General features: G+C 47.2%; 2 protein-coding genes across 2 annotated transcripts; one reads left to right on the top strand and one right to left on the bottom strand.

Moving 5' to 3' along the window:
* Window positions 1-15,970: 15,970 nt before the first annotated feature.
* Window positions 15,971-49,755, top strand: LOC140205493 (protein FAM180A-like). The gene is made up of 3 exons (XM_072273108.1): window positions 15,971-16,359; window positions 39,711-39,787; window positions 46,979-49,755. The coding sequence occupies exons 1-3, from the start codon at window positions 16,266-16,268 to the stop codon at window positions 47,312-47,314; spliced, it is 507 nt and encodes a 168-aa protein (XP_072129209.1). The 5' UTR covers window positions 15,971-16,265; the 3' UTR covers window positions 47,315-49,755.
* Window positions 49,756-54,566: 4,811 nt separating this feature from the next.
* Window positions 54,567-55,544, bottom strand: c1qtnf4 (C1q and TNF related 4). The gene has a single exon (XM_072273107.1). It carries the CDS (start codon window positions 55,542-55,544, stop codon window positions 54,567-54,569), a length of 978 nt encoding a protein of 325 aa, XP_072129208.1.
* Between the last annotated feature and the right edge of the window lie 16,545 nt (window positions 55,545-72,089).

Genomic DNA, 72,089 nt, shown 5'->3' with positions numbered 1-72,089 from the left:
CTGGCCTTATAATTGTCTCGATCTCCATCACTACCGAGTTTGTTGAACCTTCCGTAGGCTTTTCTTATCTTCTTGACTAGATTTTCAAGCCAAGGGACTTCCTTGGTGCAGTGAGTTCATTTAACTGAAGTAAAGATGTTTGCATGTTCATTAAATACTCTCAACAAGGAACTAGATAAACAGAAAGATGAGGGAAAGTGTAGTGAGAGTATTTGGGTACTCCAGCCTCAGTAGACTGAATGTCCTCTAATCTGGGCAGTTTTATGACACCAGCTTCCGTCGCTGACCAGCATGAGGTCTCCAAGGTACCAGCCAAGATTGGGAGCCATCTCACAAATCTTCCTTCATTCATGCTTCCAGACGCTAACCACTGTCACACCCTCCCTCTGTGGATGGCCCTGGCTGGAGGAATCTGCCCAGCACTTTCCCCAAATGGGGTGATCCCACCAAAGGGCTGGATCCCGTAGCTCGGTACCAGGGTTTCTACTATGCCTCTCCTGCATTTACACAACCCTTCTTTTCTCTTCGAAAACAATCTCACCCAGACTCCTAGCCTGGACACGATAATTCTGCAGCCTCACTCACTGAGTCTGGTCGACACTTCAGTGCTTTGCCAGGAGTCATGCTCTACTCACCCTCCCGATGCAATGGAGGACACCTGCCTCTCTCGCCTTCCCAACCTGTGGCGCTGTAAGCACCCCTGTCATTGGCTGTTCATCTACTCCAATAGCAGTGCGGTTTCAGCTGAGGCCTGTGCTCCCTCCATTCTACACCATTCCTTCTATTGAGTGTTGGTTGGCTTCCTCCTCATACAATAGTCCCTGGGGCCTGGAGTCTCTGTCTGTGAGTTGGAGGATGACTCATTTTGAAGCCAAAGAAGTCCCCAAATGAACATGCCCTTGCCCTGTCAGTGGTGTCTATCCTCAGGGGGTGGGGCTGATTACCCTTCACTGGGCTCTGAGAAATGTAGAACCCCAGACCCACCAAGAGTCTTCTGTCACTTCATGTCACACACATCCTGTCCTCTGCAGCTGAACGGGTGAACGGAAATCAAGTGGTAACACTTTCTGCAATGCATTTACTTGCTGATCAATTACCCTAGCTGTATAGGGGGAGGGAGAGGGGCTGAGGTCTGTGGGGAGGGGCCATGTGGGTGGGGATGAGCTGGGGTGGGTTGAGGGGAATAGGGTAGTGCAGGGGTGTTAGCAGGAATGGAGGGATTGACGGAAAGGAGTGAGAGAGGACAGGGACACGGGGCTGATAGAAGAGTGACAGGCAATAGTTTGAAGTGAGCAGGGCCGGGTTATTTTGCGGGACAGCAGCTGGAGGGGTGGGGTGCGTTTTGCTGGTGAGGACCTGTCCCGACCTCAGGGTCCAGCACACCCTGCACACTGATCTGCTGCTTACACTGTGGGCCGTCACTGAGACGGGCCCTGTTCCACAGATAGACGCACAAACAGAGCACGGCTGACACACAGACTGATGCTCCACAGGGCAAGAGAAAGGCATTACATAGTGAGGCAGGGTCACCCGGTGAGAGAGGGACACCCAGTGAGGGAGGGTCACCCGGTGAGAGAGAGTCATCCAGTGAGAGAGGGACACCCAGTGAGGGAGGGACACCCGGTGAGAGAGGGACACCCAGTGAGGGAGAGTCATCCAGTGAGAGAGAGTCATCCAGTGAGAGAGGGTCACCCAGTGAGAGAGAGTCATCCAGTGAGAGAGAGTCATCCAGTGAGAGAGGGTCACCCGGTGAGAGAGGGACACCCAGTGAGAGAGAGTCATCCAGTGAGAGAGGGACACCCGGTGAGAGAGGGACACCCGGTGAGAGAGAGTCATCCAGTGAGAGAGAGTCATCCAGTGAGAGAGGGTCACTCGGTGAGAGAGGGACACCCAGTGAGGGAGGGTCACCCGGTAAGGGAGGGACACTCAGTGAGGGAGAGTCATCCAGTGAGAGAGAGTCATCCAGTGAGAGAGGGTCACCCAGTGAGAGAGGGACACCCAGTGAGGGAGGGTCACCCGGTGAGAGAGAGTCATCCAGTGAGAGAGGGACACCCAGTGAGGGAGGGACACCCGGTGAGAGAGGGACACCCAGTGAGGGAGAGTCATCCAGTGAGAGAGAGTCATCCAGTGAGAGAGGGTCACCCGGTGAGAGAGAGTCATCCAGTGAGAGAGAGTCATCCAGTGAGAGAGGGTCACCCGGTGAGAGAGGGACACCCAGTGAGAGAGAGTCATCCAGTGAGAGAGGGACACCCGGTGAGAGAGGGACACCCGGTGAGAGAGAGTCATCCAGTGAGAGAGAGTCATCCAGTGAGAGAGGGTCACTCGGTGAGAGAGGGACACCCAGTGAGGGAGGGTCACCCGGTAAGGGAGGGACACTCAGTGAGGGAGAGTCATCCAGTGAGAGAGAGTCATCCAGTGAGAGAGGGTCACCCAGTGAGAGAGGGACACCCAGTGAGGGAGGGACACCCGGTGAGAGAGAGTCATCCAGTGAGAGAGGGTCACCCGGTGAGAGAGGGACACCCAGTGAGAGAGAGTCATCCAGTGAGAGAGAGTCATCCAGTGAGAGAGGGTCACCCGGTGAGAGAGGGACACCCAGTGAGGGAGAGTCATCCAGTGATAGAGAGTCATCCAGTGAGAGAGGGTCACCCGGTGAGAGAGGGACACCCAGTGAGGGAGAGTCATCCAGTGATAGAGAGTCATCCAGTGAGAGAGGGTCACCCGGTGAGAGAGGGACACCCAGTGAGGGAGAGTCATCCAGTGAGAGAGAGCCATCCAGTGAGAGAGGGTCACCCGGTGAGAGAGGGACACCCAGTGAGGGAGAGTCATCCAGTGAGAGAGAGCCATCCAGTGAGAGAGGGTCACCCAGTGAGAGAGGGACACCCAGTGAGGGAGGGACACCCGGTGAGAGAGAGTCATCCAGTGAGAGAGGGTCACCCGGTGAGAGAGGGACACCCGGTGAGAGAGAGTCATCCAGTGAGAGAGAGTCATCCAGTGAGAGAGGGTCACCCGGTGAGGGAGGGACACTCAGTGAGGGAGGGTCACCCGGTGAGAGAGGGACACCCGGTGAGAGAGAGTCATCCAGTGAGAGAGGGTCACAGAATAAGAGAGATGTCACCCATTGAGTGAGGGTATCCCAATGAGAGAGGGTCAGCCAGTGAGGGAGGGTCACCCAGTGAGGGAGGATCACTCATTGAGGGTGTCAACCAGTGAAGGAGAGTCACCCAGTGAGAGAGGGTCACCCAGTGAGGGAGAGTCACCCGGAGAGGGAGGGTCACCCAGTGAGGGAACGTCACCCGGTGAAGAAGGGTCACCCACTGAGGGAGGGACACCCGGTGAGGGAGGATCACCCGGTGAGGGAGGGACACCCAGCTAGGGGAGGGTCAACCGCTGAGGGAGAGTCACCCGGTGAGGGAGGGTCACAGAATAAGAGAGATGTCACCCATTGAGTGAGGGTATCCCAGTGCAGAAGGGTCACCCAGTGAGGGAGGGTCACCCGGTGAGGGAGGGTCACCCAGTAAAGGATGGTCGCCCAGTGAGGGGGATCTCAGAGAGAGTGAGTCACCCGGTGAGGAAGGAGGCTGACTGGTGACACTCAGATTCCTTGGGCCTCTTTCCCTTTGCCCTGGGTGGGCCCTGTGATACATTTCCTCTTCCTAGTTCTGGTTTCAATTCCGCACCCCATCCTACCCCAGGAGCCAAGTGCCTACGATGTGGTTTGGAATCTCTTGGTGCAGGCTCCATGGTGGGAGTCACTGCATCAATACAAGTTCCTCTTCTCCCTCTTCATCCAGCCACTCCCAATATCTGCCCTTACTGCAGCTAGACCTGCTGCTGGCTCTCTGACGACATGAGCAGATCCCTGCAATTATTCTTTTGGAGCTGTGTGTGATTTGAACCCCTCTGGTCGTACCTTGTGGCTTGTGATGTGTGGGCTGAGGACCAGTCCAAGTAACTCATAGCTGAGGAGAGTTTAAAGTCCAAGTGCAGAGGTTCCCTGAAATGGCCTCATAAATAGGTAGGGTGATAAAGAGCCGTTCGACATGTTTCACTGGTCAGGATACAGGGTGAAGAGTAAGGAAAGCATGTTGCAGCTGTACAAAACTCTGGTTAGGTCCCACTTGGAGTACTGTGTGCATTTCTGGTCGTCCCACTACGTGGAGACATTGTAAAGGTGCAGAAGCGGTTTACCAGGATGGTGTGTGGATTGAAGGGTAAGGAGAGGTTAGACAAACTGGGGTTGCTTTCTCTGGAATGCCGCTGGCTGAGAGGAGAATGATAAAATGATGAGAAGCAGGGATGCTGTAGACAGAATCTTGTACACAGGGTAGAAATGTCTAATACTAGAGCATACGATGAGAGAGGGAAAGTTTACAGATGAGGTGTGGGGCAAGCTTTTCACCCAGAGTGGTGAGCGCCTGGAGTTGGCTCCCTGGTGTGAAGGTGTAGGAAAATGTTACAAACGTTTGTACAATGGTGTTTAAGAGGGTTGTAGATAGACAGGGAATGGAGGGATGTGGGTCGCGTACGGACAGGGACTGGAGGGATGTGGGTCGCGTACGGACAGGGACTGGAGGGATGTGGGTCGCGTACGGGCAGGGAATGGAGGGATGTGGGTCGCGTAAAGACAGGGACTGGAGGGATGTGGGTCGCGTACGGGCAGGGACTGGAGGGATGTGGGTCGCGTACGGGCAGGGACTGGAGGGATGTGGGTCGCGTACGGGCAGGGACTGGAGGGATGTGGGTCGCGTACGGGCAGGGAATGGAGGGATGTGGGTCGCGTACGGGCAGGGAATGGAGGGATGTGGGTCGCGTACGGGCAGGGAATGGAGGGATGTGGGTCGCGTACGGGCAGGGAATGGAGGGATGTGGGTCGCGTACGGGCAGGGACTGGAGGGATGTGGGTCGCGTACGGGCAGGGACTGGAGGGATGTGGGTCACGTACGGGCAGGGAATGGAGGGATGTGGGTCGCGTACGGGCAGGGAATGGAGGGATGTGGGTCGCGTACGGGCAGGGAATGGAGGGATGTGGGTCGCGTACAGACAGGGACTGGAGGGATGTGGGTCGCGTACAGACAGGGAATGGAGGGATGTGGGTCGCGTACGGACAGGGACTGGAGGGATGTGGGTCGCGTACGGACAGGGAATGGAGGGATGTGGGGCGCGTACGGACAGGGAATGGAGGGATGTGGGTCGCGTACGGACAGGGATTGCAGGGATGTGGGTCGCGTACGGACAGGGAATGGGGGGATGTGGGTCGCGTACAGGCAGGGAATGGAGGGATGTGGGTCGCGTACGGGCAGGGAATGGAGGGGTGTGGGTCGCGTACGGGCAGGGACTGGAGGGATGTGGGTCGCGTACGGGCAGGGAATGGAGGGGTGTGGGTCGCGTACGGACAGGGACTGGAGGGGTGTGGGTCGCGTACGGACAGGGAATGGAGGGGTGTGGGTCGCGTACGGACAGGGACTGGAGGGGTGTGGGTCGCGTACGGACAGGGACTGGAGGGGTGTGGGTCGCGTACGGACAGGGACTGGAGGGACGTGGGTCGCGTACGGACAGGGACTGGAGGGATGTGGGTCGCGTACGGATAGGGACTGGAGGGATGTGGGTCGCGTACAGACAGGGAATGGAGGGATGTGGGTCGCGTACAGACAGGGACTGGAGGGATGTGGGTCGCGTACAGACAGGGAATGGAGGGATGTGGGTCGCGTACAGACAGGGACTGGAGGGATGTGGGTCGCGTACAGGCAGGGAATGGAGGGATGTGGATCGCGTACAGACAGGGAATGGAGGGATGTGGGTCACGTACAGGCAGGGAATGGAGGGATGTGGATCGTGTACAGACAGGGAATGGAGGGATGTGGGTCGCGTACAGACAGGGAATGGAGGGATGTGGATCGCGTACAGACAGGGAATGGAGGGATGTGGGTCGCGTACAGACAGGGAATGGAGGGATGTGGGTCGCGTACAGACAGGGACTGGAGGGATGTGGGTCGTGTACAGACAGGGAATGGAGGGATGTGGGTCACGTACGGGCAGGGAATGGAGGGATGTGGGTCGCGTACGGGCAGGGAATGGGGGGATGTGGGTCGCGTACGGGCAGGGAATGGAGGGATGTGGGTCGCGTACGGGCAGGGAATGGGGGGATGTGGATCGTGTACAGACAGGGAATGGAGGGATGTGGGTCGTGTACAGGCACGTTTAGTTTATTTTGTCATTGTGTTCAGCTCAGACATGGTGTGCTGAAGGACCTGAATGGTTCTATGCTCACTTCCCCTACACACTTCTTGTCTTCGAACCTTTAAAATCTCTGGACTAATCTGATGTAACAATGGTTCATTGTTGTACCAGGCCCTACCTACGTCAATACTGACTCCCTGGCTTCAGTAAATGATATTTGATTGACAGCTCTTTCTTTGCCACTTGTGCTGGCGAATTCCAACACTACAGATCTGGGCTACATTTGCTCTACCAACATCCGAGTCTTCACCTTACACCCACTCCCCTCCCCCACTGCACCCCTTTCCTACCGTGCTTGACCCATGCATGGGAACAGCCAGTTGCTTGCTCGCCCTTGCCCCTACACAAGGGCCAATGACTACTAACAGCCCACTCATCACTTCCCTGTCCATCACAACAGTTCTGCAGGACTTCCATTCCACCCAGGGATTCCTAAAGCCAGAAGTGCTCACAAATCAGGGGTGTGGGACTTGTTGGGGGTGCCTTCAATGGTGGATAGCTCCACTGTGTTCTAATTTTGTTTAATAGTCCCAGCTGTGTCATCTTATTGAAGACCTCCTGCAAGCCCAAAAGTGCAAACTTATCAATCTTGCTGTGTGCAACCCCAAAAAGATTTGTCAGATGCATTTTCCCTTTCATGAGTCAAGACTGACTTGCCCAATAACATTATTACTTCCTAAGTGTTCTGATACCTCTTCCATAACAATAGACTTCAGTGTTGTTCCGACCATTGATATTGGGCTCACTGGTCTATAGATTCCTATCTCACCTCACAAGAGAATAGGAGCAGAGGTAGGGCCACTCAACCTTTGCAAAACTGTCCTGTCATTCAATATGATCATGGCAGATGTAGTCTGCTCTCATTTGCCCTTCTGTGCCAGATCCCCTTGGCCCTCAATCCCCCAATCTTCTCAAAATGTATCTATCTTCTCTTTAAAGCCTTCATATGACCCAACCTCTGTAATGCTCAGGAAGAGAATATCAGACATCCATCACCTTCTTCGATGATGAGCCGCCATACAGGAGTGACATGGGTCAGCTGCTTCAGTGGCGTTTTAACCAGAAATCTTGCACTCAATGTTAACAAGGCTGTGGAGCTAATTGTGGACTTTAGGAAGGGGAGGTCAGGCAAATATGTACTATTCTTATTGAGATGTCTGTGATGGCAAGCTCCTCGGTGTTAACATCTCTGAGGACCTATCCTGGCCCAGCACGTACTTGCAACCACGAAGAAAGGAGCCAGTATCTCTACTTTCTTAGAAGTTTAAGAAGGTTTGACATGTCATTGTGCACCCTGACAAACTTGTAGATGTACAGTGGAAAGCTTTCCAACCGCCTACATCTTGGTCTGGTATGGAAGCTCCAATGCGCAGAAACACAAGAAGTTGCAAAGAGTTTTGCATTCAGCCAGTTCCATCATGGATACAGTTCTCCCTCCAACAAGGACATCTCCAAGAGGCAACATCTCAGGAACGTGGCATCCATCGTCAGGAACGCTCACCATCCAGGCTACACCCTTTTCTTCATGCTGCTATCAGTCGGGAGGTACAGGAGCCTCAGCATCCACACCTCAAGGGTGAAAAACAGCTTCCTCCCCAGTGCCATGAGGTTCTTAAAATAGCCTAAGAACCCTTAACACTATCTCGGACTATATTTTTTCTCTCTCAAACTTGCACTAGTGCCGTTGCTTATTTTGTCATTTACTTTTGCACATGCGTAAGTTATGTGTAATTTATGTTGGTTCTTGTCTTATAATGAACTGTGTTTCTGTCACAGAAAGTTAATTTTCATGCCATTTATACCCTGTCCATCCCAGGAAAACCTTTGACAGCAACAAACTTAAACTTGAAAAATAATTATAAATACTTCAGTTATAAGTGACTGTTTTTCCCTTTGTAACTATGTCCTCTCTTTCCCACCCTTGCTACAGAAGGGAGGTTGTTCTCAGAAGGTTGGGGGAACACAGTTAATTTACCTGTTGAACTTGCAGAAAACTTTTGCTGGTGTAGTGTTTTTCCTCCCTGAGTATTCTATTGCTTTCTAACAGAGTAATTATCTGTTGATGCTCATATTCAAAACTGGAGGGTGTGAATGGCCTAGCAGAGGAAAGTCACAGCGGTCAGGTCTCTCGTACTGAGTCTGACTCTGCGACTCAGGAGGGAAGGATGGAGAAAGGTGAGCTGTGGTGATAGGGAAACAAAAAGGAGGTTCTGTGGACGAGAATGAGATTCCTTGATGGTATGTTGCCTCCTAGGTGGCAGGGTCCAGGACACCTCAGATCAGGTCTTCAGCATTCTTAAGTGGGATGGTGAACAGCCAGAAGCTGTAGTCCACGTAGGTACCAATGACATGGGTAGGAAGAGTGATGAGGTTCTGCAAAGTGAGTTCAGGGAGTTAGACGCTAAGTTAAAGGGCAGGTGCTCCAGGGTTGTGATCTCAGGATTGTTACATGCTAGTGAGGCCAGAACTAGGAATATTATACAGATTAACATGTGGCTAAGCAGATGGTGTAGCAGAGGGGGCATAAGATTTTGGATCATTAGGCTCCTGTCCTGGGAAGTTGGGACCCATATAGAGCTGTATAACTCATCTCTTTCTACCTAAGGCCACAAACTTATCAATCACTCCTGCTGTGGACCACCTGGATGTCCAAGACGCTCTCGTTACATGCACGTGCAGTTCAACTCTTTGAGTGATAATCCAGAAAGTTTGAAGTTAATAACTCATTTCCTTCTACCTTAGGCCACGAACTTATCAATCACCCCTGCTATGGGCCACTTCTACAAAGAAGGGATTCGTATGCTCCTGGACCACTGGACTAAGTGTGTAAATGTAGGAGGGAACTATGTTGAAAAATAAATGTGCTAGGTTTTCTAAAATTGACTTCTTCTACCTTAGGCCACAAACTTATCAATCACCCCTGGTAGAAGGTTGAGAGAAGATTTGATAGAGGTACAGTATACAAAATTTTGAGAATGATAGATCGGGTAAAAGCTGGGGTTGGGTGGGACTACAATCAGAGGTCATGCGTTAAGAATGAATGGTGAGAAGTTTAAGGGGAACATGAGGGGAAACTTCTTCACTCAGAGGATTGTGAGAGTGTGGAATGAGCTGCCAACACAAATGGTGCATTTAAGCTTGATTTCAACGTTAAAGAGAAATTTGGATAGGTACATGGATGGTAGGGATATGGAAGGATATGGTCCCAGTGCAGGTCGATGGGAGTAGACAGCTTAAGTGGTTCTGCATGGACTAGATGGGCCAAAGGGCCTGTTTTGGTGCTGTACTTTTCTGTGATTGTACAGGTGCTTTACATTTCAGTGCTCTGAAGGAATTGGTGATGGAGGCAGTTCTTGCATTGGATGTTATCTTCCACAATCTCATAGGTCACAAAATGGTTTAACATAACTCGACTGTTTAAAGTGAACAGAGAGAGAGAAATCCAGGAGCTACGCATCAGCCAGCTTGTCAGCAGCAAGAGGAAAATTACTGGAATCTATTATTATAGAAGTGGTAACAGACCCTTGGAAGATAATAACAGGAAAGGGCAAAGTCAACAGGGATTTATGAAATAGGAAATCATGTTCAACAAATCTGTTGAGAATTTTTATAATTAACATTATGGATGAGAGTGAGCCAGTTATTTTCTCTTGGACTTACAAGAGATTAAACATATTTAGAGTGCATGGTCTTGGGGGTGGGGGGAGATGGGAATTTTTTGGCAAGACCTGAGGATTGGTTGACTGCAGTGTGGCAAGGGATCAGTACTGGTGTCCTCAGCAGGGTATCAGGTAGATTAGATGCTGATACCAAGCTGGTGCTTTAGTGGCATCTGCCCCGGACTTTGAGGTGAGTAATCCCTGGCTCAGATCTGGCCAGCTCCTTGCACGCATTCCATCCATGCTGGGGTGAGTGTCGAGCTAGCAACTCCGTCACGACAAAAGAGATGGCAAGCTTGCCGCCCGATGTGCCACAAAGCACAGAAAGGAAGAACAGCCAAGCTGGATGTAGAGTGGCTGTGTGGAAGAAGCAGAGAGTATAGCCGGGCTAAATGAATGAAAAATGTGAGGTCATCTACATTGTTGGAAAGAGGGGTTTTAATGGCGAGACATTGAAAGGTGTTCAAATTCAGAGGGACTCGGATGTACACTAATCACTGAAGGTTAGTAAGGAGGAACAGCAAGCATTGAGAAAAGCAAATGGTACATTAGTCATGGAAGCAAGTATATCTCAGGTCAAGTGGAAGTTATAACCATATAACAATTACAGCACGGAAACAGGCCATCTCGGCCATTCTAGTCCATGCTGAACTTTTACTCTCACCTAGTCCCGCCAAACTGCACTCAGCCCATAACCCTCCATTCCTTCCCTGTCCATAATATAACCATATAACAAATATAACAATTATTGTCATGTGCTCAAGTACAATGAGGTACACGTACAATGAAAGCCCATTTTCAGCAGTATTGCAGGTAGTAGATTCAGACAACACACAGAATATAAATTATACATAATTTATAGAGACAGGAAAGATAAAACAGACTGGTAAACAAGACATTAGAGCAATAAACAGTTACAGACAAGTCCATGGAAAACCAAGAGGTAGTCCGTAGTGCTCTGGTGATGAGTTAAGGTTAAGCAGTGCATCGAAATTCTGAAAGTAACTTCTGAACCTGGTATTATGGGACTTCGGGGTTCTGCAGCTCCTACTTAATGGTAGAAGCGAGAAGAGGTAATGACATGGATGATGGGGTTTTTTGGTGATAGATGTCATCTTCTTGAGGCAGAAGCTGTCAATAGTGGGGAGGGTTGTGCCCATGATAGACCAGATTGCAGCCTCTTGCATTGGAATTGTCATACCAGACTATGAAGCAACCAGTCAGGATACTTTTAACAGTGCATCTGTAGAAGCTTGGTAGAGTATTTCAGTGGTCCCCAACCTCCAGGCCGCAGACCGATACCAGGCCGTGAAGCACGCAGGGGTGGTGTGGTAGCCAGGACACACCCAGGACATCTTTAAGAAAAAAGCAATCGGCAATCGCCTCTGATCTGGGCCGACATTTACGTGCCGGGCGGCACCTAATTAATTAACTTGTTTATTTCGGCTTTTTTCTTAAAGATGTGCTAGGTGCGTCCCGGCTACCGCTGCGTGGTCCGGTATCAGTCTGTGGTCCGGAGGCTGGGAACCACTGGTGTATTTGGTGAGAAGCCGAATCTTCCTAAGCTTCTAAGAAAGCAGAAGAGTGGAGAATTGGAATGCAGGGGTACAGTCTGAGGCCAATTATATGGAGTCCCAGTGAAATACCACTTGGAACTCTGGTCGTCCTACCCAAGGAGGGATGGGAATTGGCCATTTTGACAGGAAAACTGAAAAGAAAGTGAGAGACTGCAGAGCTGTGAGGTGAAGATGGTGTGGGTGCAGTGGAGGGAGTGGAGCAAAGAGTCACCAAACCGACTCCTGGAATTGGATGATGTCATATGATGAGGTCAAGTAGAATAGGCCTGTGCTCTCCTGAGTTCAGGTAAACATGCAGTGATACTGAAATTAGGCAAATTTTTTCCAGATGCTCCTCTGGATGGGTGAGAGTGCTGTGTAACTGCAGAGAGAAGGATGGTGTGTGTCCATGCACAAAAAGTGCTGGAGGAACTCAGCAGATCAGGCAGCATTTGTGGAGGGATGTGGACAGTCAGCATTTTGGGTCAGAATCCTTCATCAGAACTCAGGAGCGTCGTGTATGTGTGATTGCGGGAAAGGAACACCAAAATGCCTGGGATTGGCATGATGATGTAATGTCATTCTCAGGAATGCAGTGGCTGAATAGATCAGTAATTAAGTGATAGTGTTACTTCTGGAAGGGTGGGTGTGTGCATTGGAAAGGTTGGCAGATGTAATCAAAAAGACTGAACAGAACAGGTTTGACTGCCTGAGTGCTGATGCTCCAAGCCCACTCCAGTTTCTGCAAGATATTATGTGATAATAAACCTGATTCTGAGGGAGATCCCACTCAAACCTATCAGGTTCTGACAGGCCTGGATAGATTGGATGTGGGGAGGATTCGTATTTTATTTAGAGATACAGTGGGGATCGTGCCCTTCTGGCCCAGAGTCCAGCCTAATCACAGGACAATTTACAATGACCAACCAGCTGGTGTGTCTTTGGATTGTTAGAGGGAACCAGAGATCCTGGAGGAAACCCATGCATACACTGGAAGAACATACAAACTTTCTTACAGAGCATGCCACATGAATCTGTGGAATTCATTGACAGAGAGGAGGCCAAATCATTGTGTAAACTTGAGGAAAGATTAGTGGTTTTTTATTTAAGGGTTATGGAGTGTTAAGGCTTATGGAGAGAAGGCAGGAAAATTGGGTTGCAAAAGATCAGGCATGGTTGAATGGTGGACAGACTCGATGGGCTGAATAGTGTAATCCTGCTCCTATAGCCGATGGTCTTACAGAACCAGCATAAGGACTCAGGCATTGAGGACAAAGGTGAGCAGATCTTTCTACCCATTGGAGGGCAGTGGAGGTTTGGTTACTGAGTGTATCCATTGCAGAGACTGACTCATTTTTAGATGCTGAGAATAGGTGGGATATTAAGTTGCAGAGAAATCACATGGAGGGCTATAAATATTTACAGATGCTTCAGGTGAGTGGGTAAAGATCTGGCAGATGGAATGCAATGGGGAAGATGGAAAATTCATCATGTTGGGAAAAAAATTAAAAAGAGCAGATTCTTCAGTTGGTGAGTGATTGTTGAGCTCTGAGATGTAGAAGGATCTACAGCAATCTGTTGCAGTGTGAAGGTGCAGGAAAAAATAAGGACAGCCCACAAAATGTTAATGTTTTATTGCAATGGAAACTGAAAACAAATGCAAGAAGGTTATGCTTAAGTTAAAGAGGACATTAGTGAGACCACATCTGGAATTCTGTAGGCAGTATTGGTCTTCTTATTTAAAGAAAGATGTGTTGGAAGCAGTTCAGATGAGATTTACTAAACAGATACCTTGCGCTGGGTGAGTAGTCTGTAGGAGAAGGGGTAATCAGATTAACCTTGTATCTGCTGGGGTTCAGAAGAGTGAGAAGGGTCTTATCTGAAAAATTATCATTTAAAAATAAGGAGTCACTCATTTAAGACCAAGATAGGATGAAATTTCTACTCTCAGAGGCCAGAGAGCCTTAGAGCTCTCATTTTCCAGGGTGGCAAGAGCAGAATCATTGATATTTTTAAGGTAAGAGTGGATGGAATCCTGATTAGTGAAAGGGTGTCGTTACTGAGGGGATGGTGGGTATGTGTTCAGATTACACTTAGATCTGCTATGTGCTGATAAAATGTGGGAGGGGGTTTTGGGGTGGGAGTTATTAGAAGGAGTGCTGCTAATTTATGTTATCATCCTGTCATGCAGCATGATTGCAGACCCTAAGACCCAGCATGCACATGCAACAAGAAGTCATCAATCTCCAAAAATCCCAACTGCATCATGTACCCATCCACCTACACCAATCCCATCCTACAACAAGTGTCCATCCATTCCCACCAATCCCATCCTATAGCAAGTGTCCATCCATCTCCACCAATCCCATCCTACGGGAAGTGTCCATCCATCTACACCAATCCCATCCTACAGCAAGTGTCCATCCATCTCCACCAATCCCATCCTATAGCAAGTGTCCATCCATCTCCACCAATCCCATCCTACAGCAGGATCTGAAGCCACTGATGCCTTTGCAGTTCAAATGCTTATCAAATTTCTTCTTAGTGACTGTTGGAGTCACTATCTCCACCAACCCCTCAGTTAAAGGGCCCCGCTCCCTAATCTCACTCTGGTGGAAAGAAAAACATACCCTCAGGGCTAAGGCCCTGAATCCCAACCTCACTCTGAGTGAAAAAAATTCTTCTTCACATCTCCTCTAACCTTGTACTCCTCACCCCTTTAACCTCTTCCTGCTGGAATTAGTGCTCGATCGTGGGGATAGGCTGAAACCATCTACCGAAAGTTATGCATCTCATAATTTTGTGTACTTCGGTTATGACCGACCCTCTCCCACTGCCAAAACCACTCCTGTTCCAAGGATATTAATCCCACTCTAACCAATGTCTCATTGTAACTGAAATATTCTATCTCAGGCCACATCTTGATACACCTCCTATGTACCCTCTTGCTTATAGTGCAGTGACCAGAACTGCAGATAGTATTCCAGCTGTGGTCTAACCAGTGTTTTATAATATCATAGCAATGCCACCCTTCTCTTATATTTTATGCCTGTACTCCTTCTTCACAGCTCTGTCAGGGACCCTTGGAAATACTCCAGGTTCACTGATCCTCAGTACTCCCTAGAGCCAATCATTCATTCCCCACCCTGTGTACTATAAAACAGTCAGTGTTCAGTCCCATTGCACGGTCTATACATTCCCCAGTACTGTAACACAGTGTATGGTCCCACTATATTCCCTTGTACTGTAATACAGTCAGTGTATGCTCCCACTACATTCCCCTGTACTGTAATACAGTCAGTCTATGGTCCCACTAAAAGGTCTGTACTGTATTACACTCAGTTTATGGTCCCACTACATTGACCTGTACTGTAATACAATCATTGTATGGTCCCACTAAATTCCCCTGTATTGTAATACAGTCTGTACATGGTCCCACTACATTCCCCTGTATTGTAATACAGTCATTGTATGGTCCCACTACATTCCCCTGTATTGTAATACAGTCTGTATATGGTCCCACTACATTCCCCTGTACTGTAATAATGTCAGTTTATGGTCCCACTACATTCCCCTGTATTGTAATAATGTCAGTTTATGGTCCCACTACATTCCCCTGTATTGTAATAATGTCAGTTTATGGTCCCACTACATTCTCCTGTGCTGTATTTAGTCATGGCTGGAGCCGACTACTTCCTCTACTTTTGTTTGCCACTGCTGTGTTAATGTGGAGCAGACAGCACTGGAATGAAACTCGATTTCAGCTGGCCTGGTCCCCGGGAGCCCTGGCTGGAGATGAGGGATGCTGGAAGCAGGCCAGTCTTTGCATACCCCAGCACTGCCAGATGGTCGCCTTTCCTGCGCGACACATGAAAACATTCACATTCTTCCTTTTGTTTTTAGTTGTTTTACTTCCCATCTCTTTCTCCAAATTCTTCTCCCTCGGGCAGCTCGACTGTTGCCAAGAGTGTCCCAGGTGTACTAATGGTTCAGCCTTCCCTAACCCCTGTGTTAACATCCCACCCTGCACACGGCAGAGACCCATGCTCAGGTCCACAGGTCTCTGGCTCTTCATCCCCCAGCAGCTGCAGCCCCAGCTTTAACAGCCGGGGCTAGCACTGAATGTGCCACATACTCATGCTGAGGGTTCTGAAGAGACTCCACTTCGGAGAGAGCCCTGCAATCCAGCTGCTAGAGGCTCTACTTCACATCTGTTCCATCTTGACCAATTCAGTAGTGGGGAGGGCGGAGGGAGAGTGGATCAACAATAAAGTGGGACGTTTGGTGGCCGGCAAAAATCCAGTAAGCTGAAGAGCATGTCTGCAGATCGTACTTTCCATATCTCAATACCATATTTATGTGCCTTAGAATTTCCACTGGGATATCAGTAAGCATTTTCCACTCTCACTCTACCTTCCACACAGCACATCTCACGTATTCTGTTGCTGAGGTTGTACCCCTGCCAGAAACTATGGGGAAATTTGTTACTGGAAGCAGAGCTGAGAGAGAGAGAGAGAGAGAGAGAGAGAGAGAGAGAGAGAGAGCGAGAGAGAGAGAGAGAGAGAGAGAGAGAGAGAGAGAGAGAGAGAAAGAGAGAGGGGGGAGAGAGAGAGAGGGAGAGAGAGACAGAGAGACAGAGAGACAGACAGAGAGAAAGAAGTCCCTAATGCTTGCCAGGACCTTGTCTTGAATTTCAGTTGAAGTTAGCTGAAGCAGACCTCGCCTTCCGAACGTGCTGATAAGCCAGTGTGTGGCAACAGAAGAAGGGCAGGGAGACTCTGGTGTGCTGTAAACTTCCAGGACTGTGCAGAGGATGAGGACGGGAGTTTTACTGTGTGGGTCACTGACCATTTGCCTCTCGGTCATCTTGAAGCTGTGCATGATCATCAGTCTGTTCCACGTTGCAGGTAAGCTCCACCACTTCCCTTTTTGCTGAAGTGTCTGTGTGGGTAATGCCAGCCCTCGTTAATTGCTAAGTGCCATCGAGGTGTTGGGGGTGCTGCCACCTGGTACCACAGAAGCTCGTCAGGTGAAGGTGCCCCCACAGTGCCTGCAGGAAGGGAATCTCAGTCTTTTGACGGTTGAGGTCACGCCGAAACCGTCCTGCTCATTTTTCTCAAGGACATGGAAGAAGCAGATGTTTTTATTTATTTGTTGATCTAATAGTTGCCTGGTCACCACACAGACACAAATGTTTAAGTGCAGAATTATTCAATTTGGGGAATTTAAGTTCACAGCTGCCACGGGTGGGAATTACATCTCTCTGGGTTACCAGCCAAGCTGTGGGAATGTCCCCCAAAAGATAAGAGGAGGTTCAACATCGACCTGTTTAGTTTGACTAAATTTATTCTAATTTTCAAAACAAGTGACTCTCAGGTGTAAATTACTGACTCGATGCTACCTACTAATTATTGGACTAGTTAGCCATATGACTGACCACACTCAGCCAGTAGCATAAACTATGATGATGTCCAGGTTTTGCTTTTTAACAGTATTCAAATGCATTAGTACTTTCTTAGAAAGAGGTGACATAGGATCAGAAGATATAGAATCCTTGTGGGAAAAGTTAAGAAACTGCAAGTCTAAAAAGGCTGTGATGGGAGTTACGTACAGGCCTCTAAACAGCAGTCAGGATGTAGGGTACAAATCACATTGAGAGATAAAAAGGGCAATGTTACTCTAGTCATAGGGGATTTCAATATGCAGCTAGATTGGTGTGAATCCCAAGAGAGGGAATTTGTAGAATGCCTATATGAGATGACTTTTAGAGCAGCTTTTGGTTGAGCCCACTAGGGAAAAGGCAATTCTAGATTGAGAATTGTGTATTGAACCAGATTTGATTAGGGGATCAAGGTAAAAGGACTGAGGAAATAGTGATCATAATATGATAGGATCCACCCTGCAGTTTGAGAGGGAGAAGCTAAAATCAGATGTACCAGTATGACAGTGGAGTTAAGGCAATTACAGAGGCATGAAAGAAGAGCTGGACAAAGTTGATTGGAAGGGAACACTAGCAGGAATGATGGCGGAACATCAATGGCTGGAGTTTCTGGGAGCAACTTGGAAGATGCGGGACAGATACATCCCAAAGAAGAAATAGTCCAAAGGGAGAATGAGGCAACAGTCTGACAAACGAAGTCAAAGACAGAGCAAAAGCAAAAGAGAGAAAATGTAACAAAAATTAGTGGGAAGCTAAAGGATTGGGATTGGTCCCCTAATCTGAGGAAAGACATCCTTGCCATAGAGGGAGTACAAAGAAGGTTCACCAGATAGATTCCTGAGATGGCAGGACTTTCATATGATGAAAGACTGGATGAAGTAGGCTTATACTCGTTGGAATTTAGAAGATTGAGGGGGGATCTGATTGAAACATATAAAATCCTAAAGGGATTGGACAGGCTAGATGTAGGAAGATTGTTCCCGATGTTGGGGAAGTCCAGAATGAGGGGTCACAGTTTGAGGATAAAGGGGAAGCCTTTTAGGACCGAGATTAGGAAAAACTTCTTCACACAGAGAGTGGTGAATCTGTGGAATTCTCTGCCACAGGAAACAGTTGAGGCCAGTTCATTGGCTATATTTAAGAGGGAGTTAGATATGGCCCTTGTGGCTAAAGGGATCAAGGGGTATGGAGGGAAGGCTGGTACGGGGTTCTGAGTTGGATGATCAGCCATGATCATACTGAATGGCGGTGCAGGCTCGAAGGGCCGAATGGCCTACTCCTGCAGCTATTTTCTATGTTTCTATGTTTCTAAACTAAGTGCAACTAAAAGGGAAAAAAACATGAAATATGAAGGTGGTTGGCCAATAATATAAAAGAGGATACCAGACATTTTTTCAGATATCTTAAAGAGGTGAGATTGGATATCGGTCCTGTTGTGTATTTAATATTTCAGTAATATTTGAGTAATATTGTAAATATATTGTTTGCTTAAGCATTCTTTATTGATTATATAATGCACTGTTGGTTATATGTAAAAATACGTAAATGACATATGTCATTACGCTGCCATGTCCTACATGCATAGAACTTAAGAATACAAGAAATAGGAGCAGGAGTAGTACGATTCAATAAGATCATGGCTGATCTGACCATGGACCCATCTCCACCTACCTGCCTTTTCCCCATAATCTTTAATTCCCCAACTATGCAAAAATCTATCCAATTTTGTCTTAAATATATTTACTGAGGTAGCCCTCACTGCTTCATTGGGCAGAGAATTCCACAGATGCACCACTCTGTGGGAGAAGCAGTTCCTCCTCATCTCCATCCTAAATCTACTCCCCCAAATCTTGAGGTTATGTCCCCTAATTCTCGTCTCACCTACCAGTGGGAACAAATTTCCTGCCTCTATCTTATCTATCCCTTTCATAATTTTATATGTTTCTATAAGATCTCCTGTCATCCTTCTGAGTCCCAGGCAACTCAATCTCTCCTCAAAGTCTAACCCCCTCATCTCTGGAATCAACCTGGTGAACCTCCTCTGCACCACCTCCAAAGAAAGTATATCCTTCCTCAAGTAAGGAGACCAGAACTGCACACAGTGCTCCAGGTGTGGCCTCACCAGTATCCTGTACAGTTGCAGCATAACCTCCCTGCTCTCAAGTTCAATCCCTCTAGCAGTGAAGGCCAACATCCCATTTGCCTTCTTGATAGCCTGTTGAACCTGCAAACCAACCATTTGCGATTCATGCACAAGCACTCCCAGGTCCCTCTGCACAGCAGCAGGCTGCAATCTTTCACCATTTAAATACTTATCTGATCTTCCATTTTTCCTTTCAAAATGGATGACCTCACATTTACCTCTCCATCTGCCAGACCCTTGCCCACTCACTTAACCTATCTCTCTGCAGACTCTGCATACCCTCTGCACAATTTGCTTTTCCACTCAATTTAGTGTCATCAGCAAACTTAGATACACTATACTCAGTCCCCTCGTCCAGATCATTAATGTATATCGTGAACAGTTGCGGGCCCAGCACCGACCCCTGTGGCACAACCACTCACCACTGATTACCAAACAGAGAAACACCCATGTATCCTGACTTTAGATTATGAGGACACGCAGTCCTCTTTTATTGTCATTTAGTAATGCATACATTAAGAAATGATACAATGTTCCTCCAGTGTGATATCACAGAAACACAAGACAAATCAAGACTGAAAAACTGACAAAACCACATAATTATAATGTATAGTTTCAACAGTGCAAAGCAATACCATAATTTGATAAAGAACAGACCATGGGCACGGTTAAGAAAAAGTCTCAAAGTCTCTCAAAAGTCCTATTATCTCACGCAGATGGTAGAAGGAAGAGAAACTCTCTTCCTGCCATGAACCTTCAGCACCGCAAACTTGCTGGTGCAGCATCCTGGAAGCACCTGACCACAGCCGACTCTTGAGTCCGTCCGAAAACTCCAAGCCTCCGACCAGCCCGCCGACACCAAGCACCGAGCACCATCTCTGCCAAGCACTTCAACCCCGGCCCTGGCAACAGGCAATAGGCAAAGCCGAGGATCTGGGGCCTTCCTCTTCGGAGATTCTCGATCGCACAGTAGCAGCGGCAATGAAGCAGGCATTTCAGAAGTTTTTCCAGATGTTCCTCTGTGCTTCTCACGTCTGTCTCCATCAAATCAGGGTTGTGCATGGCCCCTACTTAACAAATATGATATCATTTCGGAGCAGCCATGAGTGCTGCGTCGCGCCATCTTCTCCGCCCCTCTTTCTGTTGGTTAACTAATTCTCTATCCATGCTAATACATCACTCCCAACTCTATGCATCCTATCTTATGTATAAGTCTTTTATGTGGCACCTTATTGAATGCCTTCTGGAAATCCAAGTAAATAACGTCCATCTGTTCCCCTCTATCACTGCGCTCATTATATCCTCAAGGAACTCCAGTGAGTTTATCAAACAGGACCTGCCTTTGCTGAATCCATGCTGCACCTGCTGATGGATCCATTTCTTTCCAGATGCCTCGCTATTTCTTCTTTAATAATAACTTTAATAATTTTCCCAACTACAGATGTTAAACTAACTGGCCTATAGTTACTTGCCTGTTGCCTACATCCTTTTTTGAACTGTGGCATGACATTTACCTTCTTTCAATCTGCTGTGACCTGCCTAGGGTCCAGAAAATTTTGGTGAATTATCAGCAAAGGCTCTACAATGACCTCCGCCATTTCTTTCAGTACCCTGGGATGCATTCCATCGGGACCAGGGGAGTTGTTAATCTTTAGGCCCACAAGTTTGCTCAGCACTACCTCTTTAGTGATAGCTATTGTATCGAGGTCCTCACCTCCCATCGCATCCATATCATCTCTCTTCGGCATTTTAGACGTATCCTCCACCGTGAAAACCAACACAAAATAGTCATTCAAAGCCTCAGCCATTTCCTCATTACCCAATATCAATTTTCCCTTCTCATCCTCCAAGGGACCTACATTCACTTTAGCCACGCTTTTCTGCTTTATATAATTATTAAAACTTTTACTAACCATTTTTATATTTTGTGCTAGTTTATTTTCATAATCTATCTTCCCTTTCTTTATTGCTCACTTAGTGGTACTTTGCTGTTTTTTAAAGTTTTCCCAATCTTTTAGTTTGATGCCTTCCTTTATTTCCTTAGTTATCCATGGCTGGTTCCGCCTTCCCCACCCTAACTGTCCTTGTTTTTAACTGGAACATACTTTTATTGAGCACTATGAAAAATCTCTTTGAAAGTCTTCTACAGTTCCTCAACCATCCCACCATATAGCCTGTGTTTCCAGTCTACACTAGACAAATCCTCCCTCATCCCATTGTAGTCTCCATTGTTTAGGCATAAGACACTGGTTTAAGATTGAGTATTGCACCCTCCATTTGTACGTGAAGTTCAGTCATACTGTGATCACTCTTTCCAAGAGGATCCTGAACTACAAGATCACTAATTTTACCTGTCTCATTGCAGAGGACCCGATCCAAGATAACACGTTCCCTTGTAGGCTCAGTAATATGCTGTTCAGGAAAGCTATCATGGGTGCATTCCATGAAGTCCTCCTCTAGCTTGCCTCAACCAACTTGATTCATCCAGTCTATGTGCAAGTTAAAGTCCCCCTCGATAACTACTGTTCCATTCTTACATGCCTCAGATATTTCTCAGTTTATTGCCTGTGCCACTGTAAAGTTAGTGGCCTATTGACAACTCCTACCAGTTACTTTTTCCATTTACTATTCCTAATCTCTACCCAGATGGATTCAACATTCTGCTCCTTGATCTTATATTGTCTCTCGCTATCACCCTAATCTCATCTTTAATTAAGAGCACTACTCCACTTCCCTTACCTTCCTGCCTATCCTTCCATATTACCTGATATCCTTGGATATTTAATTCCCAGTCCTCTCCAACCTGCAACCATGTCTCTGTAAAGGCCACTAAATCATTCCCCTTTGTATTGATTTGTGCCACAAGTTCACCGACCTTGTTACGAATACTACGGGCATTCAGATAAAGTGCCCTTACACTCATTGTGCCTTTAAAATCTAGTCATCTTTGTCTCTTATGCACTTGGTCTTTTCTGCACTCCACCCTTTTATCTTTTTTAACTTTTGCTTTTACTTTTTCTTTATCCATGCTTTTCTCTTTTTCTTTATTCATACTTCTCCAATCTGTTGAACCAATCTGTTGAACCATGCCCCTGCTATTTAGTTCAAAGCCCTATCAACAGCCCTAGTCATGTGATTCACCAGGGTCCAGGTCCCATCACAGTTCAGGTGGAGCCCGTCCCAATAGAATAACTCCCTCCTTCCCCAATACTGGTGCCAGTTTCCCAGGAATTCAAACCCACTTCTCCCACACCAATCCTTGAACCACGCATTTAACTCTCTAATCTTCTTGACCCTGTGCCAATTTGCACATTGCTCAGGTGGTAATCCAGAGATTATCAATTTTTTGGTTCTGCTTTTTAACTTAGCCTCTAGCTGCTCAAATTCCCTCAGCAGTACCTCTTTCCTCGTTCTACCTACGTCATTGGTACCCACATGGACCACGAGAACTGGATCTTTCCCCTCCCACTGCAAGTTCCTCTGCAGGTGAGATAAGATGTCCCGAACCCAGGCACCAGGTAGTAACACAGCTCTGTCCTCGCAACAGAGAACTCTTGTCCATCCCCAATTATCACTACATTTCTCTCCTCTCCCCCCTCTTGAATGGCTCCCTGAACTGTGGTGCTACAGTTAGGTTTTTTTCTACTGCCCCCACTCTCATCCACACAGGGAGCAAGAATCTCAGACCTGCTGGACAAGCTCAAGGGCTGAGGCTCCTCCAGCACTGTCTCCTGGATCGCACTACCCACCTCACTCGCAGTCACACCCACTTGTCCCTGACCACAGACCAAATTTGAGGTAGCTAATCTAATGAGCGTGCCTACCTCCTGAAACAGAGAATTCAGGTAACTCTCCCCCTCCCTGAGGTGCCGCAGTGTTTGGAGCTCAGAGTCCAGGTCGTTAACGTTCAGCCTGAGTTCCTCAAGCCGCCAGCACTTTTTTTTTAAATTTCAAAATATACTTTATTCAAAAATAAATATATACAATAAACCATTCAATAATTTCTCCTCCTTTACATACGTTTCCATTATACTCAGTAAAATATCCGTATTAATAGCCACCCACGTGGCACTCCAGTAGTTCAGCTTAGCATATCATTGTTGAGGGGTATACTCCCCACCCACTGACCCGTCCCACTCCCACGGGTGGAGAAACCTATACTGTGGTCCTTCCCCACCGGGCCCTTGCGGTGGCTGCACCGAGTTTCAGTGCCTCCCTCAGCACGTACTCCTGCAGCCGAGAGTGTGCCAGTCGGCAGCATTCTCCCACGGACATCTCCATGTGCTGGCAGATCATCAAGTTTCGGGCCGACCAAAGAGCGTCTTTCACCGAGTTGATGATCTGCCAGCAGCACCGGATGTTGGTCTCCGTGTGCGTCCCCGGGAACAGCCCGTAGATCAGAGAGTCCTCTGTTACGCAGCTGCTGGGGATGAAACGTGACACTAGCCCGTCCATCCTCCTCCACACCCTCTTTGCGAACTGGCAGTGTGCAAAGAGGTGGGTCACAGACTCCTCCTCACTGCAGTCCTCCCGTGGGCAGTGGGGTGCGGGGACGACATTCCGGGCGTACAGGAGGGCTCTGACTGGGAGGGCCCCTCTCACCGCCAGCCAGGCGAGGTCTTGGTGCCTGTTGGTGAGATCTGGCGATGAGGCATTTTGCCAGATGAACTGGACGGTCTGCTCAGGGAACCATCCCACTGTGTCCATCACGTCCTTCTCCTGCAGTGCCTGCAGGACACTTCGTGCCGACCACTGCCTGATGGCCCTGTGGTCAAAGGCGTTCTCCTGGAAGAACTTTGCTACGTAGGACAGGTATGCCGGCAACGACCAGCTGCGCGGGAGTGGGGCCAGACCCATCCTTTGTAGCCAGGGCGACAAGTAGAAGCTGGGCACATAGTGGTACTTGGTGCCCACATACCTGGGCTCTACACACAACCTGATGCAGCCACGTACGAAGCTGGCCATCAGGGTGAGGGCGACAGTGGGGACGTTCTTGCCCCCGTTGTCCAGGGACTTGTGCATGACGGTCCGTCTCACCCGCTCCATCTTGGATCCCCAGACGAATCTGAAGACAGCCCGGGTGATTTCCAAGCTGTAGGAGCAGGGGACGGGCCAGACCTGCGCCAAGTACAGCAGCCCTGAGAGCACCTCACACCTGATGACCAGGTTCTTGCCCGTTATCGACAGGGAGCGCCCTCCCCACAGTCCCAGTTTCTGTTTCACCTTGGCAGTCCGCTCCTGCCAGTTCTTGTTGCACGCCTCAGCCCCTCCGAACCAGATCCCCAACACCTTCACGTGGTCAGACCTGATGGTGAAGGGGACGCTGGATCGGTCGGGCCAGTTGCCGAAGAGCATGGCTTCGCTCTTCGTGCGGTTGACCCTGGCCCCCGACGCTAGCTCAAACTGTTTGCAGGTGCCAATCAACCTGCGAACTGACCTCGGATCAGAGCAGAAGACAGTGACTGCGAATGTGGTCACCAGGAACCACAATGCAGCCCACCAGCTGCCACATCATGCAGCTACAGCTCATCATCTCATCCAGCATCTTCCTTACGTTATTTAATTTGTTGTAGTTTGGTGACACTTTTATTCAACCACTACAAAAGCTTTACCCGCTACTCACCTGCGCCTCCTCACCGAAGCCTCTTGAGCTAAAGTCAGTAAACTCCGCTCTCTCTGCCGGTGAACTATACCGCAAAGCGATTCTTAGTCCCGCATTGTTAGGCCTATAACAACTTTGCCACTATTCTAATTATCGGCTCACTTTTTTCTTTGAAAAACACGTGGTGCCTCTATTACCGCTAGAGCTAATGAACTGCTTATGCAAAGGCAGAAGGAACGGCTACCCAAAGCAAGAGATAGGCCAGAAAAAAATTCCTTTGCGGCCCCTGTAAGTTATACAGCTGCGTTCAAAATTTAAAGTAGAACAAAAGAATGCTGCAGGCCAAACCAACCAGACCTCTTTACTTCAAGTGAGAAATCGAAGCCAAACAAATTATCTCTTGGCTCCTTGTTTTCCTTTCAATTAGTTTTATGTTTTTGAGTTACAAAACATAACAGTGGCAATGAGGAAGTTTTAAATGAACCTAAGATGAATACCTACTTGTTGAAAAGCAGCAAAACATATCAGTTTTTAAAAAAGGACGAGACATTTGATCAAAAAACAGACAGCACAGCAAATGCTTCTTCAGAAAAGAGAAGACGGTTGAGTTGAAAAAAAGATAGAAAATAAATTCACAGGCTCATAAACAGTGAGTACCAGGCTATAATAATCATAAATTTAAAAAGAAGTAGAAATAGCTGGCTATGTCAGAATGATAGACACTTTTGATTGCACAAGATATGACTGGATATTGTATACTAAGCAGATTGAGCAGCACTTTTAAGCAAATTGAGTAGCCAATGAGAAACCAGTTTTGCAAAGTGCATTGGGCGGAAAAGCATACAGGTTGCTTGGAAGTTTGACTGCTCCACCACAACTAGCCGAAATGAGCTTTGTTGATATCATGAAAGTGATGCAGGAACAGTTAGAACCAAAACGATTGTTGATTGAAGAACTCTTTAGGTTTCACAAGCGGAATCAAAAGGAAGGGGAGTCCACTCAGCGCACATGGCAGAATTGAAGAGATTGTCTGAGCACTATCAGATTAGTGCTGGGATTAATGAAGCACTGAGAGATTATTTCATTTGTGGAATCTTACAAGAAAGCATTCAAAAACAGCTCCTAACTGTAACACAACTTACATTTAAATGAGTAGTTGAAATAGTTTTATCAATAGCAGACAGAAACTCAATTGATGGGTGGGAACCGGAGTGAAGGGACTCAGGATAGGATAGATGGTAAAAAAGCAAAGACAGCGTGCAGTCAGACTGACAGGAAGGGCAGGTAGATGATAGGACAAAATTGCAGCCAGCAGAGTGAGTATCAGTGTATTAGGGATACAGAGTCAAATAGGGTAACAAATACAGAACTCAAATGCACAGAGTATAAGAAATAAGGTGGATGATCTTGTTGCATTATTACAGGTTGTCACGTATGATGTTGTGGCCATCACTGAATCGTGGCTGAAGGATAGTTGTTTTTGGGAGCTGGATGTCCAAGGTTACATGTTGTATTAGAGGGATAGGAAGGTAGGCAGAGGGTGTGATGTGACTCTGTGGCAAAGAATGACATCAAATCAGTAGAAAAGTATGACATAGGATCAGAAGATATTGAATCCTTGTGGGTTAAGTTAAGAGGGTAAAAGGACCCTGATGGCAGTTATATACAGGCCTCCAAACAGTAGCTAGGATGTGAAGCACAATTTGCAATGGGAAATAGAAAAGGCATGTCAAAGGAGCAATGTTATGATAGTCATGGGAGATTTCAACATGCAGGTTGATTGGGAAAATCAGGTTGGTAATGGATCTGAAGAGAGTGAGTCTGTTGAATGCCTATGAGATGGTTTTTAGAGCAGTTTGTTGTTGAGCCTACTAGGGGATCAGCTATACTGGATTGGGTGTTATGTAATGAAGCGGAAGTGATTAGGGAGCTGAAGGTACAGGAACCCTTAGGAGACTGTGATCACAATATGATTGAGTTCAACTTGAAATTTGATTGGGAGAAAGTAAAGTCTGACATAGCAGTATTTCAGTGGAGTAAAGGAAAATACAGTGGTATGAGAGAGGAGTTGGTCAAAGTAAATTGGAAGGGGATGCTGGCAGGGATGTCAGCAGAGCAGCAATGAAGTGAGTTTCTAGCGAAGATGAGGAAGGTGCAGGATAGATGTATTCCAGAAACAAAGGAATACTCAAATGGCAAAATAGTACAACCGTGGCTGACGGAAGGGAAGTCGAAGCTAATGTAAAAGCAAAAGAGTGGGCATACAACAAAGCTAAAATTAACGAGAAGATAGAGGATTGGGAAGTTTTAAAAAACTTACAGAGAACAACTAAAAGAATCATTAGAAGGGAAAAGATAAAATTTGAAAGCAAGCTAGCAAACAATATCAAAGTGGATAGTAAAAGCATTTTCAAGTATGTGAAAAATAAAAGAGAGATGAGAGTGGATATAGGACCATAAAAAATGAGGCCAGAGAAATAATGACGAAGAACAGGAGATGGCAGATGAACTAAATGAGTATTTTGCATCAGTCTTCACTATGGAAGACACTAGCAGTGTGCCAGAGGTTGAAGGTTGTGAGGGAAGAGAAGTGAGTGCAGTTAGTATTTCAAGGGAGAAGGAGCTCAAAAAGCTGGAAGACCTAAGGGTACATAAGTCACACAGACCAGATGAACTGCACCGTAGGGTTCTGATAGAGGTAGCGGTAGAGATTGTGGAGGCATTAGTAATTATCTTTCAAAAATCACTGGACTCTGGCATGGTGCAAGAGGACTGGAAAATTGAAAATGTCATTCCACTGTTTAAGAAAGGAGGAAGGCAGCAGAAAGGAAATTATAGACCAGTTAGCTTGACCTCAGTCGTCGGGAAGATGTTGGAGTCAAGTGTTAAGGATGAGGTTATGGAGTACTTGGTGACATAGGGTAAGATAGGTCAAAGTCAGCATGGTTTCCTTAAGAGAAAGTCTTGCCTGACAATCCTGTTGGAATTCTCAGAAGAGATTACAAGTAGGATGGATAAAGGAGATACAGTGGATGTTGTATATTTGGACTTTCAGAAGGCCTTTGACAAGGTGCCACACATGAGGCTGCTTACCAAGTTAAGGACCCATGGAAAGTTACTGGTATGGTTAGAGCATTGGCTGATTAGTAGGAGCCAGGGAGTAGGAATACAAGGATCCTTTTCCAGTTGGCTGCCAGTGACTAGTGGTGTTCTGCAAGGGCCGGTGTTGGGACAGCTTCTTTTTACACTATATATCAATGATATAGATCATGGGATAGATGGCTTTGTTGCCAAGTTTGCAAATGTTACAAAGATTGGTGGAGGAGCAGGTAGTGTTGAGGAAACAGGTCGGCTGCAGGAGGACTGAGACAGATTAGGAGAATGGGCAAGAAAGTGACAAATGAAATACAATGTTGGAAAATGCATGATCATGCACTTTGGTAGTAGAAATAAATGTGCGAATTGTTTTCTAAACGGGGAGAAAATCCAGGAATCTGAGATGCAGAGGGACTTGGGAGCCCTTGTGCAGAATACCCTGAAGGTTAACTTGCAGGTAGAGTCGATGGTGAGGAAGACAACTGCGATGTTAACATTCATTTCAAGAAGTCTAAAATACAAGAGCAGGGATGTGATGCTGAGGCTTTATAAGACACTGGTGAGGCCTCACCTTGAGTATTGTGAACAGTTTTGGGCTCCTCATCTAAGAAAAGATAGGCTGGCATTGGAGAGGGTCCAGAGGAGGTTCACAAGGATGATTCTGGGAATGAAAGAGTTATCATGCAAGGGATGTTTGATGGCTCTGGGTCTGTACTCACAGGAATTTAGAAGGGTGAGGGGCCATCTCATTGAAATTTCTTGTATGTTGAAAGGCCTAGACAGAGTAGATGTGGAAAGGATGTTTCCCATGGTGGGAGGGTCTAGGACAAGAGGGCACAGCCTCAGGAGAGAGGGGCGTCCATATAAAACGAGATGCGGAGACATTTCTTTAGCCAGAGGGTGGTGAATTTGTGGACTTTGGAAACGCAGGCAGCTGTGGAGGCATGGTCATTGGGTGTATTTTAGGCAGAGATTGATTAGACACAGCATCAAAGGTTATGGGGATGCCAGGGAGTGGGGTTGTGGAGGGGGAATGAAATAACAGCTACGATTAAATGGTGGAGCAGACTCAATGGGCCAAATGGCCTAATTATGCTGCTGTCTTATGGTCTTAATTAAAATGGAATTGGACACTGGCTCAGCTGTTTCAGTCATTCCATATAATGAGCTTGAATGGCATTTCAAAGATTCTGAACTGAAGCCTGCAGATATCCAACTATGAACTTAAACTGGAGAAGAGATAACTCCTGTGGGAATGACATTCGTAACAGTGAAATACAACAACCAACAAGCCACATTGGGCTTGTATGTGGTAAAAACAGGAGGGCCAGCATTGTGGGATTGTAATTGGCCAAGACAACTATAACTTGATTGGAGATCCATCCACCATTTGCATGTCAGTTCCCTGTAATAGAAGCAACTGAAGGTGAATTAAGAAAGGTACAGGATGATACCACAGCCATTTTCAAGGATGGCATTGGAAAACTCAAACATATCAAGGGTAAAGTTGTGTGAAATGAAAATGCCACAACCAAGTTTTGCAAAGCCTGTCTGCTTCTTTATACTATCCATGATAAAGCAGCCAATAAGTTAGATTGCATGGAGGCTGAAGGAATTCCTTCAAGGTTGAGTGGAGTCCATGGGAAATGCCAGTGGTCCCAGTAGCCAAGAAGAATGGGTCTGTCTGGATCTGTGGTAATTTTAAGGTCACCATCAATGCAGTACTGAAAGCAGATCAATACCCTCTGCCCAGGACAGAGGATATCTTTGCAAACCTTTCTAGAGGAAAACACCTCAGCTGAGGCGTTCCTACAAATGGAGGTGGGAGAAGAGCCCAAAGTGTTTCTCAATATCAACATCCACAAAACATTTCATCACTATCATTGGAGTAGCATCTGCACCTGTACTACACTCTGACAGAAAGCCATGCACCAGGTACTGCAAGGCTGTCCAGGTACTCAGTGTTACCTGGGTGACATCATTGTCAGTAAAGATGACAAGGAACTTCTCCAGAATCTCAAGATGGTGTTAGAAGATTAAGTGCTCAGACAGAGCATGATGCAACATGTGTGAATTCTTTAACCAAGCGTCACCATTGATGCACAAGGACTTACACGTATGCTGAGAAAATTCAAGCAGTGATGGATGCCCCAAGGCCAAAGGATGTGTCACAGTTGTGGTCCTTTGTAGGATTTGTCAATTAGTAAAACAGATTCCTGCCAAACCTGGCTACTGTGCTCCACCCCTTGAACTGATCTCTACAGATCGGGGGAAATGGCAATGGGTAGAACAGTGTGAGGTGGCTTTCAGGAAGATAACAGGGATGGTGCTGTCAGACACTGCACTCATTATGATCCATATCATCCAGTGAAGCTTGCCTGTGACACCTCATCTCGTGGTATCGGTGCAGTCATGTCACGTGAGTAATGGATGCATCACATTCCCTTACTGCTGCAGAGAGAAATTACGCACAGATTGGAGAGAGGCCTTGAGTCTGGTTTATGGTGTGAAATGTGAAACATTTCAACCAGTACCTGAATGGGAGAGAGTTTACCCCCATTACTGACCACTAGTCTCCATTTTCAGTCTGCAGAAGGGTATGCCGCTAACAGCAGCAGCACGATGGGCTCTGTTTCTCAGAAGACACAATTACAAGATCGAATTCAAAAGGGCAGCTAATTATGGAAATGCTGATGGATCATCCCATTTACCCTCGGAAAAAGAAATACCTGAAAAATTTACAAACGAGGACACTCCTCTTGATGTGGTCTCCCTAATGTTAATCGCAATTCTACCTATCATGGCAGAGATGATCCAAAGGGAAACCAGAAAAGAAGCCTCTTCTCAAGGAGTGGTTTTCCGAAACACTGAGACTGTGACAATGGACCACAGATTGTGGTGAAACAGTTTCAGTCATTCCTGAGAGTGAATGGAGTGCGACATATTACATCTGCACCGTACCACCCAGCTACAAGTGTCAGGTCTTCGTGGCCTCCCAAAATGGCTGGAATGTGCAGCAGAAAAAAACAGTTCCCCCATTTTTACCAGCACCGGGATGAACTTGCTCTTGATGAAATTGCCTTATGTGGGGATTGAGAGTTGTACTATCTAAGCTGAGAGATAAAGTGTTGAAGGAGCTACATGCCAATCATCTAGACATGGTCAAAATGAAATGCTTGGCTCAAAGCTTTGTCTGGTGGCCTGGGATGGACCAGCAGATCGAGCAGCTTGCCATGCACTGCTCAGGATGCCATCACATCCAGAAGGCGCCAAGAGTGGCACCTCTCCATCCTTGGGAATGGTCTGCATTGCCCTGGCAGAGGATTCGTGTGCATTTTGCTGGACCATTTCTTAGTAGTGGATGCAGCTACAAAGTGGCCAGAAGTATTCCTAATAGTCTCCTCTACAGTTTTGCACCCTGCTGGTGTGTTGAGAAATCTTTTCTTGAGGACTGGTGTTCCAGAACAATTAGACAGTGACAATAGTCTACAGATAGTGGTGAACCAGTTTCAGTCATTCCTGAAAATGAATGGAATAAGACTGTACCACAAAGCTACAAATGGCTTGGCGGAAAGAGTTGTCTAAAAATGCACTATGAACAACGTCAGCAGAATACACTGCAGTGACATTGGATCAGAAGCTCACAAATTTCCTCTTTGCATATGGCAATGCAGCAGACTCCACAACCAACAGCTCACCAGCTCTGCTCTTCCTGGGCCATCCTTTGTGTTCACACTTGGGCCTCCTCAAGCCCAATCTCAGAAGGAGTGTGCAGGACCATCAGCTGAGACAAACAAGGAGGTTCAATGTTTCACTGCCAGACAAGCAGTCCTCGCGAGGGACTACAGAGGAGGTTCAATGTTTCAGTCCTGGCGAGGGACTACAGAGCTGATCAAAAGTGGGTACCCAGAAAGATTAAAGATCACTCTCCTATACAGTAGAGATTGTGTCTGATGTTATCTGGGAACAACATATCGATCAGTTGAGGACAGCAGAGTCCATTGTTAGAGAAGTAAGGTGCCCAGATCTATCAGAACCACTTCCTGCAGTTGCAGAGTCAACTCCTACAACCACCATGGTGGAGACCCCAGAACCTGAGATTGTTTCTCAGCCACAAGTCTCACCTGCCAAGCAGAATGACCCCACCCCCAGGTCAGGAAAGACATTATCTCACAAGAGTAAGAAATCCTCCACGGCGATTAAATGTTTAGGCCTGAATGGGACAATTTAAAATTGACAATGCTGTGGATGTTGTATAGTTAAGTTTCTACATATTCCACCTTCTCCTCTCCAAGTGAACGGAGGGATAGGGATCAAATGCTGACACAGACATCGTGGGCCTTTTCCTGAGTTGTGCTCTTCTATGTTCTATGGTCAAACTATAGAGTGAGTGTGAGAGTGAAATTTGTGCATGGGTGTGAACTAGGGCACAATCAACAAGAATTGAGTGCAGGGGAATCTGGTGCACAGTATGAAATCACTGGGAGAGTGACATCAATGCACACCCATTGTGAGATGGGTGAGGAGGGAGAACCAGTGTGTATTCAGTATACTGTGTATATATATATACACAGTATATAAGTTAAGATGCATTCTATATTGAGTTGGAGTTTATAGCTAAACAAGGAGAAGTGTTGTGGATTTAATATTTCTGTAATATTTGAGTAATATTTTAAATATATTATTTGATTAAATATTCTTTGTTGTGTGCATAATGCATTGTGGGTTGTATGTAAAAGTATGTAAATGGCATACATCATCATGCCACCACGTCATATGTGTGTGCCTCACTTAAAGTCAAAATGAAGCTAGACAAGTTATGTCTCAGATTCCTTGTTCGCCTTCTGGTTAGCTTTATGTTTTGGAGTTACAAAGAAATGACTGACGAACCAAATAAGAATTTTGCCTCATTCTTCACTGTAGAAGACCCTAGCAGTATGCTAGAAATTCAAGAGTTTCAGGGGGCAGAAGTGAGTGTAGTTGCTATTACTAAGGAGAAGATCCTTGAGAAGTTGAAAGATCTGAAGATAGATTAGTCATCTTGACCAGACTGTCAATGCAAGGGGTTTTGTATGAATGGCAGGCAAGTTCAGAGCATGGATCAACACGTCGATTTATGATATTGTAGCCATCAGTGAGACTTGGTTGCAGGAGGGGCAGGACTGGCAGCTCAGTGTTTTGGGGCTCCATTGTCTTCGATGCAACAAGGATTAAAGATGAAGAAGTGGTGTTACTAGAGAAAATGTCATGGTAGTGCTCTGTCAGGATGGACTAGAGAGCTTGTTTAGTGAGGCTCTATGAGGAATAATAAATGTATGACCACATAATTAGGGCTAAATTACAAACCACCCAACAGTTTGAGGAATTTAGAGGAACAAATTTGTAGGAAGGTTGCAGACTGTTGCAAAGAAAATAAGATTGTTATAGCAGGTGATTTTAACTTTGCACATATTGACTGGGACTCCCATAGTCTGAAAGGACTAGATGGGATAGAGCTTGTCAAATGTGTTCAGGAAAGTTTCCTTCATCAGTACGTAGAAGTCTCAATGAGAGAGTGTGCAATATTTGATCTGCTATTAGGTAATGAGACAAAGCAAGTGACAGAAGTTTGTGTAAGAGAACACTTTGCATCTAGTGATCATAATGCTATTAGTTTCAAAGTACGTATGCAAAAATATAAGTCTGGATGCGGGTTAAGATCCTAAATTGGAAAAAAGCCAATTTTGTTGGTACCAGAAAGGATCTGGCAAGTGTGGATTGGGACAGAGTGTTTTCCAGCAAAAGTGTACTTAGTAAGTGGGAGACCTTCAAAAGTAAAATTTTGAGAGTACAAAGCTTGTATATCAGAATAAAAGGTAGAGATAACAGATTTGGGGAATCTTGGTTTTCAACAGATATTGAGGATCTAGTTAAGGAAAAAAGGAGGTACTTAGCAGGTAAGAACAAATGAGGTACTTATGGAACATAAGGAATGCAAGAGAACACTTAAGAAAGAAATCAGGAGGGCTAAAAGAAGACATGAGGTTGCCCAAGCAGACAAAGTGAAAGAGAATCCCAAGGGATTCAACAGATATGTAGAAAAGATTGCAAGGGACAAAATTGGTCTTCTGGAAGATCAGAATTGTAATCTATGTGTGGGGCCAAAAGAAATAGTGGTGATCTTAAATGGATTTGTTGCATCTGTACTTACTCAGGAGATGGACATAGAGTCTATAGGTGAGGCAAAGATGCAGTGAAGTCATGGACTCCATACAGATTACAGTAGAGGAGGAGTTCGCTATCTTGAGACAAATTAGGGAGGATAATTCTCCAGGATTGGAGGGTAGCCAATGTTATTCCATCTTTTGAACAAAGACTCTAAAATAAACTCTAAAAATAAACCAGGAAAATATAGGTCAGTTGTGGGAAAGTTATTGAAAGGTATTCTAAGAGACTGCTTATATAGTACTTGGATAGACATGGACTGATTAGGACAGTCAGCATGGCCTTGTGCATGGTAGGTCATGTCTAACCAAACAAAGAGTTTTTTGAGGAGGTTACCAGGAAGGTTGATGAAGGCAAGACAGTGAATGTTGTCTGGATGGACTTTAAGGCATTTGACAAGGTCCCGCATGGAAGGTTGGTCAAGAAGGTTCAGTTTCTCGGCATTCAATGTAAGGTAGTGAATTGGATTAGACGTTGGTTTGTGGAAGAAGCCAGAGTGTGGTAGTAGATGGTTACCTCTCTGACTGGAGGCCTGTGGCTAGTGGAGTGCCGCAGAGATCAGTGCTGGGTCCATTGTTGTTTGTCATCTGTATCAATGATCTGTATGATAATGTGGTTAACCGGATCAGGAAATTTGCAGATGACACCAAAATTGGGGGTGTAGTAGACAGCAAGAAAGATTGTCAGAGATTGCAGCAGAATCTGACTGGCTGGAAAAATGGGCTGAAAATGGCAGATGGAATATAATGCAAACATGTGCAAGGTGTTGCACTTCAGTAGGACCAGTCAGGGTAGGTCTTACTGAATGGTAGGGCACTCAAGAGTGTGGTAGAGCAACGGGATCTGGGAATAACAGGTTTATAATTCATTGAAAGTGTGGCACCGGTAAAAGCTTTTGGCACATTGCCCTTCATAAAACAAAGCACTAAGTACAGGAGATGGTATTTTATGTTGAAGTTGTATAAAGGCTGATTTATACTTGTGCATACTAGCTTTTGCTATAGTCTACCCAAGTGGGCTACGCCATTGTCAGCATTTATACTTGTGCGTTGGTGTGTCTGCGTCGCTCTGCAATTCACCACCAAAACACTAGCTGGCGGTGGGGTTTCTGTGCCACTGTGTTGAGTTTCTTCATGTTGAAACTCAACACGAAGAAACTCAAACTTCGAACAATGGCGACTGAAACTGAAGGAGGGTGAATTTTCTGTGCTTGTCCGGACACTGAGAGACATGGACGAGGAAATGCATTTCAAATATTTTCGGATGTCGGCAGGTAGATTTGACGATTTGGTTCATCGTCTCCACCATTTATTTTGCATCAGTGTACACACAGTATACTCAGAGACTGGCAATCACCATTCGAGTTTTAGCTTCAGGTGGAAGTCAACAGGCTGTAGCAGCTAGCTACAAACTGGCGTCAAGCACAGGGTCCTCCATAATTTCAGAGGTCTGTAAAGCTTTATGGAAAACATTGCAGCCAGAGTTCCTTCCCTGCCCTTCAGTCACCCAATGGAAAGCTATTGCAGTGTAGGTGGAAATGCGATGCTACCAAGCGGACCAATCACAATTGTTGCGGTCTGCGTTGCCGCAACGTGTAGTTACGTTTTTGGGGAGGTGCACATCAGGCTACGGCGTAGGGTTTGGCGTAGGGTACAGCATAGGGTACGGTGTAGGGTTCACGGCTACGCCGTACCTACGGTGTCGATTTGACGCACAAGTATAAATTGGCCTTAAGACATTGGTGAGGCCTAATTTAGAGTATTGTGTACAGTTTTGGTCACTTACCTTCAGAAAAGATGTAAATAAGGTGAAAGGGTAGAGATAAAATTTACAAGGATGTTGCCAGTACTGAGTTATAAGAAAAGATTGAATAGGTTAGGACTTTATTCCTTGGAACGTAGGAGATTGAGAGGAGATCTGATAGAGGTATACAAAATTATAAGAGGTATAGATAGGGTAAATGCAAGCAGGCTTTTTCCACTGAGGTTGGGTGGGACTGCAACTAAAGATCATGGCTTAAGGGTGAAAGGTGAGGTTTAAGGGGAACATGAGGGAAACCTCTTCACTCAAAGGGTGGTGAGAGTGTGGAATAAGCTGCCAGTGCAAGTGGTGCACGTGAGCTCAACTTCAATGTTTAAGAGAAGTTTGGATAGGTACATGGGTAGCAGGGCTATGGTCAATGGAAGCAGGCAGTTTAAATGGCTCAGCATGGACTAGATGGGTCAAAGGCCCTGGTTCTACACTGATATGATTCTATGACTCCCTGATTAGCCCCAGGGTTCTGAGAGAGCTGGCTGAACAGATTGTGGCAACATTAGTACTGATCTTTCAAGAATCAATAGATTCTGGAATGGTTCCTGAGGACTGGAAAATTGCACATACCACTTCATTTTTTAAGGAGGGAGGGAGGCAAAAGATAGGAAATTATAGGCCAGTTAGTCTGACTTCAGTGGTTGGGAAGATGCTGCAGTCTATTACTAAGGATAATGTTTCAGGGTACTTGGAGGCACATGATAAAATAGTCTACAAGTCAGCATGGTTTCCTTAAGGGGAAATTTTGCCCAAAGAATCTGTTGGAATTCTTTGAGGAAATAACAGGCAGGATAGACAAAGCAGAGTCAGTGGATGTTGTTCACTTGGATTTTCAGAAGCCCTTTGACAAGATGCCACACGTGAGGCTGCTAGACAAGGTAAGAGCCATGGCATTATAGGAAAGATACTAGCATGGATGGAAGATTGGTTGATTGGCAGGAGGCAACGAGTGGGAATAAAGGGGGCCTTTTCTGATGGCTCCGGGCAACTAGTGATGTTCCGCAGGGGTCGGTGTTGGGAATGCTCCTTTTCATGTTATATGTCAATGATTTGGATGACAAATTGATGGCTTTGTGGCCAAGCAGCCAGGCTTCCTGATAATACAAGTATAAGTGGAGGGGCAGATGGTGTTGAGGAGGTAGCAAGTCTGCAGAAGGACTTAGACCAATTAGGAGAACAGGCAATAAAGTGGCCATTGGAATATAGAGTAGGAAAATGTATGGTTGTGTATTTTGGTAGAAGGAATAAGGCTTACACTATTTTCTAAAAGGGAGAAAATTCAGAAATCAGAGGAACAAAAGGACTTGGGAGTCCTCATGCATGAAACTCTAAAGGCTAGCTTGCAGGATGAGTCGGTGGTAAGGAAGGCAAATGCAATGTTAGCATTCATTTCAAGAGGACTAGAATATAAAAGCAAGGATGTAATGATGAGGTGTTGGTCAGACCACACTTAGAGTATCGTGAGCAGTGAGAGGGTTCACAAGGATTATCCTGGGAATGCAGGCACTAGTATATGAAGAATGTCTGATAGCTCTGGGCCTATACTTGCTGGAGTTTGGAAGAATGAGGGGGTTCTCATTGAAACCTATTGAATATTGAAAGGCCTAGATAGAGTGGACATGGAGAGGATGTTTCCTATAGTGGGAGGGTCTAGGACCAGAGAGCACAGTCTCAACATAGAAGGACGTTCCATTAGAGCAGAAATGAGTAGGAATTGTTTTAAGCCAAGAGTGGGGAGTCTGTGGAATTCATTGCTACTGACAGCTGTGGAGGCCAAGTCATTGGTATATCTAAAGCAGAGCTTGATGGGTTCTTGATCAGTCCGGGCATCAAAGGTAATGGGGAGAAGACAGGAGAGTGAGGTTGAGAGGAATATTAAGTCAAGTCAAGTCACTTTTTATTGTCATTTAGACCATAACTGCTGGTACAAAAATGAGAACATTTTTCAGGACCATGGTGCTGCATGAAACAATACAAAAGCTACACTGAACTACGTAAAACAACACTAAAACTACACTAGACTACAGACCTACCCAGGACTGCATAAAGTACACAAAACAGTGCAGGCATTACAATAAATAATGAACAAGACAATATGCACAGTAGAGGGCAGTAGGTTGGTGTCAGTCCAGGCTCTGGGTATTGAGGAGTCTGATGGCTTGGGGGAAGAAACTGTTACATAGTCTGGTCGTGAGAGCCTGAATACGTCGGTGCCTTTTGCCAGATGGCAGGAGGGAGAAGAGCTTGTATGAGGGGTGTGTGAGGTCCTTCATAATGCTGATTGTTTTGTGTATGCAGCTTGTGGTGTAAATGTTTCAAATGGCGGGAAGAGAGACCCTGATGATCTTCTCAGCTGACCTCACTATCCACTGCAGGGTCTTGCGATCCGAGATGGTGCAATTCCCGAACCAGGCAGTGATGCAGCTGCTCAGGATGCTCTCAATACAACACTGTAGAATGTGCTGAGGATGGGGGAGTGGGAGCTGGACTTTTCTCAGCCTTCGCAGAAAGTAGGGACGCTGCTGGGCTTTCTTTGCTATGGAGCTGGTGTTGAGGGACCAGGTGAGATTTTTACGCCAGGTGAACACCAAGAAATTTGGTGCTCTTAACGATCTCAACGGAGGAGTCATCGATGTTCAGGGGAGAGTGGTTGTTCCATGTCCTCTTGAAGTCAACAACTCTGCACCAGTCTGTTAGCCGCTGCACCAGTTGTTGGCTCTGCACCAGTCTGTTAGCCGCTGCACCTCCTCGCTATATGCTGACTCATCGTTCTTGCTGATGAGACCCACCACGGTCGTGTCATCGGCGAACTTGATGATGTGGTTCAAGCTGTGTGTTGCAGCACAGTTGTGGGTCAGCAGAGTGAACAGTGGTGGACTGAGCACACAGCCCTGGGGGGGCCCGTGCTCAGTGTGATGGTGTTGGAGATGTTGCTTCCAATCCAGACTGACTTGGGTCTCCCAGTCAGGAAGTCTAGGATCCAGCTGCAGAGGGAGATGTTCAGGCCCAGTAGGCTCAGCTTTCCAATCAGTTTCTGAGGAATCAGTCATGTTGGAATGGCAGACTTGATAGGCCATCGATGGACTCATATGTCTGTATGTCTTATGGCCTTCCATTAATAGCTCTGATGATAGCACCAATGCTGGTGTACGAACACTCTACAGGTCGTATTTATTCACTAATTGAGATTACTGAGCCTATTTATTCACTTACATTAATTACTAACCACAGCAACTAATCGCTGACAGATGTAGGGCAGAGGTTTGCCAGCTGACTGACCTGGGGTTGTTAATGTGTGTGAGATTTTTTTCCCCACTAACTGTGCTGATCCACAAGGTTCAGTGTGAACCACCCCCAACCAGTATCAGCACAGTGAGGAGCTTTCCTTTCATGTCTATTAGCGAGGAGCTTGGCACATGTTAGCTGGAGCAAATACAAACAGAAAGGTACGGGCAGTTAAGGGACAACTGGCTCTTGGTGCCTTGGGTTTATCAGGACTCTTCACTAAAGCAAATAGAGAATGAGGAGACGTGTGCACATTTGGCTGGTGCGGTGTGTTTGTGTTTGAGGGTTCAGTAGACACTTGACTTAGTGTGAATAGTCTCAATGATCCATCTATCTACGTTCTCTGTCCCGCACACCTAGCTCCATGTGTACAACACCAGTTCTTTCCCGCTGGTTCATTGCTCAGGTGCTTGTTTCCTTTGTGTTCGTCTGTGACTCACAGCAAGGCCTTTCATCATCTCACACAGAAACTGCCTGCTCAGTTCTGGCCAGTTACAATGGTAGCAAACACACAGCCTTCTCGTTCATTCTGATGGGCTCAGCATTCGCAGGTGTGTCGGACCGTCCTTCGTTACGAGACTGGAGTAGCCCTCACAACACAAGGGGGTGCTATCCAGTGTCTGTACTGGATCACAAAAACAAATTAATGAACATTGTGAATGTTGTTTGATTGCAGATTCAACTTGGACAAAGCACGAAGAAGAAAGAAGTATTTTTCTACAGGATGCAGCAGAGATCTACCTGATGTACGAGGTAAGGTCTCTCAGTCTCTGTGGTGACGCAGTGTGGTGTGGACATCGACAGAACCAGGCACAAGCAAGCACGCAACACAAGACATCCTGATACACAGACCAAACTTCCACACAGACAGCTGCCAGTGCATAAAGTGAATGCCAATGCACCTCCTGCAGAGATTGCAGAGGCGGACAGGCACTCTGAGTGGAATACCATGCTCCTGAATCTCACACTCGCGGACAATCACACTCTCAGCAAACAGACTGGAAACTCACAATCTCAGACAGTTTTACTGACAGTGTCTGTAGCTGCTAGCTCTTTATGTTACACTTTGTTCTGCATTGTTGTTATTTGACCTCGTAATGATCTTATCCATGTGACCAGTACACACACTAGCTTTTCACTATATCTCAGTGCATGTGACAATAATAAACCAATTCTAATTCCAGTCGACTCTCACAGCCACCACAGCCACCACAGCCACCCTGGACAGCAATGGGTACTACTCACAACCGATCACCCACAAAATGCTGGAGGAACTCAGCAGGCCAGGCAGCATCTATGGAAAAAAGTACGGTCAACGTTTCCAGCCAAGACCCTTCATCAGGACTATCCTGAAGGGTCTTGGCCCAAAACGTCGACCGTACTCTTTTCCATGGATGCTGCCTGGCCTGCTGAGTTCCTCCAGCATCTTGTGTGTGTTGCTTTGGATTTCCAGCATCAGCAGGTTCTCCTGCCCAACCACTCCTACCAGGCTCAGTGCCTGTCGCCACCCGTCTCCTCACTCAATGCCTTCTTGAATAGAGGAGTGGTGCCTCTCCTACCATCCAACATATTTAGATTGCAGTTCCTGAGCAGCCATCCCTGGGACACATTCTGCTACGTCCAGTCGGTTTCAATCCACTTCATTTTCCCAGATTATGGACAGCTGGAATTATGGATATTGGACTTTATGTAAATTCTCCTGAATATTCTTAAAGCAGATGTCTAGAATGTTTCCTAGCATTCATTAATGGCTGGATACAATATATATTCCCTTAGTTTAATAATGGGTAGTGTTAGGGTGATTCATAGCGGGTGTACGTACAGAGACACTGTAGAAGATGAATATCTCTGACACAGAAAAATCAGCTCACAGGTAGTCTCAGGAACACGAACCCCTGCAATATGTAGGGACTCCCTTTTACCACTATATATCATCTGATATTATTACGTTTTATACCCTTTACATAGCCTTCTGTGCTGTACACTGAAACAGTTTCTGATTTTCTCCTGTAGAACTATTTATTTTTACACAGTTGTGGAAGCTGAAAATCCTGTTATTTAATGTTACTTGTCACTCTGTTGCATTTTGTGATCACTTAACCCTTAAGCTCTCTGTCCCAGACTCATTCTCGGCAACTTTACAAGGTTCTGCTCAAACTAATATCAAACTTAACCTTCTCAATTAATCACAGATTGATTACTTTTGCCTTGGATTGTTTATTTCTCAGTAGCATGTAGATTTGCTGAGAATTTAAGAAATATCTATTTCAGATGCTGCTTTTGTTTATCCACTTGAAAAACATTTGATTTAATTTTTCCGTCTCCCTCAGTCGTTACCTACACTTCTCATTAAAGGCTGAACACAAATTCAAGATGGCATTGAATTAAAATGAATTCATTCAAACTGTGACTATTCTATGAAATTATTAACTACTCCTTCCTCACACACATACACACACCCAAACACTCAGAGCCAAATATTCACAGGCACACGCCCTGAGACACACACACAGACAAACACACACACACTCACACATACAAACACATACACACATATACAAACACACACACATATACAAACACACACATACGAACACGCACACACATATACAAACACACACACACACACACACACACACATCACAGATAACTATGAGCACGGCACGCAAAGCTACACTCTTACAGACACAAGGGTGTACTTAGACAGAGTGCGTTCATGGTGAATGAAGAGACAACATATGTACATGCTCACTGTCACCGAGCCACTCCGATACAGACATACAACTGTGCAAACTCAGTAGCTCACACAGACACTCAGCAATGTATACCCACAGAAACAACTTGCATTCATGGAGACCATAGAATCGTTCACCACAGAATCAGGCCCATTGGCCCAAATGGTCCGTGCTGACCAAGTTGCTGAACTGAATTCATCCCACTTGCTCATATTTGGCCCATCTTCCTCTAAACCATTCTATGTGTCTGTCCAAAATTATCTTAAATGTCATCATTGTACTCACCATAAACATGAGGAAATCTGCAGATGCTGGAAATTCAAGCAACACACATCAAAGTTGCTGGTGAACACAGCAGGCCAGGCAGCATCTCTAGGAAGAGGTACAGTCAACGTTTTGGGCCGAGACCCTTCGTCAGGACTAACTGAATGAAGAGTTAGTAAGAGATCTGAAAGTGGGAGGGGGAGGGGGAGATCCAAAATGATGGGAGAAGACAGGAGGGGGAGGGATGGAGCCAAGAGCTGGACAGGTGATTGGCAAAGGGGATATGAGAGGATCATGGGACAGGACGCCCAGGGAGAAAGAAAGGGGGAGGGGGAAACCCAGAGGATGGGCAAGGGGTATAGTGAGAGGGACAGAGGGAGAAAAAGGAGAGAGAGAAAAAGAATGTGTGTATAAAAATAAATAATGTATGGGGTACAAGGGGGAGGTGGGGCATTAGTGGAAGTTAGAGAAGTCGATGTTCATGCCATCAGGTTGGAGGCTACCCAGACAGAATATAAGGTGTTGTTCCTCCAACCTGAGTGTGGCTTCATCTTTACAGTAGAGGAGGCCATGGATAGACATATCAGAATGGGAATGGGACGTGGAATTAAAATGTGTGGCCACTGGGAGATCCTGCTTTCTCTGGGGACAGAGCGTAGTTGTTCAGCGAAATGGTCTCCCAGTCTGCGTCGGGTCTCGCCAATATATAGAAGGCCGCATCGGGAGCACCGGACGCAGTATATCACCATGACCATGGACCAGGTAAACTTGAGGACAGGGTGAAAGTTGAAGGCAAAGTTAATGAAGTCAACGAGCTCAGCATGCGTGCAGGAAGCAGTGCCAATGCAGTCATCGATGTAGCGAAGGAAAAGTGGGGGACAGATACCAGAATAGGTTTGGAACATGGATTGTTCCACAAAGCCAACAAAAAGGCAGGCATAGCTAGGACCCATACGGGTGCCCATAGCAACACTTTTAGTTTGGAGGAAGTGGGAGGAGCCAAAGGAGAAATTATTAAGAGTAAGGACTAATTCCGCTAGACGGAGCAGAGTGGTGGTAGAGGGGAACTAGTTAGGTTTGGAATCCAAGAAGAAGCGGAGAGCTTTGAGACCTTCCTGGTGGGGGATGGAAGTATATAGGGGCTGGACATCCATGGTGAAAATAAAGCGGTGGGGGCCAGAGAACGTAAAATCATTGAAAAGTTTCAGAACATGGGAAGTGTCACAAACATATGTAGGAAGGGATTGAACAAGGGGGGATAAGACAGCGTCGAGGTATGCAGAAATGAGTTTGGTGGGGCAGGAGCAAGCTGAGACAATGGGTCTACCTGGATAGGCAGGTTTGTGGATCTTGGGTAGGATGTAGAAACAGGAAGTGCGAGGTGTGGGAACTATAAGGTTGCCCTCAAGTTTACCTGGTCCACTTCTGACACCTCCCTCCTCTTTTCAGATCTTTCTGTCTCTATCTCTGGAGACAGCTTATCCACTGATGTCTACTATAAGTCTATGGACTCTCACAGCTATCTGGACTATTCCTCTTCTCACCCTGTCTCTTGCAAAAATGCCATCCCCTTCTCGCAATTCCTCCGTCTCTGCTGCATCTGCTCTCAGGATGATGCTTTTCATTCCAGGACGAGGGAGATGTCTTCCTTTTTTAAAGAAAGGGGCTTCCCTTCCTCCACCATCAACTCTGCTCTCAAACGCATCTCTCCCATTTCACGTACATCTGCTCTCACTCCATCCTCCCGCCACCCCACTAGGAATAGGGTTCCCTTGGTCCTCACCTACCACCCCACCAGCCTCCGGGTCCAACATATAATTCTCCGTAACTTCCGCCACCTCCAACGGGATCCCACCACTAAGCACATCTTTCTCTCCCCCCTTTCTCTGCTTTCCACAGGGATCGCTTCCTACGCGACTCCCTTGCCCATTCGTTCCCCCCCTCCCCCATCCCTCCCCACCGATCTCCCTCCCGGCACTTATCCGTGTAAGCAGAACAAGTGCTACACATGCCCTTACACTCCACCCTCACCACCATTCAGGGCCCCAGACAGTCCTTCCAGGTGAGGCGACACTTCACCTGTGAGTCGGCTGGGATGATATACTGCATCTGGTGCTCCCAATACGGCCTTTTATATATTGGCGAGACCCGATACAGACTGGGAGATCGTTTTGCTGAACAACTACGCTCTGTCCACCAGAGAAAGCAGGATCTCCCAGTGGACACACATTTTAATTCCACATCCCATTCCCATTCTGACATGTCTATCCATGGCCTCCTCTACTGTCAAGATGAAGCCACACTCAGGTTGGAGGAACAACACCTTATATTCCGTCTGGGTAGCCTCCAACCTGATGGCATGAACATCGACTTCTCTAACTTCCGCTAATGCCCCACCTCCCCCTCGTACCCAATTCCTTATTTATTTATTTATTATTATTTTTTTCTCTCTCTTTTTTCCCCTCTGTCCCTCTCACTGTAAATCCTTGCCCATCCTCTGGGCTCCCCTCCCCCTTTCTTTCTCCCTAGGCCTCCCAGCCTCATATCCCTTTTGCCAATCACCTGTCCAGCTCTTGGCTCCATCCCTCCCCCTCCTGTCTTCTCCTATCATTTTGGATCTCCCCCTCCCCCTCCCACTCCCACTTTCAAATCTCTTTCTATCTCTTCTTTCAGTTAGTCCTGACAAAGGGTCTCAGCCCGAAACGTCGACTGCACCTCTTCCTATAGATGCTGCCTGGCCTGCTGCGTTCACCAGCAACTTTTATGTGTGTTGATTGTACTCACCATTACCACATCCTCTGGCAGCTCGTTCCGTACAGACACCATCCTCTGTCTGGAGAAGTTGACCCTCGGGTCCCCTTTAAATCTTTCCCTAACGACTCTGCCTTCTAGCTTTTGGGCTCTTTCCCTGGGCAAAAGATTGTGGCTTTCCATCCTGCCCATGTTCCTCACAATTTTACACACGTCAGATAGTTCTGCCCACAGAGAAGAGCTGCACGCTGACATAATCTCACAGCATACACACCGACCTCACATACTCAATTCAAAGACATGCACACACATACCTACACAGTCACACAATCCTGCTTATAAATGCACACCACACCCAAATTCACAGGCAATGTATGCAAAATGCCTCCTGTGCTGTAGATTCCCACAGGCCTGGGGAAGCCGTGAAAAGCCATGAAACAACATCAATCATGGTCACAAACGTTCACACTCACAGACAGATACAGACCAAGAACTTACGTACACCCAGAATGTGCCCACATACACCGCCCTGAGGCATTCACAGGGTACAGCATACATACACATGCACGCACACACTCCAACACACGTTTACATGTCACAGACACATGTGCCCACAGGTACACATGCTCACAGATGCAAATACGCTGCATACCTGCAGATAAACAACTGCTCAGGTACACTTATATGTGTAAATACACACAAATCATCAGTGTAACACACGCACACCACATTCATGGATACACTTACAAACTCACAGACACTCGCTCATAAATGTACAAGCTGAAAGACCAAAGAACTTACAGGTACACACACACAGATGTACACATTCACACTCAGAGACGCACACTCGAAGGCACTTGCTCACAGATGCACGCAATCAGACAAATAGACAGATATAGTGTCATTTACACAAATAAAAGCACACACAGACACTGTATGTCAAGATTTTATAGGAGAAGCTACTACCAATGTACGAAGCTGAACTTTTGGAGTCTCTGCGCTCTACAAGTTCTGAATGCAGCTATCAATCACAGTAGACTCTCCATTAATGAATGAGGGTGTACTCTAAAGTACTAAATCATTCTTTTGGAAGAAAGGACACAATTTTATAAAGTGATCCAACATTTCTGTTGGAATGCACCATATTATTAAAGTATTAAATGATTAAATGTGACCTTGGTTCACAGCTGACAGTGTATTGAACCAGTGAAACACAGTGCACAATGAGTGAGGGTACTGAACCTGTTTCATCACTGTGTTGTCAAAATGCCTGTGTCAAGAACATGTCTCTCTGTCTGTGTGGTCAAAGAAGTAATGGTTCCCAATATCAGAGTCTTTCACTGGTAGCCCTTTGTGTCTCCAGCCTTCACACTCCCTTCCACATTTTTCCTTTCTCGCTCTGTCTCCATCTTTCATTCACATGTCACTGTCTCCCAAATCTACCAGCCTTCCCTCCCCTAACCTAACACAGCGTGCCCGTCATCTCTTATCCCTCTTCATGCACGAACACCTTGACTCCTGTCTCACCACTCCCCTTTCCTTCTTCATACTGACCATCTCCTACCTCCACTCTCAGTCCTGATGCAAATTTTCAACCTGAAACATCAACAATTTCTTTTTCGCCTCAGAAGCTGTTTGACCCACATCATCTCTCGGGCAGATTGCTTGCTGCTCTCTGTCTGTGTGATTGTCAGCTGCTTTAATTCCTGGGCATTAACAAATGGGATCTCCTGTCTGGGCCTGGGCCTGGCACATGGATGAAACACAAGGAAGGCACACCAGCACTTTTACTCTCCTAGGAGGTTGAGGAGGTTTGGCTTGTCACTGAACACTCTCACAAACTTCTACAGCTGTACTGTTAAGTTTCCTGACCAGTTACATCATGGTCTGGTACTGTAGTACATAAGAAGCCATAGAGAGCAGTATACTCCACCAATACATTACAGGCACATCCTTCCCCACAATCGGCTGGGCCATGCCACCTTCTGCATTGAAATGGGCCTCATTTTTTGTTCTATTTGTGATCTCTCTTATAAAAATTGTGCATAATTTATGCTTATCTTGGAGAATGCTGCTTATCTGATGCTATGTACCTGTGGTGCTGTTGCAAGTAAGTTTTTCATTGCACCTGTGTGTACCCGGGTTTGTGTATGTGACAGCAAACCGGATTTTGACTTTGCTGCTGTTTCCTCAGTTCTTGTCAGAGGGCTTGGTGATTGGGAAAAACCACACGATAACTCTGCAGGACAAGGAATTAGCTTCAACGCGTCCAGCCAAAACCTTCCACCGCATATTCAACACACGCGTTCCAAGAACTCCCTCCAGCATCAACAAGACCCTGGCCAAAGTGTCCAACATGGGAGAAGTGCTGGAAATGGACACTTTCGAGCAGCTGCTGTTGGCTTCAGTGTTCAGCGCCCATAAAGCTTGGCACAGCCCCGCGGAGAGTCGCCAGGACTGGGGCGAACTGTTTTGCCGCCTGGTGGCCGCTATCACCTATGACCTGTCACAGCTGAAAGTCCGGTGTTGAGACTCATGGCTACTGGCCCCTTCCATCGCCTGCAGCTACAACCCAGTTACTGCAAAGCAGGAAACGACACACAGGAATTCTGGAATGGAAATGTTAGGAAGGCGGTTGTAGCTGTGGCGAGAGAAGGTGTCCGTGCCTCGTTAAAGGAGTGGGAAGGTTAGGGGTAATCACATTTTGGGATGCAGAGAAAGGGAGGGCAGTGGGAAGTGCATGCAGGCCTTTGACAATGGTACTCAGCCAAAGACATTATCTAATCTCTCCAATGAAAAACAGGCAAGGAGGAATCACCAGCGGGAACAGCAGAAACAACATCTGAATATGCCAAGTCACTCAACCAACATAAATACATAAACAATTTCAGATGTTGGCAACCTAAAATAAAAACAGAGAATCTGTGGAGAGAGAATTGGTTAATGTATTGGGTTTGAGAGTCTTCTTCAGATCTGGCAAAGAGAGAAAACATTTAGTTTTCAGCAGGAGAGACGGTGGGGGAGTAGGATATATGGAGAACAGAGGGAATGTTTCTGATGACTACATGGCTTAATAGGGAATGAATCTTGGTCAGTACTAGAAGGGAAGATAAAGTATTGAAAGTGTTAAACCAAATTATGCCATTCCCTCTATTCTATACCCCCCTCCCTCACCTTCTCTCCCAGAGACTGTTTTTGCTCTTTCCTCAGTTCTGACAGAGTCTCTGACCCGAAGCATTGACTGTTTATCTCTTTACAGATGCTGCCTGACCTGCTGAGTGTTTCCAGCATTGTTCGTTTTTCTGCCCTCAACCTCTGTTGGGCTTTGGTGGGAGAGCATTCGAGCCTGAAGCAGAGACTGGGCATGGAGCTGCCCAGTCCCACTCTCGGCTCTTACGTGCACCTCAGTCATTTAATTAGTCCAGCCATTGCCCAGTTATGGCCTCTCACTCTCTCATCCATCTGCACCCTAAGATATGGTGCCTCACGGTTCCCTCTCCAAAGATGCTCCCTGCCCTATGGATGTGCCCAGCAATTTGGTCATCCAGTCAGTCTCCCATCTCCACAAAATGCTGCTGTTGTTGCAAAGATTCTTTCCCATAAAACCAGAGCTGATGTTGCCAGGCAACAGGCTGTTTCCATTGTTATGGCAAGGTTTTAGTGTTTTACTCATAAATCTGCTTGCTATGCACACTGAATGTAATGACAAAGATCAGCCAGCCTTTTGCCTGGATTCAATCTTTCTTAGCTCCTTCCACTTGCTATAAAACACATTTTCAATTTTATATCAACAACTTTGTAAGTACTTCACTGACTGTAAACCACTCTGGGTCATTCTACGGTCAGCAATGGCTCTGTGTAAATACAAGTTCTTTCTCTTTAAAGCCAGACAAATCACAGTTCCGTCACCAGGACCCCCAATGTCACTTCATCACACAGTCTCCTCTGATGTAAAGCACCTGGGGCGAAGTCCTCAGTGAGGGGAATGGTGCGGAGGAGACAGGAGTGAAGGAAATTGGGGAGGGCTATTGGCAGGGAATTAGTTTCCACTATCAGAGGTGAATCAGAAAATGGAGACCAAAAGTAGCAGAACAATTAGTTTTATTTGAACATTTTAATATTGCAAAACCTTGTTTACAGTGTTCTGTCTGGGGAGTTCTGGAGACATAACTGACTGAAAGCATTGACAAGGAACTGGTGTTGGAACTGCCATAACACATTGAAGGGGTGGGGAGATTTGGGTTTAGACCCTGTGACTGTAGTTACCAATGAAAGGTACAGGTGAGAAATGGGGTGTGGAAGAGAATGTATTTGCGGTGGGAGGATAATTGTCTGCAGGAAGCAGAGGTGGCAGTCGGTGAAGTTATCAGTTTTGAGAGATTTTGGGCAGATGCAGTTCAGGAACGGGACAACAGGGGATATGGTCCTGCGACAGGGGATGGTGGGTATTTCAGATTAATTAAACGTTGGTAACTAATTCTCCCAAAAGAGGACGCTGTGGAATTCCTTTATCCTAAGCAGCCTTAATGACTGGTTTATTATTCTCACATGTACTCATTTTCAGTGAAAATCTTTGTTTACATGCCATCAAGACAGGCCGTCCCACAAGTGAACATTTCATTCCATCTGATGAACAGAGGGGCACGCAAGGCAGCAGTTACGCCAGGGGAGGGTGAAAGCGTCCTCTTCCCCCTGTCCAGCCCCCTCTGGGAGCTCCCGGCCAGTGACCCAGGCGGTGAGTCGCTGCTGCCATCTCCTGACGAGGAGCAGGAATGGTTTGAGGAGGAAAAGTCCTGACATCTGGAATGTTGCTGCTCCCTTATAAGGGATCACTGACTGGGGAGAGAGGGCAGGCGTAGGGTTGTCAGTAATAGCGCTGGGAGGCTTTAAAATTCTCTTCTCCCCAAAGGCAGAGGTAGACGAGTTCCAGGGAAGCAGGAATCGGGTGAAAGGATATCACGAGCAAAGCAGGAGAACATGCAATAAATGTGCCCTGACTTTACTGCAAAAGTGACGCCGAGTCATATTGAATGATAGAACAGCCGAGAAGGGCCGATAGGCCAGTTCTTACTCCTAAATAGGCCGCCAGCACCCATCTACGTGACAACGGTTGCAACTGGGGTCTGAAGCACACATGAAGCGAGGCAGAATTGCGCTGAACTGGGCTCGGGGCCGATGGAAGTGACGGGGACTTGGGAGTGAGTGGGTGTTTGGGTGACCCAGACTGCCGGCAGGTGAGAGGAGGCGCGGAAAAAGGGCAATCATCCCCGAGGGACACGAGGTTGGAGATTCTCCACGGAGAGCAAGAGCTGGCATTGGAGAGTGCAGACCAAGCCCAGATTCTGTAACCGAGATCATCTAACCATAATTCCCAGTCAGGATTCATCTGACCTGTGGTTGTAACAGTTTTCGTTGTGCCACCCTTGTTAAAGGATTTGTGTCCAGAAATCGGCGACACCTCGCGTTCCTCCAGTGGGGGTGGGGGGTGGGGGGGAACTACAGTTCGTATTGGATCACTGGTGCAGAGAACTGTGCTTATTTCCCGTTGCTCCCCTTCCCCTATCTCCCGCCGCCTGGCCCCCAGTGGTCCAAATCATGCCACCCCACCCCCGCTCCATGCGCCCTTTCATCGGACATTGTGGTCACTTCCTAATCAATTCCTGCCCGAGTCTCTGCAGCCTTTCTGCACTTCTACACTCCTGCACAGAGAAAGTGAAGATTAATATCAAACCTGCGGATGCTGGAAACACTCAACAGGTGGGGCAAAAGTTCCGGCCTAGGGTCCCTTAACGGTTTTGACGAGTTTCCAGCATTTTCAGTTTGTTTTTATTTTGCAATTTTAAAGTGACCAGCTGATAACGTGAGTGGTTGCATCCAGCTGCTTCGGCTCCTGTGCCTGACTATCAGCTGTCAGCACAATCCATTCACTGCCCTTCAGTGGACAGTGCCTGCCATGGCTCCTTGTCTTTCCTTCATTCCTAAACAAGAGGTATACTGCCCAGAAACAGGCCCTCCATCACACCGACCACCAGGACCAGAGGATTACCTCAGGGAATTAAAGCAGGAACCTATCAGGACATCTGCAATATTAAACCTGCTGCTTATATAATGGGTGCTGACAAAATGCGGCTCAGGGTTAGCTGTATCTCTGTTTACTCCACAAGGTGCAGATTCACCATCGTCAGTCTGTAAATTTGAACCAGTTCCACAGGAGGCGACATGGTGAGAGATCCATAAGGGATAGAAAGGGTGAGGATGTCGTGGTGAATTTGTGTGGGTTTGTGTTTGGTCTGCACACCAGAATCTCATTTATAATGCAGGGATTAGTTACCGCTCTGCTGAACATCTGGAGGCACACCCTACCATTCCGAGTTGTTTACTATCCGTGGTCTGCCCGGCTTTCTTTGATCATTGTCTTAGCCAGTTCAATAGCTTCCCTTTGTGCTACGAGCCAGGTCTTGGGTGCTGAGGGTATTACCGATCTCTGTTACCAAGCTGCCTTCATCACACCTCTCCTGAAAGTTTACCAGCATGACCCATCCCACAGTCTCTCTCTGATCGACCACCCCACCCACCCCGTCTCTCCACCCAACTCGGTTAAACCCCCATCCACACTCTGTGTCCATCCCTAAAGTGCTTCACCAGGAGTTGGGAACGAAATGGAGAAAAGCTATAGAACTGGCCATGTCAGCTAATGTCGAATCAGAGATGAAAATTCACTAAAATTAACATCTAATGAGGTAATGGTGGAGATGAGGGAATGAGAGTGGCTTGTCTCCAGATTGAAGATTATTCTGATAGAGTAATCCCCAACAATGGGTCTCAACCAAAGGCCCCAGCAGGGGGACCTGCTTCTGCACTCTTCCTTTCCACTCCAGAAGGATCTCGGCCTGAAACATCAACTGTTAACTTTCCGCCATACATGCCAACTGAACTGCTGAGTTCCTCCAACAATTCTTGTGTGTTGCAAATTAAAGGAGTGGATCTGGAGCACACCAACTTTGGCGATTATAGGTATGGCCACAATACATCGGTCTCTACCCCATGAAGGCAACCCATTCCTGGGCTCTGCCACTTCTCAGGGTACTCACTTTCATCATTTGGGCCCCATATCTCAGAAAGGATGTGTTGTCTTTGGACAAAGTCCAAAGGAGATTCAGCAGGATGATTCCAGATTTCAAGGGGTTAACATATAAGGAATGTTTGGCAGCTCTGGGCCTGTACTCACTGGAATTTAGAAGAATGCGAGGGGATCTCATTGAAACCTACCAAAACACTAGTTAAGGTGGATGTGGAGAGGATGGTGGGGGTATCCAGAGCTAGAGGGCACAGCCTCAAAATTGAACGAAGGTAAGGAGGAATTTTTTTTTAGCCAGAGCGTAGTGAATCTGTGAACTGCTCTGCCACAGACTGTGATGGGGGGCAAGTCCGTGGGTATATTTAAGGCAGAAGTTGATCATTTCCTGATTGGTCAGGGCATCAAAGGATCTGCTGAGAAGGGCAGGTGTATGGGGTTGAGCAGGATCTGGGATGGCGAAGTATACTCGATGGGCTGAATGGCCTAATTCTGCTCCTATGCCTTATGGTGGAATGTGGCCATCAGCAGTTGACAGGGCACCTCCTCTCTGGGAACCACCCACCTGCTCTGTAAAATGCCTTGGTGGGGAATTCCGGACAACGCTGGCCTTGCCTACTTCCTGTCAGAATACCAAGGCCAACCTTCCCACTATAGAGTTTGTATGGATTGGTTTCTGTTCAGCCTAAAACATGGGCACTGGGAATATTGACCCACTGAGCCCATTCACGGAGACCCAGAACATGGCGCCTGTTAACCTGGGCACGAAGTATTGTATAACTAGGTTTAGAGTGAGGAAGGGAAGCCATGGTGGGCCAACCTTGTCTCGGAATGGGTAGGTGAAGGCCTGCCACAGATATGTGGAGAGAGGATTCCGGCCTCTGGTAGCCGAGCCTGTGTTTGAGCAGCTTGCTGAGACGATGCAGTTACAACGATGATCAACACAGGGTGTTGGGCATTCCCTCCCACAGTCAAGGAGAGGGAAAGAGCAGCAGGGATGGGGAGAAGTGAAGGAAGTCAGGCCCAGAGCCATCTCCCCACGGGATACTGGGTACAGGGAGCAGGGGACATCAAGATTACCCACCTAATACAAGCGTCACTCTTCAGCTCTGTGGCCATTCTGTGAACTTTGAAAAAAACATTTCCATACTCTTACTTGTGAAGATAGTTCCCCTGGAGAGAAAATAAATATCAACTATCTGGGTCCACCGATAGGTGCGTGTCCCAGGTGCAGCAGGTTTGGTTGAGGTGGGGGAAGTAAGGTCACGGACATTGTCTGTGGGGCAAGAGGAGGGTGACATGCGTACATTACACAATGCTAGGATGGGGTACGTTTCACCTAACGTAGACAATGAGCGGCCTATTTCTGAAACAGTGCATCTAGATCTGGATATCCCAGTAAAGGGAAAAATTCTCTCAGCATCCACCCTGTCAATCTCCTTCCGATGTTTCAGTAACGTAAATATGCAGACCAAAACTATGCCCTGTAAAAATTCCTGACTTTCATATTCCATTCTCTTTGCAATGAGACCATCATTGCTTCACTTGCCTTTCCTACATGTGAATTCTGTGTTTAGTGTACTAGAATCTCCAAATCCCATTGAATCATCAGAAATTGTAGTTTCGTCCATGTAGGTAGTTACTTGCTTTTCATTCTTCCTTCCTTCATAGGTTTCTCCCAGTATATCCTCTCGGATTATCTTTGGCGCTCTCAGATGCAGGGACCAAGCTGTGGGTGTGATCCTGCAAAAGACTCATGATGAGAATTAGCATTGACGCGTGAGCACCATTCCCAGCTCTAGACCGGACCCTGGATCTGGCAACTCCCTGCTCAGCCTTGGCCCTCCCCATGCCAAAACCAATGCTGCACTTTAACTGAAAGTGCATCGCTTCTCTGATCTTCTCCCAATGCAGGAGTTTCACATTTATTAATTTCTGGGAATCCATTGTTTATTACCTGTTGCTGAGGAGACAAAAGATTGGGAGCCGCCTTCCTGAACTACTGCAGTCATTTGCCTCACAGAATATTGTTTGTAGCATGCAGTGCTTCAGAATACTTTAGACCTGAATAAGTAAGTGCCTTGGTGAGGATCTCCCAATAACCAACTAGAGCGCTCTTGGGTGACGGCGAATCTTTGGAATTGATTATATTTTCAATGCGGAGACTGGTAGGTTTCTGTTGAAGTAACAAGGCACGCACACACGGTACACACTTTCTCACATCTTCAGGGACCCGGATCCAACCCTGACTTCAGATTCTGACTGTGTGTGAAGCGTGTGCATTCTCCCACATGCCAAAGGCGGGTTGGGTAGTGGCTATAGACTTCCCCCAGCGTGTTGAAGAGAGGTTGAATCTGGGTGGAGGGGGGAGTTGATGTGAATGAAAAAAAGGCAGGATCAGTGAAAGACTGGTGGGTGAAGGGCTCGTTTGCATGCTGTATGTTCTGGGATCTGCAGGAAAATGGCCTTGAGATGGAAAAGCAAGCACCACAGTGACTGGTGGACCAGGCTGGAGCAGCCAAAAGGCCCACTTCCATTTCTTGTTCGTTTCTTGGCCCCAGGCCCCGCCCTTGACACGAACAGAAGAGGTGGACTCCACTTCCTCCAACAAAATATTAATTTTCCAAGGACTCGGACTGACACAAGACATTGGTAACACGGACAGACGGGGAGAAGGGGAAGCGGGGCCCAGTGGGTTGCGGGCCAGTCAGAGTCTGTTGGTGGTGGGGTTCAAGTCCCAGTCGGTCTCAGGGTATACCAGGAAACCGGTGAAGGTGATATATTTGCCGTGGTTGCTGTAGGCGCCGTAGCCGTCGTGCTGGTAGCTGTACAGCCAGATGCGGTCGCCCGGCCGGAGGGACAGCATCAGACTCTGACTCTGCACCTCCCGCTGCTCGGTCATCCCATCGTCATAAATCATGGCCTGCACCTCATCCTCGTTCTTCATCAGCTTCACCGACATGGTCTTGTAGGGCAGCTTACCCATGTTGAAAGCAAAGTAGTAGACACCGGCTGCGCGGCAGGTGAAGACGCCCAGCGACGAGTTGAAGTCGCCGCCAATGTTGACCAGCTCAGTGTCGAAAGCCACCGGGTCGTGACGGTAGCGCTGCCCGCTGCTGCCCACCACGCTCTGGGTGCGGGCCGCCGAGAAGGCAGAGCGGGGCGGCGGTGGGATTCGGGCCGGGTGGGCCTCAGCCTCCACTTCGGGATCGGGGTAGACCAGGCAGCCGCTGAAGGTGGTGTAAGGACCGGTCTCGCTGTAAAGGGCGTACTGGGGGTGGCCGTGAAGCCGCAGCCAGACGGTGTCGCCGCGGGCCAGCCGCAGCATGGCGCTCTGGCTGCGGGTCCGGCGCTCAGGGCCTTGGTGCTCGTCGTAGGCGATAGCCTGCACTTGGCTGCCATCCTTCATCAGCATCACCGACAGGCCCTTGTCCGGGTGCTTGCCCACCGTGAAGGAGAAGTAGTAGGCACCGGGGATGCGGCACGTGAACACGCCCCTACGCCCGTCGAAGTCGCGGCCCACGTTGACGTACACGCGGTCAAAGGTGACGGCCATCCGCGGGCCGCCCATCATGCTGCGGGTGCGTGCCGCCGAGAAGGCTGAGCGCAGATCCTCCGCTGTCGCTGCCTGGCTCGTCGTCTGCCACAGCATGGCCACCAGCAGCGGAACCCAGGCTGGCATCATCCCTGTGGAGTACACACACACACTGCCGTTAGACTGCGCCAGACAAGCAAAGGAGGTGCATGGGTGGTGGTGCGCGTGTGGAGGGACCCTCTGGGAGCAAGGCGCACGTGGCGGGACACGGCGGGAACAGTGTGCACGTGGCAGGACGCGGCGGGAAAAGCGTGCACATGGAGGGATGCGGCGGGAACAGCGTGCACGTGGAGGGACACGGTGGGAACAGCGTGCACGTGGAGGGATACGGTGGAAAGAGTGTGCACATGGAGGGACACGGCAGGAACAGCGTGCACGTGGAGAGACGTGGCGGGAACTGCGTGCACGTGGAGAGACGCGGCGGGAACAGCGTGCACGTGGAGGGACACGGTGGGAACAGCGTGCACGTGGAGGGATGCGGTGGAAAGAGTGTGCACATGGAGGAACACGGCGGGAACAGCGTGCACGTGGAGAGACGCGGCAGGAACTGCGTGCACGTGGAGAGACGCGGCGGGAACAGCGGGCACTTGGAGGGACACGGCGGGAACAGTGTGCACATGGAGGGACACGGTGGGGCTCCGATCGCGCAGTTGCACATCCAATTCCCCACTGGATGTCACAACATTGCAGTTCTGTCTGAGGCCTTGGTACTGGAGTCCTGCCTGTTCTTGGGCAGATCCCTATCCATCTCGTTGTCTCCACATCTTTGTCCAGGAGCTGTCACTCTGCGAAGGAGCAGAGCGGCAGGGATTGGTCTGCCGATTAACTCGCACCTCCAGAGCTCCAACGAATCGTGGAGTTGCCAGGAATGTTGCTGAGGACTCAACCTTGCCCAGCACCCTATCCCGTGCTCAGCACCCCATCCTGTGCTCAGTACCCCATTCCGTGCTCAGCATCCTATCCCATCCCGTGCTCAGCACCCCCATTCCCTGATCAGCACCCGATCCCGTGCTCAGCACCCCATCCCGTGATCAGCACCCCATTCAGTGCTCAGCACCCCATTCCCTGCTCAGCACCCCATCCCGTGCTCAGCACCCCATCCCGTGCTCAGTACTACATCCCGTGCTCAGCACCTCATTCCCTGATCAGCACCCCATCCCGTGCTCAGCACCCCATTCCCTGCTCAGCACCCCATCCCATGCTCAGCACCCCATTCTGTGCTCAGCATCCTATCCCATCCCGTGCTCAGCACCCCATTCCCTGATCAGCACCCCATCCCGTGCTCAGTACCCCATTCCCTGATCAGCACCCCATTCCCTGATCAGCACCCTATCCCGTGCTCAGCACCCCATCCCGTGATCAGCACCTCATTCCCTGATTAGCACCCCATTCCGTGCTCAGCACCCCATTCCGTGCTCAGCACCCCATCCCGTGTTCAGCACCATATCCCGTGCTCAGCACCCCATTCCCTGATCAGTACCCTATCCTGTGCTCAGCACCCCATCCTGTGCTCAGCACCCTATCCCGTGCTCAGTACCCCATTCCCTGATCAGCACCCCATTCCCTGATCAGCACCCTATCCCGTGATCAGCACCCCATCCCGTGATCAGCACCCCATTCCCTGATTAGCACCCCATTCCGTGCTCAGCACCCCATTCCGTGCTCAGCACCCCATCCCGTGTTCAGCACCATATCCCGTGCTCAGCACCCCATTCCCTGATCAGTACCCTATCCTGTGCTCAGCACCCCATCCTGTGCTCAGCACCCCATCCCGTGCTCAGCACCCCATTCTGTGCTCAGTAACCCATCCCGTGCTCAGCACCCTATCCTATCCCGTGCTCAACACCCTGTCCCATCCCGTGCTCAACACCCTATCCCATCCCGTGCTCAGCACCCTGTCCCATCCCGTGCTCAACACCCTATCCCATCCCGTGCTCAGCACCCCATCCCTTGCTGAAGGTGAGACATTCCTACCGGGGAGCCAGAGTGCAATCTTCATCCACAACCCCCCAGGCTATGAATTCTACTAAGTTTCTGCGCCCTGTTCCTGGGGATCAGAAACACTGCTGAAATATCAGTCCTCAATACCACTCCACCTGTCGCCATTATAGAACGGAAATGGGGCACTGGAATGGGCTGCATAGTGGGAGGAAATACAGGAACCAGGGCTCCTGCTGATTGGAGGCAGTGTGGGAGCCACCCCCCTCTCTTGTAAGTGGGAGGGGGCGGGAAGCGAGGCCCTGGTAAATGGGAGGGTGACACCCATGGTGCAAAGGAGAGAGTTCCCATGGGTACCCAGGCCTGCAGGTGGGAGGGATTATGAGTAGAATAATTAGGATTTCCGACTCATCAGAGTTACAGTGCCTACTAAAAGTATTCACCTCGCCCCCCAAAGTTTTCATGTTTTATTGTTTCACAAAATTGAATCACAATGGATTTACTTTGGCTTTTTTGACACTGATCAACAGAAATAGACTCTTTCGTGTCAAAATGAAAACAGATCTCTATGATCTAAATTAATTACAAATATAAGACACAAAATCACTACCTCACATAATTACTCACCTCCTTGAAGTCAATATTTAGTGGATGCACCTTTGGCAGCAATTACAACCTTGAGTCTGTATGGATAGGTCTCTAGCAGCTTTGCACATCCGGATACCACAAATTTTCCCCATTCTCCCTTAGAAAACTGCTTAAGCTCATTCAGATGGCATGGGAATCGTGAGTGAACAGCCCTTTTCAAGTGCAGACACAAGTTCTCAATTGGATTGAGGTCTGGACTCTGACTTGGTCACTCCAGGACATTAACTTTGTTGTTTTTAAGCCATTCTTGTGTAGCTTTGGCTTTATGTTTTGGGTCATTGTCTTGATGGAAAACAGATCTTCGCCCAAGTCGCAGTTCTCTTGTAGACTGCATCAGGTTTTCCTCCAGGACTTCCCTGCATTTTGCCGCATTCATTTTACCCTCTACCTTCACAACCCTTCCAGGGCCTGCTGCAGTGAAGCATCCCCACAGTGTGATGCCCCACCACAATGCTTCACAGTAGGGATGGTGTGTTTTTGATGACATGCAGTGTTTGCCTTACACCAAACATAATATTTAGTCTGATGACCAAAAAGCTCAATTTTGGTTTCATCAGACCATAGAACCTTCTTCCAGCTGACTTCAGAGTCTCCCACAAATCTTCCGGCAAACTCTAGACCCAAAAGAGTCTCTTTCTGTTTTCTTTAAAAACAGAAACACAAATCTGCTGATTCTGTTTTCTGTTTTTTTTTGTTCCAAAAAAGCCAAATTAAATCCACTGTGATTCAATATTGTAAAACAAAAAATATGAAAACATCCACAAGGGTTGAATATTTTTTGATAGGCACTGTACGTAATTAAGTTCATCCTCTAAAATGATTGTACTTGTTCAGAATACAGTTTCGCATGGTCTGGTGGTTTAAAATATCTTTAAAATGCTCCCACTGACAACGAGCCCAGTGCTGATTGCCACAATAATCATAAAAGATGGTAATGAGGACCTCAGAGATCCTGTTGAACTTGTTGGCCACTTTTACTTGATGCAGACGACAGGGAACCAGTGAAGGGGGCAGACGGGCACTGTGACTGCCCGTACCCGAGCACCCTCCCTTCTCAATAATGCCTCTCCGAGCTCAGGACTAGGGAGACTCCCGGAACCCTGAAGTGGGAATGGCAGGCTGGGATCTAGCCAGTGGGGTAGAGGACCACATAGTTAATACTGAGCTGCTTACTTGCAATTGTACTGGGGATGGATGTGTGACTCCCAGGACAAGTTTGTTCTGGTTCTCCATCGGTCCCCTGCTGGGATTAGAAGGGTTCTCAGCTGGAAAGTGTATCGGTCAGCCCGGACCCTGGGAGAGAAGTAGAGAAATGTCCTGACACTGTGCCTGATCCCCTGGATTTGACAGTGTGTGAAACCCTCATGTGTATCCTGTTCTGTCCCATTCCACACCGATCCTGATTGATTCCTCTGGTAACAAGCCATTCGGTTGGGGAACCAGCCTGTCTGAGTGGGAGGCTCACGCACTGTTAGCACCAGGGGGATCAGACATCAGTGTTGGGACATTTCTCACTGTGAACCTGTGCCAAAATCCAGCTCCACGTCCCCACACTGAACAGCCTCGAGGGGAAGACATTTCAGGTCACTGCATATACGTTGAAGTGCTCTCCCGAGCTCCATGTCCCCAGATCATTCATAGTCAATAATTTACACTGACTCACAGAGTAATGAAGGGAGGAGACCTGAGCACCTGGGACACACCTGTGCACTCACAGGGAGAAATACAAACTTCACACAGTTGACACCTGAGCTCCAGATTGAATCCAGGTCACTGGAAACGTTAAGAAGTGGCTTTACTGGATGACCATATCCAATTACCACGTGATTATAAACTAATTATCATTGCTAGACAATCATGCAAGCTCCTGTGTACAGTTAGAGATCAAAGAGTAGAGAGGACCATGAAGGTATGGTCAAGGAAGACAAGCATATGTAAATGTACAGCAGAAAGCATTCTGACTGCTTGTATCACAGAAACTGCAATGCAGGACCACATATGACTGGCAAAAATGGCATATGATGGACACAGCCAGGTGATCACATGATAGACTAGATCAAAGGTCTGCAGAACCGCCCACATTTAGCAATGAACAGGGATAAGCAATTAGACGGCTGCAGAGATGAGAACTCTCCACGAATAGCTCCATCCTTAACTACGATGGTGCTAAACATGAGTGCTAAAGACAAGACTGACGCAACTGGCTGCTTTCTGAAACCCCCACCGTGTGCAGGTCAGTTTTCAGCCATTTGATTCCATGTGATATCAGGAAGCAGTTGACCGCATTGGGTGCAGCAAAGGCAATGCCATCTATCAATGCCCCAGCTGTGTTACTGTGAGCTTGTGCCCCAGAGCCATGCGTAACTCTGGACAAGCTGGTCCAGCTACAGCATCAGCATCTACCTGACAATGCCCAGGTGTGTCATGTCACTAAACGTGGAACAAATCCAATCCAGCCAATTATTGCCCGCTCAGTCCACTCTCAATCATCAGTCAGGTGGTGAAAGCTGTTGTCAACCCAGCTGAAAAGAGGCACTGCCTCACCGATAACCTCCTCACTGATGCTCCATTTGGGTTTTGTCAGGGCAGCTCAAGTCCACACCTGATCACCACCTCGGAGCACACATAGATGAGTTCAGCAGCTGAGGTGAGAGAGACTGCCCTCAGCATCCGTGGTTCGGTGTGGCACCAGGGAGCCCTGATAAAACTTGTCAACAGGCATCAAGTGAAAAAGCACCATTAGTTGAAATCATCTGGACAAAGATTGTCCACTCTGCAGGGTAAGCAGTCCCTGACCTGCTGTTGTACCCGTGGTACATCTGTGGCTGGTCCATTTCAGTTTCTGATCAACTGTGTTGATCATCAGCGACTGGGCAGTGCTAATGCCATTGAATGCTGAGGATGATTTCTTATTGTTGGAGATAGTTGTTTCATGGCACTTTTTCAAAGTAAGTATTGCTTGCAACTTATCAGCTCATGCTGAAATATCACTAAGCCTTGATGCATACAGCCGGGAACAGCTGAATGAGCTCATTGACTTCATTAACTTTGCCTCCAACTTTCACCTTGCCCTCAAGTTTACCTGGTCCATTTCTGACACCTCCCTCCCCTTTCTAGATCTTTTTGTCTCTATCTCTAAAGACAGCTCATCTACTGATGTCTATTATAAGCCTACTGACTCTCACAACTACCTGGAATATTCCTCTTCTCACCTTGTCTCTTGCAAAAATGCCATCCCCTTCTCGCAATTCCTCCATCTCCACCGCATCTGCTGTCAGGGTGAGGCTTTTCATTCCAGGATGAGGGAGATGTCCTCCTTTTTTAAAGAAATGAGCTTCCCTTCCTCCACCATCAACTCTGTTCTCAAACACATCTCCCCCATTTCACACACATCTGCTCTCATTCTATCCTCCCACCACCCCACTAGGAATAGGGTTCCCTTTGTCCTCACCTACCACCCCACCAGCCTCCGGGTCCAACACATAATTCTCCTTAACTTCCACCACAAAGCACATCTTTCCTTGCCGCCCCCCCCCCCACCGTTTTCCGCAGGGATCACTCCCTACGCAAATCCCTTGTCCATTCGTCCTCCCATCCCTCCCCACTGATCTCCTTCCGGGGACTTATCCTTGTAAGCGGAACAAGTGCTACACATGCCCTTACACTTCCTCCCTCACCGCCATTCAGGGCCCCAGACAATCCTTCCAGGTGAGGCGACACTTCACCTGTGAGTCGGCTGGGGTGATATACTGCGTCCGGTGCTCCCGATGTGGCCTTCTATATATTGGCGAGACCCGACGCAGGCTCGGAGACCATTTCGCTGATCACCTACGCTTTGTCCGCCAGAGAAAGCAGGACCTCCCAGTGGCCACACATTTTAATTCCACATCCCAATCCTATTCTGACATGTCTATCCATGGCCTCCTCTACTGTAAAGATGAAGCCACACTCAGGTTGGAGGAACAACACCTTATATTCCGTCTGGGTAGCCTCCAACCTGATGGCATGAACATTGACTTCTCTAACTTCCGTTAATGCCCCACCTCCCCCTCGTACCCCATCCGTTATTGCCCATCCTCTGGGCTTCCCCACTCCCCCTTTCTTTCTCCCTAGGCCTCCTGTCCGATGATCCTCTCATATCCCTTTTGCCAATCAACTGTCCAGCTCTTGGCTCCATCCCTCCCCCTCCTGTCTTCTCCTATCATTTTGGATCTCCCCCCTCCCCCTCCCACTTTCAAATCTCTTACTAGCTCTTCCTTCAGTTAGTCCTGACGAAGGGTCTCGGCCCGAAACATCGACTGTACCTTTTCCTAGAGATGCTGCCTGGTCTACTGCGTTCACCAGCAACTCTTATGTGTGTTGCTTGAAATTCCAGCATCTGCAGATTTCCTCGTGTTTCCGTGGACTAAGATTGTGTTTCTTGGAGCTCAATTATTCCAGCCTCAGGATGTCACGGCTAGAGCAAAATCCTTGTCCCAAACACCTTCAATTGCTTTACTTGTCTTTCATCGTAAGCTGGAATATTCACTGATACTGCATAAGGTTCAGTTTCATTTTCAAATAAAGCTATCCACGCCTGTATGCATCGAGGCTTAGCGATATTTCAGCTTGGGCTGATAAGTTGCAAGCAATACTTACTTTGAAAAAGTGCCATGAAACAACTATCTCCAACAATAAGAAATAAGAAATCATCCTCAGCATTCAATGGCATTAGCACTGCCCAGTCGCTGATGATCAACACAGTTGATCAGAAACTGAAATGGACCAGCCACAGATGTACCACGGGTACAACAGCAGGTCAGGGAACAATTACCCTGCAGTGTATCTCACCTCTTGACACCAGAAAATAGCTCCATTGCTTCAAGAAACAAGTCAGGATCGAATACTCTGTTTGTCCGGATGGGTGTAGCTCCAGGATCGAATACTCTGTTTGTCCGGATGGGCGTAGTTCCAGGATCGAATACTCTGTTTGTCCGGATGGGTGTAGCTCCAGGATCAAATACTCTGTTTGTCCGGATGGGCGTAGCTCCAATGTGAACCTGGACCAGGCGGCCCTCTTGATTGCCGCCCATCCAGCACTGCTTTTATTGAAGGGAGTCATCATGAAGGTTTTGGAGGAGAAGGCAGATGCCTGCTCCTCCTGCAGGATGTGGGAGTTCAGGGACATTCCCAGTGTTCCTGGTGACAAAACCTGTAGGAGGTGTGTTCAGCTATAGCTGCTGTCAGACCGCATGTAGCAGTTGGAGCTGGGGATGGAGCATCCAGGCTGTAGGGAATACAGCAGACAATGTGCTCAGCGAGCTGCTCTCACCACAGAACAGAAAGAGTCGAGATGGGAAGGGCAATCAGATAGTTCCTTGTGGCTATTCCTCTTGCTAACATTGTTTGGGGGTGGCGGGGACTGGCTTCCCAGAGGAAAATGTCAGCAATATACCAACTTATTGCAGCACAGTGGGTGTGGCTGATAAGTAGGCACGGAACAGGTTTGGGAGAGTGATTGTGGTTGGAGGTTCTATCATGAAGAGAGTGAACGGGTGTGTTTCTGCCTGTAAAGGAGACTCCATGTAGGTATGGTGTAGGCGTCAAGGATATCCCAATGCATTTTTGGCAGCCTTCGGTCATCACAAGCACTCGCTTGCAGGAGAGGCAGTGCAGGGTTTGAAAAGAGCTTGTGACCTCTTTGGTGACCTCACTATAATGATCTATTGGGCACTTGGCAAAAACCAATGAAAAGAAGCAAGCTTTAAGCAGAGTGGCCATTGCTGGAGCGGGCTAATGTTAGAGAGGTCAGGCTTTGGTGAGAAAAGGTGGATATTAAGAGTGCTGAGTCATTTGAAATCATTTATTTCATTATAGAGCATAGACTTGAGAAGTTACAGCCAAAGGCATAATAAGCTCAGCAAGAAGAGGTTGAGTAAGTGACCTCAGTGAGTGCAAAACTCAAAGGTTTCAGAGAGAAGGCACAGGTAAGTTTTTGTTGTCTATAAATCTTTAGTCCTTAGCTCAGTGTAGGCAGGATGGTAGATAAGATGGTGGAGTGCTCCTCCTGTAAGATGTATATTTCAGGGCAAATTAACGGTCTCCCTGATGACTATTGTACATCCATGGGAAGTTCGCTCAGTTTCCTTACTGACCAGGTCAAGGAATTGGAACTGGAGCTGGATGTATTCCGAGCCATCCAGGAGGATGAAAACTTTATAGATGAAACTGTTACTGAGCGCAGACTTCAGACAGTAGATGGCCGACCACCAGGAGAAGTAAGGAGAGTAAGCAGTCAGTGCAGGGTTACCCTCTGGTCATCCCCCTCAGCAACAAGTATATCCCTTTGGATACTGCTGGTGGGGATGACCCACCAGGGCTCGGCAACAGCCAGGCCAGTAGCACAGCGGCCAGCCCTGAGGTTCACCAGGGAAGGGTCAAGTCCGGCAGAGGAGACTCAATAATTGTGGGGGAGTGGGGACGGACAGAAGATTCTGTGACCATGAAAGAGATGCCAGGACGGTGTGTTGCATCTCAGGTGCTAAGGTCAATGATTTCTCAGAGTGGCTGCAGAATATTCTTAACGGTGAGCAGTCGGGGGCCGTGGTGCACGTTGGCACCAATGATATCGGTAGAAAGCAGGAAGGGGGTCCTGTGGAGTGAGTATAGGGAGTTAGGACCTGGATTAGTCCTGGTGCCATCTGCTGGTCAGGGCAGGAATAGGATAATAGTGCAGATGAATGAGCAGCTGATGAACTGGTGAAGGGGACACTGTTTCAGGTTCCTGGATCATTGGAACCTTGTTTGGGGCAGGGGTGACGCTGTACAAGAGAGACGGGTTTCACCTGAACTGGAGCAGAACCAATATCTTGGCGGGGAGGTTCGCTAGTGCTACTCAGGAGGGTTTAAACTAGTTTGGCAGGTGGATGGGAATCAGAGCACCAGGTCAGAAAGTGGAGGGATACAGAGGAAGCTAGATGTCAAGCTCAGTAAAAACAGGCAGGAGCAAAGTAATAGATATGATGGGTCAGATAGTTTGAAGTGTGTATTTTATTGCTAGGAGTATTATGGGTAAAGGCGATGAACTTAGAGCAGGGATGGGTACATGGAACTGCAATGTTGTGGCCATTACAGAAACTTGGTTGAGAGAAGGACAGGAATGGATGTTTAATGTCCCAGGGTGTCGATACTTTAGAGAAGACAGAGAGAGAGGTAAGAGCAGGGAAAGTTGCACTACTAATCAGGGACAATATCACAACTGCAATTCAGAGGGGACATCATGGACCGCACATCCATTGAATCCATATGGGTAGAACTCAAAAATAGGAAGGATGTAATCACTCTGATGGGATTGCACTGCAGACTCCCCAGTAGCCATTGGGACACCAAGGAACAGATATCCAGGAAGATTAAGGAGAGGTGTGAAAACAATCAGGTTGTTGTCATGGAGATCTCAACCTTTCCTAATATGAACTGGGACCTTCCTTGTGCAAGAGGATTAGGTGGGGCAGAATTTGTTAGGTGAAACATGCAGAGAGTAAAAGGTTGTTCTGGACCTGGTGTTGGGTAATGAGACTGACCAGGTGACCAACCTTTCAGTGGGTGAGTGGTTAGGGAACAGTGACCAGAACTCCTTAGGTTTTAAGATACTGTACCTATAGATAAGGATAAGTGTGGACCCTGCGGGAGGTATTAAATTGGAGCAGGGAAACTTACGAGAGCACAAGGCAGCAACTCAGAGAGTTCATTGGGAACTGCTGTTTTGGGCAAGTCCATGTCCCATGGTTAAGGACCAACTGGACAGAGCACAGGACAGATATGTTCCAGCAGGGTATGTTCCAGCATACCTTGGATGTTGAGAGAGGTGATGAATTTAGTCAAGAAGAAAAGGGAAAAGTATGTAAAGCTTAAGAAGCTAAAATCAAACAGAGTCCTTGAGGATTATAAAGAAGCTAGAATAGAACTCAAGAATGGAATTCAGAAAGCCAGGAGGGGCCAGGAAAAGTCCTTGGCAAGTAGGATTAAAGAGAAACCCAATCATTCTGTAGATACATCAAAAGCAAGAGGATAACTAGGGAGAGGGTAGGACCACTCAGGGATAAAGAGGGGAACATTTGCTTTGATGTAGAGGATATGGATGACATCCTTAATGAGTACTTTACATCAGTATTTACCAAGGAGGAGGGCATGAAGGGATAGGGAGATCAGTGTTGAGAGCATTAAGACACTAGGGCATTTCGAGGTAAAGGAGGAAGTAGTGTAGGGTTTCTTAAAGAGCATTAAGGTGGATTCGTCCCCAGGGTTTGATGGAATTGAGAGAAGATACTGAAGTTATTGAGAGAGGCAAGAGATAAGATTGCTGGGGCCCTGACTAATATCCTTGTGTCCACTCTAGCCACAGGCGAGTCCTGGAGCACTGGTGAGTACCTAACGTTGTTCCATTATTCAAGAAGGGAACCAGGGATAATTAGACCATAAGATATAGGAGCAGAATTAGGCCATTTGGCCCAATGAGTCTGCTCTGCCATTTCATCATGGCTGATCCATTTTCCCTCTTCCCCCTGCACCCCTTCACTCCCTGACTAATCAAGAATCTTTCAACCTCTGCCTTAAATTTACGCAATGACTTGGCCTCCACAGCTGCCTGTGGCAATGGATTCCACAGATTTGCCACCATCTGGCTAAAGAAATTTCTCCTCATCTCCCTGCTAAAAGGAGGCCCCTCTATTTTGAGGCTGTGTCCTTCCTCTGGCCTTAGGCTGCCCCACCATAAAAAACATCCTCTGCACATCCACTCTATTGAGCCCTTTCAACTTTCGATAGATTTCAATGAAGTCACCCCTCATTCTTCTGAATTCCAATGAGTACAGGCCCAGAGCCATCAAACACTCCTCATATGACAAGCCTTTCAATCCCGGAATCATTTTTGTGAACCTCCTTTGAACCCTCTCCAATGTCAGCTCATCCTTTCTTAGGTAAAGGACCTGAAACTGCTCACAATACTCCAACTGAGGCTTCACCAGTGCGTTATAAAACCTCAACAGTACACCTTGCTTGTATATGCTAGTCCTCTCGAATGAACGTAAACATTGCACTCGCCTTCCTCACCGCGGACTCAACCTGCAAAGTAACATTTAGGGAATCCTGCAAAATGACTCCCAAATCTCTTTGCACCTCAGATTTTTGGATTTTCTCTCCACTTAGAAAATAGTCTACCCTTTGAAAGTGCATGACCATATACCTCCTGACACTGTATTCCATCTGCCACTTGTTTGTCCGTTCTCCTAATCTGTCTAAGTCATGCTGTAGACTCTCTACTTCCTCAAAACCAACTCAAAAATCTTGGAAATTGTAGTCTGGTGAGTCTGACATCAGTGGTATGAAGCTGCTGGAAAGAATTCTTGGGAATAGGTTTATGAGCATTAAGAAAGCCATAGACTGATTCGGGAGTGACTTTGTACAGGGCAAGTCGTGTCTTACTAACTGGATTGAGTTTTTTGACGAGGTTAATTGATTAAGGTAGAGTTGTGGGTGTTGTCTACATGGATTTGACCAAGTCCCTCATGGGAAGATAATTCAGAAGATGGGATCCACTGTGAATTGGCTGTTTGGACTCAGAACTGATTTTTCCACAGAAAGCAGAGGGCAGTGGTTGAAGGGACTTACTCTAGCTGGAGGTCTGTGATTAGTGGTGTTCAGCGGGGACCTGTACTGGGATCTCTGAAGTTTGTGATGAATACAAATGACCTGGGTGGGTTAGTAATTTTGCAGATAGTATAAGGATTTGTGGTGTTGTAGATAGCATAGAAGACTGGAAAAGAATACAGTGGGACATAGAACAGTTGCAGATATGGGTGGAGAAATGGCAGATGGAGTTTAACCCGGCCACGTGTGAACTGTTGCACATGTCTAGATCAAATGTAAAGAGACAGTATATTGTTAAGGACAAGACCTTTGACGGTGTTGATGAGCAGATGGATTTTGTGGTCCAAGTTCATAGCTCCCTGAAAGTGGCAACACAGGTTGATAGGTTGGTTAAGAATCGAAATGGCGTGCTTGACTTAATTAGTTGAGACACTGAGTTCAAAAGTCAGCAAGTTGTGTAGCAGATTTATAAAACTCTTCGTCAGGCCACAACTGGAGTATTGCATACAGTTCTGATCTCCCCATTACAAGAAGGATTTCGAGGCTTTAGAGAGGATGCAGAGGAGGTTTAGGATGTTGCCCGGATTAGAGGACGTGTGCTGTCTAATGAGAGGCTAGACAAACTTGGGTTGTTTCTTCTGGAGTGGTGGAGGCTGAGGGGAGATCTGATAGAGGTTTATAAGTTTATGAGAGACACAGAACGAGTAGACAGACGGTATCTTCTTTTCCCCAGAGCTGAAATATCTAATACCTGAGGGCATACATTTAAAGTGAGAAGGGGTGAGTTCGAAGGAGATGTGAGGGGCAAGCTTTTGTACATGGAGAGTGGTGGGTGCCTGAAGGCAGAGACATTAGGGATTTTTAAGAGACGTTTAGATAAGCACATGAATGTGAGGAAAATGGAAGGATATGAAAATTGTGTCGGCAGAAGGGATTAATTTAGATGGCCACTTGATTATGCTGTACTGAGCTGGAAATGTCCTTTCATTATATATTTATTGAGATACAGCACAGAACAGCCCCTCCAGCCTTTAGAGCTGCACTGCCCAGCTTTCCCCTGACTTAATACTAGCCTAATCACAGGACAATTTATAATGACCAATGAAACTATCAACTGGTATGTCTTTCGACTGTGGGAGAAAAGCAGAGCACCCAAAAGAAACCCACAAGGTCACGGGGAGAACATACAAACTTCTTACAGGCAAGAGCAGAAATTGAATCCGGGCCGCCTGTACTGTAAAACGTTGTGCTGACCGCCACGCCACCGTGTTGCTCTGGGTCTAAATTCCAAACGCTGCTCCTCATCAGCAGTACAGCCACGGGAGCACCTTGAACGGGAGGGCTGCAATGGTCAAAGACAAGGACCCACCGCCATCTTCTCAAGAGCAATTGGGCACAAACAATAGATACTGGCCTTGCTGGAGAAGTCCACGTTCCAAAACAAAAGAAATGAAGAAATGAGAAACAGGAGAAAATCTGCAGATGCTGGAAATCTAAAGCAACAGACACAGAATACTGGGGGAACTCAGCAAGCCAGACAGTATCTACAGTTGACATTTCAAGCCGAGAACCTTCAACAGGACTGTTTACTCTGTTCCATCGATGCTGCCTGGCTGGCTGAGTTGCTCCAGCATTTCCTGTGTGTTGACTGAAGAAATGATAAACAGAACATCATGCAGTTATTTCTGTATTTACACTCATTGATCAACAGTGACAGAGCTTTAATATAGTTATCATTCTGTAGCTAACCATCAAACCATACCCAGTTAAATGTTTGTGTTGTTTCTGCCAGTTCATCACTGGCTGCTGAGTGGTTGAGTTCGGGCTTTACTTCAGCACCTTGCCAAACCCAATCACCAATTAATAGTTATTAACTTTACTAAGTGCAATTATTACACCGACACATTTACATGTAATACTTTCAATGCACCAAAATACAGGAATGATATCAAGTAAACATCACTGAGCCAGGTTTGGAAGTACTAAGGCAGTCTGCCATGCATCTACTGAAGGAGTTAAGTTTTATAGAGTGTCTTGAAGGTGGGCAGTGAATTGGTTTTCTCGGACTGAATTCAGGGGCCTAGTACCTGGGCAGCTAAAGACAACACCATCCACAGGAAGGTAGAAATGGAGTAATGTAGTTATGCCTGAGGGCAGGAGCAGGGAGGCAGAGATGAAGCCATGAACAGAACCAAAAAGCGAATGAGACTTGTAACGCTGAATCATAGACTCCCACGGCATAGAAACAGGCCCTTCAGCCAAACTGGTTAATGCTGACCATGTTTCACATCTGAGCTACTCTCACTTGCTCATGTTTGACTCAGTTCCCTCTCAAACTGTTCCATCCATGTATATGGCCAAGGACCTTTTAATGTAACTGCCTTAATCACTTCTACTGGCAGCTCATTCCACATAAGGACCACCCTCTGAGTGAAAACATTGCCCCTCAGGTAACTATTAAGTCTCTCCCTTCTCATCTTAGCCTTGTACTCTCAAATTCTTGATTCCTCAGCCCTAGGAAAAAAACTGGATCTATGCCCCTTCTGATTTTGTGCACATCTATAAGCTCTCCATTAGTCTCCTACGCTCCCATGAAATAAGTTCAAAGCCACCCAATCTCCCCTATAACACAATCCTTGAGTCCTAGCAACAGTTTCATAAATCTCCTTCACACACCAGTTGTTGCCAGACTGGAGACAAGGTAAATCGGTGAACATAGGGTTGAGTAAGTGGTTGGGGATTGGATGCCTACCAGTTGGGTTGTTTTCTCTCCTTATGGCTCTTTAGTTGCCTTCTGTTGGTTTTTAAAAGTCTCCCAATCCTCTAACTTTTTGCCATATTAAAGGTCCTCTCTTTTGCTTTTGTGCTGTCTTTGACTACCCTTGTCAGCCACAATTACCTCATCCTCCCTTTAAAATATTTCTTCACCTTTGGGATGTATCTATCCTGAGCCTTCTGAATTGACCACAGGAACTCCAGCCATTGCTATTCTGCTATCATCCCTGCTAGTATTCCCTTCCAATCAGCTTTGGCCATCTCTCCTCTCATGCCTCTATAATTCCCTTTTCTCCCAATGTATGACTTTATCTTCTCCCTCTCAGACTGCAGGGTGAATTCTAACATATTATGATTACTGCCTCCTAAGGGTTCCTTCAATCTTGGTCATTGCACAACACCCAGTCCAGAATAACCTTTCCCCTAGTGGCCCAACCCCACAAACTGCTCTAAAAAGCCATCTCGTAGCAATTATACTCTTTTGTGATCTAGTACCAACCCAATTTTTTCAATCTACCTGCATATTGAAATCCCCCACGACTATCATAGAAACATAGAAACATAGAAAATAGGTGCAGGAGTAGGCCATTCAGCCCTTCGAGCCTGCACCGCCATTTATTATGATCATGGCTGATCATCCAACTCAGACCTCAATACATGCCTTTTCAATTTCCCATTGAAATTTATATCCCAAGTCCTGACTACTATTCAATGGGACACTAACATAAATTTGATCATGGAAGTCGCGATTGTAGTTGATTAGTAACTGAATGTGGTCCGTGACTAATATTCTAGTGGTTATTTCCCGATTTGTGGCAGATCTTCAGCTGGGTAGCTGCAGTGTATGTGATGGAGTTACAACAGTGCACTGACTCACTGCTCCAGGGACCCTGGTTCAATCCCGGCCTCCGGCACTGTCTGTGTGGAGTTTGCACGCAGTTACCATGGGCACCAGTTACCCTTCACCATGTGAGCTTGCCTGGGGTTCACCGGCTTCCTCCTACAACCCAAAGACCTGTGGTTTGGTGGGTTAATTGATTGCTGTGATTGACCCTATTGTGTTTGTGAGGGGTAGAATCTGGGTGGGGCGGTGGGGGATTGATGGGAAAGTAGAGAAAATAATGTTAGTGTGTGTGGTTATGACCAAAGGGACAGTTTGCTTACTGTGTGACTCTATAACACGCACTGCAGACAAGATATACCAGTGATGGGGATGTTAATTCCTTGGAGTATTTGAATCAGCCACCTTCACTCACCTGATGCAGCATATTAGAACTTTGATCAAATCCATTTACCACCGAGTTGTTTTGGGACATAACTTTTTTAGGAGTGCTTAGCACTGCTCTCAGCATGCCCTCCTGCGCTCAGGTCCACGGAGATAGCAGAGTGAGGGATACACCTGTCGATGAAGTACATTTCGGCTGCTGATGACGAGTGCTGAGATCCCAAATTTGTTCTGGGTCCATCTCATTAGAACATTTGTCATGCCATAGAGCACAAAGCAGGGTGCCCGGCATGTGCAGAGGCCACTGCTTTCAATTAAAGTACATCTGCTACTGGTTGACGAGGACCAGCAGTTTGATCTCTAGTGTTGGATCACTCACTATTGGCCACAGACGCAGTCTGGAAACCATATCCTTCTAGGGTTGG

Source organism: Mobula birostris, chromosome 11 (assembly GCF_030028105.1).
Source record: "Mobula birostris isolate sMobBir1 chromosome 11, sMobBir1.hap1, whole genome shotgun sequence".
Classification (NCBI taxonomy): domain Eukaryota; kingdom Metazoa; phylum Chordata; class Chondrichthyes; order Myliobatiformes; family Myliobatidae; genus Mobula; species Mobula birostris.
This window is presented reverse-complemented; position numbering and strand designations above follow the sequence as displayed.

Excerpts from the sequence above, each read along its gene's own strand:
- LOC140205493 (XM_072273108.1), top strand. The coding sequence starts at position 16,266 with ATGAGGACGGGAGTTTTACTGTGTGGGTCACTGACCATTTGCCTCTCG. Across the intron at positions 16,360-39,710 it reads CAGTCTGTTCCACGTTGCAG|ATTCAACTTGGACAAAGCAC; the intron begins GTAAGCTCCACC and ends GTTTGATTGCAG. Across the intron at positions 39,788-46,978 it reads AGATCTACCTGATGTACGAG|TTCTTGTCAGAGGGCTTGGT; the intron begins GTAAGGTCTCTC and ends CTGTTTCCTCAG.
- c1qtnf4 (XM_072273107.1), bottom strand. The coding sequence starts at position 55,544 with ATGATGCCAGCCTGGGTTCCGCTGCTGGTGGCCATGCTGTGGCAGACG.